The 72,089-nt window shown below is 45.1% G+C and overlaps 1 protein-coding gene across 2 annotated transcripts; it reads left to right on the top strand.

Annotated features, from left to right (window-relative positions):
• Positions 1-21,549: 21,549 nt before the first annotated feature.
• On the top strand, positions 21,550-41,906 carry LOC144675001 (uncharacterized). Of its 2 annotated transcripts, XM_078536072.1 has the most exons (4): positions 21,550-21,641; positions 25,806-25,882; positions 37,234-38,270; positions 41,121-41,906. In XM_078536072.1, exon 3 carries the CDS (start codon positions 37,272-37,274, stop codon positions 38,232-38,234), a length of 963 nt encoding a protein of 320 aa, XP_078392198.1. In that variant the 5' UTR covers positions 21,550-21,641; positions 25,806-25,882; positions 37,234-37,271; the 3' UTR covers positions 38,235-38,270; positions 41,121-41,906. The 2 variants fall into 2 exon arrangements, with proteins under 2 accessions (XP_078392198.1, XP_078392199.1); XM_078536073.1 differs by lacking the exon at positions 25,806-25,882.
• The last annotated feature ends 30,183 nt before the right edge of the window (positions 41,907-72,089 follow it).

The raw sequence follows: 72,089 nt of genomic DNA, 5'->3' as shown, positions 1-72,089 counted from the left end.
GTAGAGTGAGGAACGGGAGTGTAGAGTGAGGGACGGGAGGGTAGAGTGAGGGACGGGAGGGTAGAGTGAGGGACGGGAGGGTAGAGTGAGGGACGGGCGTATAGAGTTAAGTACGGGAGAATAGAGTGAGGAATGGGAGCGTAGAGCGAGGGACGGGAGCGTAGAGCGAGGGACGGGAGCGTAGAGGGAGGGACGGGACCGTAGAGGGAGGGACGGGAGCGTAGAGGGAGGGACAGGAGTATAGAGTGAGGGACGGTAGTATAGAGTATAGAGCGAGGGACGGGAGTGTAGAGCGAGGGACGGGAGTGTAGAGCGAGGGACGGGAGCGTAGAGGGAGGGACAGGAGTATAGAGTGAGGGACGGTAGTATAGAGTATAGAGCGAGGGACGGGAGTATAGAGCGAGGGACGGGAGTATAGAGTGAGGGACTGTTGTATAGAGTATAGCGTGAGGGACGGGAGTGTAGAGTGAGGGACGGGAGTGTAGAGTGAGGGACGGGGGTGTAGAGTGAGGGACGGGAGTGTAGAGTGAGGGACGGGAGTGTAGAGTGAGGGACGGGAGTGTAGAGTGAGGGACGGGAGTATTGCGTGAGGAACGGGATTGTAGAGTGAGGGACGGGAGTATTGCGTGAGGAACGGGAGTGTAGAGTGAGGGACGGGAGTGTAGATTGAGGGACGGGAGTACAGAGCACAGAGTGAGGGACGGGAGTGTAGCGTGATGTACGGGAGTGTAGCGTGATGGACGGGAGCGTAGCGTGATGGACGGGAGTGTAGCGTGATGGACGGGAGTGTAGCGTTATGGACGGGAGTGTAGCGTGAGGGACGGGAGTGTAGCGTGAGGGACGGGAGTGTAGCGTGAGGAACGGTAGTATAGAGTATAGCGTGAGGAACGGGAGTATAAAGTGAGGAACGGGAGTGTAGAGTGAGGAACGAGAGTGTAGAGTGAGGAACGGGAGTGTAGCGTGAGGAACGGGAGTGTAGAATGAGGGACGGGAGTGTAGCGTGAGGGACGGGAGTGTGGCGTGAGGGACGGGAGTGTAGAGTGAGGGACGGCAGTTTAGAGTGAGGGACGGGAGTATCAAGTGAGGGACGGGAGTGTAGCGTGAGGAGCGGCGTGTAGAATGAGGAACGGGTGTGTAGAGTGAGGAACGGGAGTGTAGCATTAGGAACGGGAGTGTATAGTGAGGAACGAGAGTATAGAGTGAGGAACGAGAGTATAGAGTGAGGAACAGGAGTGTAGCGTGAGGAACGGGAGTGTAGCGTGAGGGACGGGAGTGTAGCGTGAGGGACGGGAGTGTAGCGTGAGGGACGGTAGTATAGAGTATAGCGTGAGGAACGGGAGTATAAAGTTAGGAACGGGAGTGTAGAGTGAGGAACGAGAGTGTAGAGTGAGGAACGGGAGTGTAGCGTGAGGAACGGGAGTGTAGAATGAGGGACGGGAGTGTAGCGTGAGAGACGGGAGTGTAGCATGAGGGACGGGAGTGTAGAGTGAGGGACGGCAGTTTAGAGTGAGGGACGGGAGTATCAAGTGAGGGACGGGAGTGTAGCGTGAGAAACGGGCGTGTAGAATGAGGAACGGGTGTGTAGAGTGAGGAACGGGAGTGTAGCGTTAGGAACGGGAGTGTATAGTGAGGAACGAGAGTATAGAGTGAGGAACGAGAGTATAGAGTGAGGAACGGGAGTGTAGCGTGAGGAACGGGAGTGTAGAGTGAGGAACGGGAGTGTAGAGTGAGGGACGGGAGGGTAGAGTGAGGGACGGGAGGGTAGAGTGAGGGACGGGAGGGTAGAGTGAGGGACGGGCGTATAGAGTTAAGTACGGGAGAATAGAGTGAGGAATGGGAGCGTAGAGCGAGGGACGGGAGCGTAGAGCGAGGGACGGGAGCGTAGAGGGAGGGACGGGACCGTAGAGGGAGGGACGGGAGCGTAGAGGGAGGGACAGGAGTATAGAGTGAGGGACGGTAGTATAGAGTATAGAGCGAGGGACGGGAGTGTAGAGCGAGGGACGGGAGTGTAGAGCGAGGGACGGGAGCGTAGAGGGAGGGACAGGAGTATAGAGTGAGGGACGGTAGTATAGAGTATAGAGCGAGGGACGGGAGTATAGAGCGAGGGACGGGAGTATAGAGTGAGGGACTGTTGTATAGAGTATAGCGTGAGGGACGGGAGTGTAGAGTGAGGGACGGGAGTGTAGAGTGAGGGACGGGGGTGTAGAGTGAGGGACGGGAGTGTAGAGTGAGGGACGGGAGTGTAGAGTGAGGGACGGGAGTGTAGAGTGAGGGACGGGAGTATTGCGTGAGGAACGGGATTGTAGAGTGAGGGACGGGAGTATTGCGTGAGGAACGGGAGTGTAGAGTGAGGGACGGGAGTGTAGATTGAGGGACGGGAGTACAGAGCACAGAGTGAGGGACGGGAGTGTAGCGTGATGTACGGGAGTGTAGCGTGATGGACGGGAGCGTAGCGTGATGGACGGGAGTGTAGCGTGATGGACGGGAGTGTAGCGTTATGGACGGGAGTGTAGCGTGAGGGACGGGAGTGTAGCGTGAGGGACGGGAGTGTAGCGTGAGGAACGGTAGTATAGAGTATAGCGTGAGGAACGGGAGTATAAAGTGAGGAACGGGAGTGTAGAGTGAGGAACGAGAGTGTAGAGTGAGGAACGGGAGTGTAGCGTGAGGAACGGGAGTGTAGAATGAGGGACGGGAGTGTAGCGTGAGGGACGGGAGTGTGGCGTGAGGGACGGGAGTGTAGAGTGAGGGACGGCAGTTTAGAGTGAGGGACGGGAGTATCAAGTGAGGGACGGGAGTGTAGCGTGAGGAGCGGCGTGTAGAATGAGGAACGGGTGTGTAGAGTGAGGAACGGGAGTGTAGCATTAGGAACGGGAGTGTATAGTGAGGAACGAGAGTATAGAGTGAGGAACGAGAGTATAGAGTGAGGAACGAGAGTATAGAGTGAGGAACAGGAGTGTAGCGTGAGGAACGGGAGTGTAGAGTGAGGAACGGGAGTGTAGAGTGAGGAACGGGAGCGTAGCGTGAGGGACGGGAGCGTAGCGTGAGGGACGGGAGCGTAGAGTGAGGGACGGGAGCGTAGAGTGAGGGACGGGAGCGTAGAGTGAGGGACGGGAGCGTAGAGTGAGGGACGGGTGTATAGAGTGAGGGACGGGAGTGTAGAGTGAGGGACGGGAGTGTAGAGTGAGGGACGGAAGTGTAGAGTGAGGGACGGGAGTGTAGAGTGAGGGACGGGAGTGTAGAGTGAGGGACGGGAGTGTAGAGTGAGGGACGGGAGTGTAGCGTGAGGAACGGGTGTGTAGAGTGAGGAACGGGAGTGTAGCGTTAGGAACGGGAGTGTATAGTGAGGAACGAGAGTATAGAGTGAGGAACGAGAGTATAGAGTGAGGAACGAGAGTATAGAGTGAGGAACGGGAGTGTAGCGTGAGGAACGGGAGTGTAGAGTGAGAAACGGGAGCGTAGAGTGAGGGACGGGAGCGTAGCGTGAGGGACGGGAGCGTAGCGTGAGGGACGGGAGCGTAGCGTGAGGGACGGGAGCGTAGAGTGAGGGACGGGAGCGTAGAGTGAGGGACGGGAGCGTAGAGTGAGGGACGGGTGTTTAGAGTGAGGGACGGGAGTGTAGAGTGAGGGACGGGAGTGTAGAGTGAGGGACGGGAGTGTAGAGTGAGGGACGGGTGTGTAGAGTGAGGGACGGGTGTGTAGAGTGAGGGACGGGAGTGTAGAGTGAGGGACGGGAGTGTAGAGTGATGGACGGGAGTGTAGAGTGAGGGACGGGAGTGTAGAGTGTGGGACGGGAGTGTAGAGTGAGGGACGGGAGTGTAGAGTGAGGGACGGGAGGGTAGAGTGAGTGACGGGCGTATTGAGTTAAGTACGGGAGCGTAGAGCGAGGAACGGGAGCGTAGAGTGTGGGACGGGAGCGTAGAGTGAGGGACGGGAGCGTAGAGTGAGGGACGGGAGCGTAGAGCGAGGGACGGTAGCGTAGAGCGAGGGACGGGAGTGTAGCGTGAGGGACGGGAGTGTAGAGTGAGGGACGGCAGTTTAGAGTGAGGGACGAGAGTATCAAGTGAGGGACGGGAGTGTAGCGTGAGGAACAGGCGTGTAGAATGAGGAACGGGTGTGTAGAGTGAGGAACGGGAGTGTAGCGTTAGGAACGGGAGTGTATAGTGAGGAACGAGAGTATAGAGTAAGGAACGAGAGTATAGAGTGAGGAACAGGAGTGTAGAGTGAGGAACGGGAGTGTAGAGTGAGGAACGGGAGTGTAGCGTGAGGGACGGGAGTGTAGCGTGAGGGACGGGAGTGTAGAGTGAGGGACGGCAGTTTAGAGTGAGGGACGGGAGTATCAAGTGAGGGACGGGGGTGTAGCGTGAGGAACGGGAGTGTAGAGTGAGGAACGGGAGTGTAAAGTGAGGGACAGGAGTGTAGCGTGAGGGACGGGAGTTTAGCGTGAGGGACGGGAGCGTAGAGTGACGCACGGGAGTGTAGAGTGACGCACGGGAGCGTAGTGTGACGCACGGGAGCGTAGAGTGAGGGACGGGAGCGTAGAGTGACGCACGGGAGCGTAGAGTGAGGGACGGGAGCGTAGAGTGAGGGACGGGAGCGTAGAGTGAGGGAGGGGAGCGTAGAGTGAGGGAGGGGAGCGTAGAGTGAGGGAGGGGAGCGTAGAGTGAGGGACGGGAGCGTAGAGTGAGGGACGGGAGTGTAGAGTGAGGGACTGTTGTATAGAGTATAGCGTGAGGGACGGGAGCGTAGAGTGATGGACGGGAGTGTAGAGTGATGGACGGTAGTGTAGCGTGATGGACGGGAGTGTAGCGTGATGGACGGGAGTGTAGCGTGAGGGACGGGAGTGTAGCGTGAGGGACGGGAGTGTAGCGTGAGGGACGGTAGTATAGAGTATAGCGTGAGGAACGGGAGTATAAAGTGAGGAACGGGAGTGTAGAGTGAGGAACGGGAGTGTAGAGTGAGGAACGAGAGTGTAGCGTGAGGAACGGGAGTGTAGCGTGAGGAACGGGAGTGTAGAATGAGGGACGGGAGTGTAGCGTGAGGGACGGGAGTGTCGCTGGAGGGACGGGAGTGTAGAGTGAGGGACTGCAGTTTAGAGTGAGGGACGGGAGTATCAAGTGAGGGACGGGAGTGTAGCGTGAGGAACGGGCGTGTAGAATGAGGAACGGGTGTGTAGAGTGAGGAACGGGAGTGTAGCGTTAGGAACGGGAGTGTAGAGTGAGGAACGAGAGTATAGAGTGAGGAACGGGAGTGTAGCGTGAGGAACGGGAGTGTAGAGTGAGGAACGGGAGTGTAGCGTGAGGGACGGGAGTGTAGCGTGAGGAACGGGAGTGTAGAGTGAGGAACGGGAGTGTAGAGTGAGGGACGGGAGTGTAGCGTGAGGAACGGGAGATTAGCGTGAGGGACGGGAGCGTAGAGTGACGCACGGGAGCGTAGAGTGACGCACGGGAGCGTAGAGTGAGGGACGGGAGCGTAGAGTGAGGGACGGGAGCGTAGAGTGAGGGAGGGGAGCGTAGAGTGAGGGAGGGGAGCGTAGAGTGAGGGACGGGAGCGTAGAGTGAGGGACGGGAGCGTAGAGTGAGGGTCGGGAGTGTAGAGTGAGGGACAGGAGTGTAGAGTGAGGGACGGGAGTGTAGAGTGAGGGACTGTTGTATAGAGTATAGCGTGAGGGACGGGAGTGTAGAGTGAGGGACGGGAGTGTAGAGTAAGGGACGGGAGTGTAGAGTGAGGGACGGGAATGTAGAGTGAGGGACGGGAGTGTAGAGTGAGGGACGGGAGTGTAGAGTGAGGGACGGGAGTATTGCGTGAGGAACGGGAGTGTAGAGTGCGGGACTGGAGTGTAGAGTGCGGGACGGGAGTGTAGAGTGCGGGACGGTAGTGTAGAGTGCGGGACGGGAGTGTAGAGTGAGGGACGGGAGTGTAGAGTGAGGGACGGGAGTGTAGAGTGAGGGACGGGAGTATTGCGTGAGGAACGGGAGTGTAGAGTGAGGGACGGGAGTATTGCGTGAGGAACGGGAGTCTAGAGTGAGGGACGGGAGTGTAGATTGAGGGACGTGAGTATAGAGTACAGAGTGAGGGACGGGAGTGTAGCGTGATGTACGGGAGTGTAGCGTGGTGTACGGGAGTGTAACGTGATGGACGGGAGTGTAGCGTGATGGACGGGAGTGTAGCGTGAGGGACGGGAGTGTAGCGTGAGGGACGGGAGTGTAGCGTGAGGGACGGGAGTGTAGCGTGAGGGACGGTAGTATAGAGTATAGCGTGAGGAACGGGAGTATAAAGTTAGGAACGGGAGTGTAGAGTGAGGAACGAGAGTGTAGAGTGAGGAACGGGAGTGTAGCATGAGGAACGGGAGTGTAGAATGAGGGACGGGAGTGTAGCGTGAGGGACGGGAGTGTAGCATGAGGGACGGGAGTGTAGAGTGAGGGACGGCAGTTTAGAGTGAGGGACGGGAGTATCAAGTGAGGGACGGGAGTGTAGCGTGAGGAACGGGCGTGTAGAATGAGGAACGGGTGTGTAGAGTGAGGAACGGGAGTGTAGCGTTAGGAACGGGAGTGTATAGTGAGGAACGAGAGTATAGAGTGAGGAACGAGAGTATAGAGTGAGGAACGGGAGTGTAGCGTGAGGAACGGGAGTGTAGAGTGAGGAACGGGAGTGTAGAGTGAGGGACGGGAGGGTAGAGTGAGGGACGGGAGGGTAGAGTGAGGGACGGGAGGGTAGAGTGAGGGACGGGCGTATAGAGTTAAGTACGGGAGAATAGAGTGAGGAATGGGAGCGTAGAGCGAGGGACGGGAGCGTAGAGCGAGGGACGGGAGCGTAGAGGGAGGGACGGGACCGTAGAGGGAGGGACGGGAGCGTAGAGGGAGGGACAGGAGTATAGAGTGAGGGACGGTAGTATAGAGTATAGAGCGAGGGACGGGAGTGTAGAGCGAGGGACGGGAGTGTAGAGCGAGGGACGGGAGCGTAGAGGGAGGGACAGGAGTATAGAGTGAGGGACGGTAGTATAGAGTATAGAGCGAGGGACGGGAGTATAGAGCGAGGGACGGGAGTGTAGAGCGAGGGACGGGAGTGTAGAGCGAGGGACGGGAGTGTAGAGCGAGGGACGGGAGTGTAGAGCGAGGGACGGGCGTATAGAGTTAAGTACGGGAGAATAGAGTGAGGAACGGGAGCGTAGAGTGAGGGACGGGAGCGTAGAGCGAGGGACGGGAGCGTAGAGCGAGGGACGGGAGCGTAGAGCGAGGGACGGGAGCGTAGAGGGAGGGACGGGAGCGTAGAGGGAGGGACGGGAGCGTAGAGGGAGGGACAGGAGTATAGAGTGAGGGGCGGTAGTATAGAGTATAGCGTGAGGGACGGGAGTATAGAGCGAGGGACGGGAGCGTAGAGGGAGGGACGGGACCGTAGAGGGAGGGACGGGAGCGTAGAGGGAGGGACAGGAGTATAGAGTGAGGGACGGTAGTATAGAGTATAGCGTGAGGGACGGGAGTATAGAGCGAGGGACGGGAGTGTAGAGCGAGGGACGGGAGTGTAGAGCGAGGGACGGGAGTGTAGCGTGAGGGACGGGAGTGTAGAGTGAGGGACGGGAGTGTAGAGTATAGCGTGAGGGACGGGAGTATAGAGCGAGGAACGGGAGTGTAGAGCGAGGGACGGGAGTGTAGAGCGAGGGACGGGAGTGTAGAGTGAGGGACGGGAGTGTAGCGTGAGGGACGGGAGTATAGAGTGAGGGACGGTGGGATGGTGTGAAAAACCAGGGTGTAGCGCGAGGATGCAGTATGGTGTGAATAGCTTGGGCATAGTGTGTGGAAAGAGGGTGTATCACGTGGAACATAGAAACATAGAAACTAAGAGCAGGAGTTGGCCATTCGGCTCTTCGAGCCTGCTCCATCCTTTATTGGCTGATCATCCAACTCAATAGCCTGCTCCTGCTTTCTCCCCCATACCCTTTGATCCCTTTCGTCCCAAGAGCTATATCTAACTGCTTCTTGAAAACATACAATGTTTTGGTCTCAGCTACTTTCTGTGGTAACGAATCCCACAGGCTCACCACTCTCTGGGTGAAGAAATTTCTCCTCATGAGGGCGTACCGCCCGGAACGAGGGCCTATCGCCCGGAACGAGGGCGTACCACCCAGAACGAGGGCCTATCGCCCGGAACGAGGGCCTATCGCCCGGAACGAGGGCGTACCGCCCGGAACGAGGGCGTACCGCCCGGAACGAGGGCCTAATGCCCGGAACGAGGGCCTATCGCCCGGAACGAGGGCCTATCGCCCGGAACGAGGGCGTACCGCCCGGAACGAGGGCCTAATGCCCGGAACGAGGGCCTAATGCCCGGAACGAGGGCGTACAGCCCGGAACGAGGGTGTACCGCCCGGAACGAGGGCGTACCGCCCGGAACGAGGGCCTATCGCCCGGAACGAGGGCGTACCGCCCGGAACGAGGGCCTATCGCCCGGAACGAGGGCGTACCGCCCGGAACGAGGGCGTACCGCCCGGAACGAGGGCCTATCGCCCGGAACGAGGGCGTACCGCCCGGAACGAGGGCCTATCGCCCGGAACGAGGGCGTACCGCCCGGAACGAGGGCGTACCGCCCGGAACGAGGGCCTATCGCCCGGAACGAGGGCGTACCGCCCAGAACGAGGGCGTTCCGCCCGGAACGAGGGTCTATCGCTCGGAACGAAGGTCTATCGCCCGGAACGAGGGTCTATCGCCCGGAACGAGGGTCTATCGCCCGGAACGAAGGTCTATCGCCCGGAACGAGGGTCTTGTACGAGGAACTGGGTATTTTCTGAGGAGCCAGGGTACAGTTCCAAGTCAGGATGATGTGTGACATGGAGGGTAATGTGAAGGTGGTGGTGTTCCATGCAGCTGCTGCCCTTGCCCTTCTAAATGTTTGAGGTTGCAGATTTGAAATGTGGCGTCAATTGAGCCGTGGTCAGTTGATGCAGTGCCTCTTGTAGACAATGCACACTGCTGCCATTTTACGTCAGTGGTGCAGGGAGTGAATACTAAAGTTGGGGTGCCAATCATCTCATCCTGGATGTGTTGTTCTGGATCATGCCAAACTGCTTGTGTGTTGTCGGAGCTGCACTCATCCAGGCAATTGGAGAGTATGCCATCACACTCCTGACTTGTACATTTTAAATAGCGGACAGGCTTTGGGGAGTCAAGAGGTGAGTTACTCTCCGCAGAATTCCCAGCTTCAGACCTGCTCTTGTAGGCACACTATTTATATGACTGGTCCAGTTAAGTTTCTGGTGAATGGTAACCCCGCAGACTGTTATCAGTGCTGGATTCAGTGATTGTAATGCCATTGAATATCAAGAGGATATGCTTTGATTCTCTCTTGTTGGAGATGGATGTTGCCTGGCACTTGAGTGGCATAAGTGTTACTTGATACTTATCAGCCCAAGCCTGAATGTTGTCTAGGTTTGGCTTACGTATGGGCACAGACTGCTTACGTATCTGAGAGGTTGTGAATCGTAGTGAACATTGTGCAATCATCAACGAATGTCTACACTTTATTCATGAGGCAGCTTAATATAGCTGTGCCTAGGACACTACCCTGAGGAATTCCTGAAGTGATGTCCTGGGACTGAGAGATTGATTTCCAATAGCCAGAACCACCTTCCTTCGTTAAAAGTGAAATATTGCGGATGCTGGAAACCTGAAATAAAAACAGAAAATGCTGGAAAAGCTCAGCAGGTCTGGCGGCATCTGTGGAGAGGGAAACAGAGTTAATGGTTCGAGTCCATCTGACCCTTCTTCAGAGCTAGGTATGACTGCAAGCAGTGGAGAATTTTCCCCAATTCCCATTGACTTCAGTTTTGCGAAGGGTCCTTGTTGCCACACTCCATCAAATACTGCCTTAAGGTCAAGGGAGCCTCTAGATTTCAGCTCTCTTGCCCATTTTTAGACCAGGGCTGTAATGAGCTCAGGAGCTGAGTGGCCCTGGCGGAACCCAAACTGAGCATCAGTGAGCAGGTTATTGCAGTGTAAGTGATGCTGGATACCACTGTCAACAAAACCTTGCATCACTTGGGAGGCAGGTGGGGCGGCAATTGGCCGGATTGGATTTGTCTTGCTTTTTGTGTACCGGACATGCCCTGGGCAATTTTCCACATTGTCGGGTAGTACTGTGGTTGAGGGAGGGAGAGTGAGAAAAACCTAAACTAGGAGGGAGAGAGAAATACAAACTGCGAGAGAGAGACTGGGGGAGGCAGAGAGAGAATCACACATGGAGGAGAGAGTTCATATCAGCCTCTGAGGTGCTCCTGTGAGGTTGTACAATTTGTTTTGTTTGGGACTCAGTGTCTGTGCTTCTCTCTGAGGAGTGAGCCTCAGCACCTTGATATTGGGCTCCAGTGGTGGGGGTGTGGGAACAAGCAAATTAAATTAGGTTTAGAAACAAAAACAAAAATTGCTGGAAAAACTCAGCAGGTCTGACAGCATCTGCGGAGAGAAAGACAGAGTTAACATTTCGAGCCCGTATGACTCGTAATGTTTCGAGTCCATGAGTCATACAGACTCTGAAACGTTAACTCTGTTTCTCTCTCCACAGATGATGTCAGACCTGCTGAGCTTTTCCAGCAATTTTTGTTTTTGTTTCAGATTTCCAACATCTGCCGTATTTTGCTTTTAAATTAGGTTTAGTTTTGGTTTAGTTGATTATTTGTATAATTTGCTGTGCATTGTAAAGTCATAATATTTTATGAAATTATTAATTAGAAGCCACTTAAAATAATCATTATTTGTTGAATTATTGCTATTTACTCATTATGGTTGATAGTGGAGAAATATCACAGGAATTTTTTTTATTTAAACATGACACCTTTAAATGCACAAGATGACCTACACACACAGACTGCAGCAGTTCAAGGAGGCAGCCTACCAGTATCTTCTCAAGGGCAATTAGGGATAGCCAATAAATACTAGCTTTGGGGGCTGGTTAGCTCAGTCGGTTGGATGGCTGGTTTGTGATGTAGAGTAATACCAACAACACAGGTTCAATTCCTGCCCTGTCATCTTACCCTTCACCTGAGGTGTGGTGACCCTCAGTAAACTCACCACCAGTCATCTCTCTCTGATGGGAGAGCAGCCTCTGGGACTAGGCAATTTTCATTTACAGTCTTGCCAGTGTCATCCACACCTGTGAGTGAATAAAGAAAAAAGCAAAACAAACCAGCCAGACTGGGAATCTCCTGAAAGTTGCAGCAGGGCATGCGAGAAACCCCAGTGAAATTCTTGGTTCAGCGATTTCCTGGGGTATGCACTCAGCAGCAAATCTTTCGAGGGCATTTGGTGCGAAGAAACAACATTGCCTTTCACAAGTCAGAATTGTTGTCCTTTGTCTCGGTCCATGATACAATCTAACATTTTCTTCCCATTTCCTGGCCAGTGATAACCTGTATCGGAATACCCTATTCAGTGAGCGCCAGCTCCTGGGCTATCAGATGCACAGTGCAAAATTCAGAGTCTCATTCGGACTGAATTCATCAAACGCTTTTCCTGACAAATTTGTCCAGGCTTTTATAACGGAATTCTGCAGCACTGTCCAATACTGTGTGAAAATGGTATGTCTCTGCCCTGGTTATTGTGTTATTTTCTGTATGTGGTCAATTTAATCTCTGACCTGTCCAAAACCCGCGGGTCCATTGAAGGGTGATCAATAACACGTGGGTGAAAGTCAGCAGCAATTGTCTCGCTCATACGTTAACTGGGAAAAGTGCTGCTTCAGACCCTGCCCAAGGCTTTGGCAACTCTTCCTCTTCCATCAAGAGTGAGGAGTCCCTTAGAAACTGAGTCTAGGAATCTCTGGGAATGACTCAGACAGCTGCAACTGAGCAAGCAGCCCTGATGGGATGGGGTCACAGGACTTAAAGGCAGCCTCTCAGACTACCAAGGCTCAAAAAAAGTTCATGAAATCTAGATTTTATTTCAAGAAACAAACAGGAAGAGTTTATATAGTTTAATTCACTTTTTAAATGTAATTTATATGTTGCCCAGCAGGACCCCAGGGCATCCGCCTTCACAGCCAAAGAAATACCTTTGAAATGTAATCACTATTGTACTGTGGGAAATGCAGCAGCCAATTTGCACACAGCAAGCTCCCAAAAACAGCAATATCATAATGAGAAGATAATCTATTTCTGTGATATTGATTAAGGAATAAATATAATCAGGACACCAGGGATAACTTCTCTGTTCTTCTTTGAACAGAGCAGTGGCATTTTTTAACATTCACTGTGTGGCATAGAATACACATGTTGGGAGGTAATGAGGAGCCTATATCAAGTCTTAATAAGAAGTTAGTTAGAGGATTGTGTGTAGTATTCAAATCTAAACTATAGGAAGGATATTAAGGCTATAGAGAGGGTACAACACTGACACACAAGGATTATAGGGTGCAATAAGAAGTGTTTAAAATGACGAAAGGGTAAATAAAACCAGACCGTTTCCAGTAGTTGTGTGTTTCAGAATGAGGGGCGATAGATACAAGGTTAAGTGTATGAGATTGAGAACAGAGAGCAGGAGAAACGTTTTCAGAGTTGAGAGATTATGGAATTCACTTCCAGTGTTAGTGGTTGAGGCAGAAATTATGGGCTGGAATTAGCTGGAAAGTTATGATGTGAGGCAGCCACAGTAATCATTCATTTCCACTCTTTGTTCACCTCACACTATATTTATTCTAACATTATTGGGAAATTAAGCTGGCTATAGGAGCGTAGGAGGGCATGCCAGGAGTAGCACTAGGCTATCTGAGAATGAGGGGCCAACCTGGTCAAGATACAACACATGCTTGCTAAACAGTGGAATGCTACACCAACGAATCAGATCAAAGCTCCTTAACCCTGTCACATCCAGTCACAATTCGAAGTCAGCTCCATCAACATCCTCATCCTCAACTACGTCAGAGCCCAGTCAGTATCAACATACTTTAAATCATCAGCAAAGTGATGAAAGGAGCAGTCAACAGTGCTAGCATATGGCACTTGCTCACCGATGCTCAGTTTAGGTTCAACCTGGACCAAGCAGCTCTCAATGTCATTATGACCTTACTCCAAAAGAGCTGACTTTCAGAGGTGAGGTGAGAGTGATTGCCCTTGACATCAAGGCAGCATTTGACTGCATCAAGAAGCCCTAGTAAAAAATACATTTAATTGTGATCGAGGGGTAAACCCTCCACTGGATGGAGTCATACCTTGCTCAGGGGGGGATAGTTGTGGTTGTTGGCGGCCAATCATCTTAGTCCTAATACTTCACTGCAGGAGTTCCTCAGGGTAGCATCCTAGGCCCAGCCATCTTCAGCTGCTTCATCAATGATCTTCCCTCCATCATAAGGTCAGAAGTGGGGATGTTCACTGATGATTGCACTATTCAGTTTCATGAACAAGTCAAATAATGGTGCATTCTGTGCCCATATCCAGCAAGACCTGGACAATTTACAGGCTTGGGCTGATAAGTGGAAAGTAACATTTGCAAGTGCCAGGCAATGACCATTTCCAACAGGAGAGAATCTAACTATTCCTTATGGATATTCAATGACATTAGGAATGTTGACAACCTTAGGGGGTGTTGGGGGGGGGGGGGGGGGGGGGGTCACCATTGGCTAGAAACCAAACAGGTTAATAACCACAAATGCCATGATTAAAAACATGAGAACATAGGAACAGGAGTAGACCATAAGGTCTGTAAAGCCTGCACCACCATTCAATACAATCATGGCTGATCTTCTCCCTCAATTCCACGTTAAGACTTTTGCCCACGTCCCTTAGATTCTCTGGAATCTAAATATCTGTCTGTCTCAGCCTTAAAATATGAAATCATGGAGCATCCACAACCCCCTGGGGTAGAGAATTCCCAACCCTTTCAATGAAGTAGTTTTGCCTAATCTCAGTCCTAAATGATCACCTCCACTTCCTGAAATTATGCCCCCATGTTCTAGATTCCCCAGGCAGGGGAAACAACCTCTCAAAATCTTGCACGTTTCACAGAATCTCACAGTGCAGAAGAGGCCCTTCGGCCCATCGAGTCTGCACCGACATGTAAGAAACACCTGACCTACCTACCTAATCCCATTTACCAGCACTTGGCACATAGCTTTGAATGTTATGACGTGCCAAGTGCTCTTCCAGGTACTTTTTAAAGGATGTGAGGCAACCCGCCTCCACCACCCTCCCAGGCAGTGCATTCCAGACCGTCACCACCCTCTGGGTAAAAAAGCTTTTCCTCACATCCCCCCCAAACTTCCTGCCCCTCACCTTGAACTTATGTCCCCTTGTGACTGACCTTTCAACTAAGGGGAACAGCTGCTCCCTATCCACCCTGTCCATGCCCCTCATAATCTTGTACACCTCGATCAGGTCGCCCCTCAGTCTCCTCTGCTCCAATGAAAGTCCATCCAACCTCTCTTCGTAACTTAAATGTTTCATCCCAGGCAACATCCTGGCGAATCTCCTCTGCACCCCCTCCAGTGCAATCACATCCTTCCGATAATGTGGCGACCAGAACTGCACACAGTACTGCAGCTGTGGCCTCACCAAGGTTCTATACAATTCTAACATGATCTCCCTACTTTTGTAATCTATGCCTCGATTGATAAAGGCAAGTGTCCCATATGCCTTTCTCGCCACTCCACTAACATGCCTCTCCTCCTTCAGAGATCTATGTTTCAAAGAGATCGTCTTTCATTCTTTCAAACTCCAGAGAGTGGAGGCTCAATTTACTCAGCCTTTCACCATAGGACAACCCTCTCTTCCCAGGGACCAATCTAGTGAACCTTCACTGTATCTCCTGCACTGCAGATATATCTTTCCTTAGATATGGAGATCAAAACTGCTCACAGTACTCCAGATGTGGTCTCAGCAAAAGCCACATATAATTGTAGCAAGACTTCCTTATTCTTGTACTCCAATCCCATTGCAATAAAGGCCAACATGCCATTTTGGCTTCCTTAATTGTTTGTCATACCTGCACTCTAACGTTGTGTTCGAATGTGAAAGCAAAACACTGCACATGCAGGAAATCTGAAATAAAAACAGAAAATGCTGGAAATACTCAGCAGGTTAGATAGCATCCGTGGAGAAAGAAACAGAGTTAAAATGTTTCAGGTCAATGACTCTTTACCAGACCCTTTAGGTCATTGACCAGAAACGTTAACTCTGCTTCTCACTCCACAGATGCTGCCTGACCTGCTGAGAATCGCCAACATTTTCTGTTTTTATTGCTAACTCTGTGTTCCTTGTTAAGTAAAATAAAAGAAGATTACAAGAGTTTTTTTTAGATATATAAAGGGTAAGAGAGAGGCAAAAGTGGACATTGGGCCACTGGAAAATGATGCTGGAGAAGTAGTAGTAGGGAACAAAGAAATGGCGGAGGAACTGAATAGGTACTTTGCGTCAGTCTTCACAGTGGAAGACACGAGTAACATCCCCAAAGTTCAAGAGAGTCGGGGGGCAGAGGTGAGTATGGTGGCCATTACCAAGGAGAAGGTGCTAGGAAAACTGAAAGGTCTGAAGGTGGATAAATCACCTGGACCAGATGGATTACACCCCAGAGTTCTGAAGGAGATAGCTGAAGAGATAGTGGAGGCGTTAGTGGTGATCTTTCAGGAATCAACTGGAGTCAGGGAGGGTCCCAGAGGACTGGAAAATCGCTAATGTAACCTCCCTGTTTAAGAAGGGAGTGAGGCAAAAGACGGAAAATTACAGGCCGATTAGCCTGACCTCGGTCGTTGGTAAGATTTTAGAGTCCATTATTAAGGATGAGATTTCAGAATACTTGGAAGTGCATGGTAAAATAGGGCAAAGTCAGCATGGTTTCATCAAGGGGAGGTCTTGCCTGACAAATCTGTTAGATTTCTTTGAGGAGGTAACAAGTAGGTTAGACAAAGGAGAGCCAATGGATGTTATCTTCTTGGACTTCCAGAAGGCCTTTGACAAGGTGCCGCACAGGAGGTTGCTCAGTAAGATAAGAGCCCATGGTGTTAGAGGCAAGGTACTAGCATGGATAGAAGATTAGCTGTCTGGCAGGAGGCAGAGATAAGGGGACCCTTCTCAGGATGGCGGCCATTGACTATTGGAGTTCCGCAGGGGTCAGTGTTGGGACCACAACTTTTCACGTTATACATTAATGATCTAGATGAAGGAACTGAGGGCATCCTGGCTAAGTTTGCAGATGATACAACGATAGGTGGAGGGACTGGTAGTACTGAGGAGGCGGGGAGGCTGCAGAAGGATTTGGACAGGTTAGGAGAATGGGCAAAGAAGTGGCAGATGGAATACAACGTGGGGAAGTGTGAGGTCATGCACTTTGGTAGGAAGAATAGAGGCATAGACTATTTTCTACATGGGGAGAGAATTCAGAAATCTGGAGTGCAAAGGGACTTGGGAGTCCTAGTCCAGGATTCTCTTAAGGTTAACTTGCAGGTTGAGTCGGTAGTTAGGAAGGCAAATGCAATGTTGGCATTTATTTTGAGAGGACTAGAATATAAAAGCAGAGATGTGCTGCTGAGGCTTTATAAGGCTCTGGTCAGACAACATTTAGAATATTGTGAGCAATTTTGGGCCCCGTATCTCAGGAAGGATGTGCTGGCCCTGGAGAGGGTCCAGAGGAGGTTCACGAGAACGATCCCAGGAATGAAAGGCTTAACATTTGAGGAACGTTTGAGGACCCTGGGTCTATACTCGATAGAGTTTAGAAGGATGAGGGGGGGATCTGATTGAAATTTACAGAATACTGAAAGGCCTGGATAGAGTGGACGTGGGGAAGATGTTTCCATTAGTAGGAGAGACTAGGACCCGAGGGCACAGCCTCAGAGTAAAGGGAAGACCTTTAAGAACAGAGATGAGGAGAAACTTCTTTAGCCAGAGAGTGGTGAATCTATGGAATTCATTGCCACAGAAGGCTGTGGAAGCCAAGTCATTGAGTGTATTTAAGACCGAGATAGATAGGTTCTTGATTGGTAAGGGGATCAAAGGTTACGGGGAGAAGGCGGGAGAATGGGATTGAGGAATTTATCAGTCATGATTGAATGGCAGAGCAGACTCGATGGGCCGAATGGCCTAATTTCTGCTCCTATGTCTTATGGTCTAAGTACACCCAAGCCTCTCTGAACATTTAAATGTTTCACACCTTTAAAAAAATTATTCTGCTTCTTTGTTCTTATCAACAAAATGAAGAACCTCACACTTCCCTACATGATATTCCATCTGCCACCTTGTTGCCCGCGCAATTAACTTCTCTATATCTCTTTGCTTCTTCATGTCCTCTTCCCAGCTCACATTCCCACTGATCTTTGTATCATCAGCAAACTTGGATACATTACTCTTAAACCTTTCGTCTAAGTCATTAGTATCGATTGTAAATAGCTGAGGTCCCAGTATTGATCCTTGAGGCACTCCACTAGTTATAGACTGCCAAGTTGATAGTGCCCCATTTATCCCTACTCTCTGCTTCCTGTCCTATGAATGATCCTCTATCTATGTTTACACTGTACCCCAAAAAAACCATAAGCCCTTATCTTGCATATTAACCATTTGTGTGACACCTTATCAAATGCTTTTTGTAAATCTAAGTATAATCATTCTACTGGTATCTTTAATCTACCTCACTAGTTACATGCTCAAAAAGCTCTTGATAAGTTTGTCAAACACCCTTTCCCTGTTTCAAACCATATTGACCCTGTCTGAGCATAATATGATGTTCTTAGTGCATTATTAAGACTTTTTAAATAATAGATTCCAGAATTTTCCCCAAAACCTAATATCCGGTTAACTAGCCTGTAGTTCCCTGTTTTCTCTCTCCTTCCTTTCTTGAAAAGCAGTATTACATTTGCTAACTTCCATTCTGCAGGGATTATTCTGGAATCTAGGGAATTTTGGAAAATCATAACCAGTGCATCCAGTATCTTTGCAGCTATATCTTTTAGGACCCTAGGACACAGGCTAACAGGTCCCAGGGATTTGCCAGCTTTCGGTCCCTTAAGTTGCCCAATACTTTCTCTGTGAATATTAATTGCTTTAAGTTCTCCAAGGTTACCCTCCATTTCTGCGATGTAATTTGTCATCTACTGCGAGAACACACTCTATTTGTTCAGCATTTGTGCCATTTCCTCATTTTTGATGATAATTTCTCCTGGCTCTGCCTCTGAGGAATTATGCTGATTTTAGCTACTTTTTTTTATATACTTTTATATTCCTGACTAGTTTACACTTATATTCTACTTTCTTCCTTTTTATCAACTTTTTGCTCATCCTTTTGCTAATTTTTAAAACAGTCCCAAACCTGAGGCTTACTACTATTGTTCACGACATTATAAGCCTCTTCCTTTAATCTAACACTATCCTTAACCTCCCTACTAACCCCAGATGGATCTTTCTCAGCGAGCTTTTGGTTTTTAATGGAGTATATATTTTGTTGAAAATTTTGAATAATGTCTTTAAACATTCCTGACTGTTGTTTACCACCGTACCTTTTGGTCTATTTACCCAATTAAGCTTAGTGAGCTTTTGCTTCATACCGAGGTAAATTGGCTTGTTTATGATTAATATTTTTGTTTAGGATTCACTCTAAAACTTAATGTGGAATTCAGTGGTATTATGATCACTTTCCTCCGGAGGATCGCTTACTATGAGGTTACGAATTAACCCTGTGTCATTATGCAACATGAGATCTTAAATGCTTTCATCTATGGAGGTTACTGGAACAGGTAGAGGTGCCTCTTACAGAAATTGGCAGAGACTGGAATGATATAGGGAAATAATTAGAGGGGTCTGCAATGGGTGATTCAAATAGGTAATCAGAAGCAGGAACTAGCAGTTGGCAGGGTAGCCAAGGAGACATCTGGCCAGTGAGTACATCTGGCTCTGAACTCACTGATGCTGATGGCGTGGGCTGCAAAAAGAAAGCTGCTTTCTGCACCCAGTACGTACAGTTGCTGGCAGGTCAGCCCAGGAGCTATCACTCCACGTCTGGGAGTATGGACAATCCTACAACCCACTAGTCCGGTGTCCTGACACAGAATACGCCTAGATGCAGGTTGCCATCAAGAGTCTCAGACCAGCTACTAGAGCTCTGTTACAAGCTCAAACATGATGCAGCCCAACACCCACAACACTTTGGAAAGGCTGGTGGGCTACATGGATCAGAGCTTCAGTTACAATGCTGCAGATCAGTGGAAGTGGCAAGCCCCAGCTCCAGTAGTAGCTGGCATGTCACTGTATCATGATGAAAGCAGCATCTGCTCTCTCACCAGCAAATCAACCAAAGACCTGTGATGCACCAAACTGTCCCAGCCAAGAACCAAAATGTACAGCCTGCAGCCAGGTTCCAAGCTCCTAGGGTTAGCCTTCCACTATCTCTGATGCAGAAACTCCTGGACAAGCGGCTCATAGGAACAGTAGGATCATTTCAGATACCTTTAAGAAAAGCACTGTCTGCTGACAAACGGATGAGAAATAACGTTGAGGCTTTTATTGTGTAGGCATTAAATAAGTCACCCTTTTAAAGTTAGCAAATTTGTTTGCAGTTTTATTTCAGAGCAGGCACTGAGGCTGCAATGTCTGCACAGCACACGTCTGATCCTTGGCTCAGAGGTTGGAAGATGAACGGACTGGAACAGAGGACAGTTCGTCAGGTGAGGACGAGTGGATCAACCAAAGCATTGGGTGATGAACTGATTCCGGACGTCTCTGGCTATAAGCTGCTGACTTTCATCTCCCTCTTCCATTCCTTCCTCACTTTCATCCAAGTCTTCTTCATCAGATGAGGAGAGGACTTCAGGCACTTCTTCCTCCAAGTGCAACCCCCTTTGCACAGCGAGGTTGTGCAGAATGCAGCAGACAACCACAATGCGGGAGACCCTCTGCGGGCTGTACTGCAAGGGCCCCCCAGATCTGTCCAGGCAACGGAACCGTTGCTTGAGGAGCCCGATTGTGTGCTTGATGACCCTCCTGGTGGTCCCGTGGCTCTCATTGTATCTCAGTTCAGCTGGTGTCCTGGGACTGGGGAGAGGTGTCATGAGCCACGTGTGGAGGGGGTAGTCCTTGTCCCCTATCAGCCAACCTTTGAAGTTCTGGCACGAGTGGAACAGCGGGGGAATTGTTGACTGGTGCAGAATGAAGGCATCGTGACAGCTGCCTGGAAACCGGGCACAGACCTGCATGATTCTGTGTAGGTGATCAGTGACCAACTGCACATTGATGGAGTAATAGCCCTTTCTGTTGAAGGCTGCCGGCTGATTGTCTGGTGCCTTGATGGCGATGTGTGTGCAGTCTATGACCCCCTGCACACGAGGGAAGCCAGCCACCGCGGCAAAGCCCATCGCTCTGTCGTTCTGACTGCTGGCGTCCATTGGGAAACAGATGTAGTCATTGGCCCGGGCAAAGAGGGCATTGGTGACCTGTTTGATGCATTTGTGTACCGCAGACTGACTGATGTGGGAAATGTCACCGGTGGCACCCTGAAAGGAACCCGAGGCAAAGAAGTTAAGGGCTGTGGTGACTTTCACCGCCACCGGCAAAGCATGGCCACCGGGGCCGGCTGGCATTAAGTCTTGTTGTAGGAGGTTGCACAGGTCGCTGACCACCTGCTTGGAAAAGCGCAGCCTCCTCAGGCATTCCTCCTCGGACAGTTCCAGGAAAGTGACTCGAGGCCGGTAGACCCTGTTTGCTGGGTAAAGTCTCCTCCGTGTCGTCTCCTTCGTGTGCGATCTCCGGTGAGGCCCAACTGCCCGCCTTTGGGCAGCCAGTTTCCGCTGCAGCTGCGTCTGCTCGTGCTCCTGTTGCAGGCGTTGCTGCTCCTCCCGGCGCCGTTGCTGCTCTTCCTCTTCCTCCTCCTCCTCATGCAGCCAAATTAAAGTTCCCAAAACTGCCCCCATCTGAAGGCCTGGGTCTGGGAAGAGAATCAGTGCAGCAAAAAGGGGCACAAACAATAGGAGCAGACACAGACCAGGCCTCTGAGCAGACTCAGACCAACCTCAGCACAGTCCAATCAGCATCCTGCATGGGGTCTTAGCCCCACCCTCAGTGACTTCCTGGACCAATCGCGACCCTTTTTACTGAGGGAAAAGACGGGGCCGGTGTTCTGACGTGTTAAAATAGCACCAGCGCACACCAGGACCGCCCAACACCAGCTCAAAATGGCGGCGGCAGGGTCGCCGACTCCGATTTTAACTCTGGCCTCGGCCTGGATGGGGAGTGTAGAGGCACAGGGAATGAAGAGGGGGAGACAGCTCGGTGCCCAGGTGCCCGGACCGGCGGTCGCCAGCCTCACGTAGGCCCTTCCCGGCACTCGAAGCCGCCGCCGCTGCCACCGCCGGGCCGGGAAGGCGGGCTCAGGCGTAGCCCCGCCTCCTGGCCGCCGGTGACGTTAGACCCCGCCCACTCATCGGGAGCGGGTGCACGGAAACCACGCCTCATGATGCTGCGTGACGTTCATGCCACGCCCCTAATTCTAGAGGGCGCGGGCAGCTACGCCTAAACTCACCGCGCACGACCCTGGCCCCGCCTTCGCACGTCGTTTTAACGCTTGAGCCTCGCCCGTGACCGTTGCTCTGAAGCCCCGCCCTTCTCACATGACCTCTGGCCGCCATCTTGCTGCAGTCCAGCGGCGGCCGAGGATTGGGGAGAGTCCTGCTGAGGTTCCGGCTGTGCGGTGAGTCCGTGTTTAGCCGTACCTCGCCGATATAGTTTTCACTGGCTCATAGCAGCTAGGACCGCGTCCTGTCGGGCGTGTTTTCCCCCTCGGTACCCCCGCCCCACCTCATTCGGGATCAGAAAGCCCGGGCGGGGGGGAGTGGCGGTGAGCGCAGGCGCGGACTCGTACTGTGAGGATAGGGTGGCTCCAGAGGCGCGGGGCAGTGTGGGTACAGCAGCCACCATCGCGCTTAGCCTTTAGAACGAGGAGGCTGAAACATAAAGGGGAGGAAGCTTGCTACAGGTACATAAAACCCTGGTTCGACCACGTCTGGAGGTACTGTGTACAAGTGTGGGCACTGCAGTTTCGAAAGGCAATCTTGGCCTTACTGGATTGTAGTGCAGATTCACGAGAATGTTGCCAGGGCCCCTATAGGTTAGATTGAGGAAAGATTACAAAGACTCAATTTGTGTTCTCTGAAATATGTAAAGTTTTAAGCGGCCATTTGATAGGCGGCGGTACACAGCTTCTTGTTGGACAAGGGAATCAAAGGTTATCGGGGGTAGGTGGGAATGTGGAAATCAAAACTCAAATAAATCAGCCATGATCTTATTAAATGGCAGACCAGGCTTGAGAGCATGAATGGCCTACTTCTGCCTCTTGTTTGTTTGTTCGTATTGCTTTAACATTGGGCAACAGGTCCACAATATAATTCTGCAGTATAGGATCCATTCAGCAGTATAATTCATGGGACCTATACTGGACAAAGTCAGCAATTCACAGGATCTGTGCTGTGCAGGGACCATAATTCACAGGGTGATGCCTTCTGAGGCAGAGGGTTCCAAAGTCTCTCAATCCTCTGAGAAAAAATTCTCCTCATCCCTGTCCTAAAAGGGTGACCCCTAATTTTAAAACAGTGCCCCCTAGTTCTGGACTCACTCACAAGAAGAAACATCTTTTCCACATCCATCTTGTCAAGATCATTCAGGATTTTATATGTCAATCAGATGGCCCCTCACTCTTCCAAACTCTAGCAGAAACAAGCCCAGTCTGTCCAATCTTTCCTCATAAGACAACATGCTCATTCCAGGTATCAATCTAGTAAACAACCTCTGAACCTTCTCCAATGGATGTACATCCCTCCTTAAATAAGGGGACCAAAACTGTACACGGTATTTGAGATGCGATCTCACCAATGCCCTGTATAACTGAAGCATAACATCCTTACTTTTATGTTCAATCCCTCTTGTAATAAAAGATAGCATTTGATTACTTGCTGTACCAGCATACTAACATTTTGTGACTCACGCACTAAAACACCTAAATCCCTTTGCATGTCAGAATTCTGCGGTTGTTCTCTATTTAAATAATACTCTGCTTTTTTATTCTTCCTGCCAAAGTGAACAACTTCACATTACCCCACATTACAGTCATCTGCCAGATTTTTGCCCACTCACTCAGTCTATCTATATCCGTCTGAAAACTCCTTATGCTGCCTTCACAGCATACTTTCCTACCTATCTTTGTGTTGTCTACCAATTTCGTTACCATGCCTTTGCTCCCCTCATCTAAGTCATGGATATAAATTGTAAAAAGTTGAGGCCCCAGCACAGACCCCTGCAGGACTCCACTTGTCACATCCTGCTAATCAGAAAAAGACCCATTTGTGCATTCTCTTTCGCCAGCCAGCCAATCTTCTATCCATGCTAATATATTACCCCCTGCACCATGAGCTTTTATTTTCTTCAATAATCTTTGACATGGCACCTTATCAAATACCTTCTGGAAATCCAAGTACAGTACTTCTCCAGGCTCCCCTTTACCCACTGCACATGTTACTCCTTCAAAAAAACTCCAATAAATTGGTTAAACCTGTATTCCTTTTCACAAAACAGTGCTGACTCTTCCTGATTACCTTGCGTTTTCTGAAGTGTCCAGCTATAACCTCCTTGATAATCGATTCTAACAACTTCCCTTTGCTCAGTACTGCTTCCTGAGGGATTGTAATTTCACCAAGTTCCTCCCCCCCACTCCTGATTTACAACTAATACTGGAATGTTCCATGTATCCCTATAGTGAAGACAAGTAAAATATTTGTTCATTTCATCAGCCATTTCCTTATTATTTACTGTTAATTCCCCATTCTCACTCTCTAGAGGAACAACTCTCACTCTGATTAATCTTTTCCTTTTTAAATACCTGTAGAAACTCTTGCTACCTGTTTTTACATTTCTAGCTAGATTCTTCTCATACTTTAATTTATTTCTCCTGATTAACCTTTTAGTCATTCTCTGATGTCCTTTATATTCTGACCAAACGTCTGACCTGCCACTCATCTTTGTGCAGTTATATGCTTTTTCCTTAAGTTTGATGCTTTCCCTAACTTCTTTGGTTAACCACAGATAGTGGGTCCTCCCTTTAGAGTTTTTCTTTATTATAGGAAAATACTTATTCTGAATACTCTGAAATGTCGCCTTAATTGTCTGCCACTGTTTCTCTATTGATCTATCCCCTAGCCTAGTATCCCAGGTCACTTCAGCTAGCTTAGTTTTCATGCCCACGTAGTTGCCCTTATTTAAGTTTAAAATACCAGTCTTAGACCCACTCTTCTCTCTTTCAAACTGGTTGTGAAATTCAATCATACTGTGGTCACTGCTACTTAGGGGTGCCTTTACTCTGAGGTGATTAAGTAATCCTGTCATATTACACAATACCAAGTCTAATATAACCTCTCTGGTTGGTTCCAGAACATGCTGCTCTAAGGAACCATCTTGAAAGCATTCTATGAACTCTTCATCCAGGCTACTATTGCCAGTCTGAGTTTTCCAGTTTATATGTAGATTAAAGCCACCCATGATTATTGCTTCCCTTTATCACAAGCACACAATATTTCTTCTTGTATATTGTGTCCTACATTATGGTTACTGTTAGGGGAACTGTATAGCACTCCCACTAGTAACTTCTTTCCCCTACTATTCCTCATCTTCACTCAAACCGATTCTACATCCTGACTTCCTGAACCAAGGCCGTATCTAACGATTGCACCAATGCCATCCTTGATTAACAGTGCTACCCCTCCACTTTTACCTTGCTTCCTATTCTTCTTGACGGTCATATACCCTTCAATATTCAGCACCCAGTACCTATCATCCTGCAGCTATGTCTCCATAATGGCTATTAGATCATATTTATTTACTTCAATGCGGGCTATCAATTCATTTACTTTGTTGTGAATGCTACATGCATTCAGAGACAGAGCCTTTAGTTTTGTCTTTTTGCGTACGCATGCATGCACACACATACACACACACACTATCCAAACCCCACTATTAACCTGCTTTTACAATAAATCACAACATTCTGAAACTTATACTTTCGTAACACCCCCTCCTTACAAAAAAATGAATCGTCATAATTTAAAAAGACGGTTTCATTTTCTTAAGCCATCTTATACTATCTTCTATAGCTATCTATATATCCACACGATTACATTACCAGATGCATGCATTAACATAACATATATATACACAAATCATTGGCATCAACAGAAATCATTTCAGTCCACCGTCCAGGTTTAAATGTCCAATTTTCCTTTGAGCTTTAAACTTTCGACAATGCATCTACAATTAGGTTTTCTTGTTCAGCCACATGTATAATCTGTAGATCGAATAGTTGCAGTAATAAACTCCATCTGAACAGTCTTGCACTTTGGTCTCGAAATCTGTCCAGAAATTTTAAAGCATTGTGGTCTGTATAAACAATTGTTTCAGATGAATCGTTTGCAACATAAACCTGAAAATGCTGCAACGCTAACACCAAACCCAGATTCTCCTTTTCGATCGTTGAATATTTTCTCTGTTGTACATTCAATTTCCGTGAAAAGCGCCCTATCAGTTTCTCAACTCCAGTTTCATTTTCTTGCGGCAGTATAGACTCAACGCCTACATCACACACGTCAATGGCCAATTTAAATTGCTTGGCATGATTGCTTGCAAAAACTGGCGTCGTGGTCAATACCATTTTTAATCTGTCAAATGCCTTCTGATAGTCCTGTGCCCACTGAAATTTATTGTTTTTTTAATAGTTCAGTCAATGGAGGAACCACACTGCTAAAATTTGATATGAATTTCCGGTAAAACCCACTCATGCCCAGAGATCTCGTAACTTCTCATTTTGTTGTAGGCACTGGGGAAATCCACAATAGCTTTAACTTTCACATCTCTCGGAACCATCTTACCATGTCCAATGGTATGGCCTAGGTATGTAACTTGCGCTTTTACAAATTCACTTTTAGCCAAGTTCATCACCAAATTAGCTTCTTGTAATCGAGAAAATAATTCTTCCAAAATGCCCCTCCCATGTTTGACTGAAAACTATCAAGTTGTCAATATAAACAATAATTGCTCATTTCTGCTATTTCTTTCTTTGTCAGTGTTTGAAATGTTGCAGGTGCACTTTTCATGCCAAATGGCATCACTTTAAACTGATATAGTCCATCTGGCATCTCAAAAGCCAATATCTCCTTTGCTGTCTCCGATAATGATACTTGGCAATATCCTCTCAGCAAGTCAATGTTGGTGATCAGCTTTGACTGTCCCACTTTCTCAATCTTCCAAACGTGGTCTGGGATATGAATCTGCTTTTGTCATTGCACTCACCTTTCGATGATCCACACACAGTCTTTGTGTTCCATCCAATTTCAGTACCTACACAATAGGCGAATTCCAGTTACTGCAACTAGACCTAGTGATGTCATTTTGAAGCACAAGTTCAATTTCTTATTGTACTTGTGATAACTTTGCTGGACTTAATCTATGAGGATGTGGCTTCATGAAAACTGAACCTCCCACATTTGCGTCATTTGTAGCTGAAGCTGTCATCTCCATCTTATTCCCACAAATAACTTTGTGTGACTGCAGTAGCTTCTCCAAATCACTTTGACACTTGTCTGGAAGGTAACTCAATATTACATTTAAATTTTGAAGTACCCCCTTATTATCCAATTTGATTAGAGGAAAATCAATTTCAGAATCCTTCATTTCTACCTCTTTCTCTTTATCTCCCATCACTAATGCCTCCTCTTGGTCCTCTTCCCTGTCCAAGTACTTATTAAGCATAGCTACATGACACACCCTTTTTTTTCTTTCTTCGATCTGGAGTATTTATTAAATAATTGACTTCACTCAGTTTCTTTTCAATCCTGTAATGTCCACTAAACCTTGCCTTTATGAGTCACCCAGTACTGGTAACACAACTTACACTTTTTTATCCAACAACAAAAGTATGAGTTGAGGCTCTCCTATCTGTCTTCACTTACAACCCTTGCTATGATATCTTTAAATGTTCCTTAGCTAACTCACATGCAGTGTTCAATCTTTCTCTGAAGTTGGATACATAATCCAGGAGGGTAGTTTCTAAATTTTGACCCAGCAATTTCTCATGTATCAACTTTAGTGGTCCCCTTACCTCATGACCATAGACAATTCAAAAGGACTAAATCCAGTCGATGCATTAGGAGCATCCCTAATAGCAAATAACAAGAATGGAATTCCCCCATTCCAATCCTGTGGACAGTCCTGACTGCACACCCTCATCATGGTCTTTAAAGTTTGTTGCCATCTTTCCAAAGCGACTTGTGACTCAGGATGATAAGCTCTTGACTTAAACTGTTTTATCCCCAAACTGTTCATTACTTCCTTAAACAGCTGCGACATGAAATTTTAATCCTGATCTGATTGTATTTCTTTTGGTAAACCTTATCTCGTAATAAATGTAGTCAAATCCTCCACAATTCTCTTTGTTATAACATTCCTCAAAGGTATTGCTTCAGGAAGCCTTTTAGTCATGTCCATTATGGTCAGTAAGTACTGATTTCCACTTTTAGTATTAGGGAGGTGTCCTACACAATCAATCAGGACCCTAGTAAAAAGTTCCTCAAAAGCTTGAATTGGAATTAAAGGTTCCGGCTTAATCACTGCTTGTGGTTTGCCACCTGACATGTAACATATTCTACAGAATTTGACAACATCTGTAGACAATCCAGTCCAATGGAAATGTTTTTGTATTTTCCCCTGGTCTTTCTAATTCCTAAATGTCCCCCTATTGGAATTTCATGAGCTATTCTCCGTATCTCATTTCTATATCCAAATGGTATAACAATCTGATGTACTTCCATCCATTTTTCATCTGCTGAAACCTGACGTGGTCACCACTTTCTCATTAACACATTGCCCATAAGGTAATAACATCCCGGAATACACTTTGCCTCTGTTTCTGAGTAAGCTGTCTGATATAACTGTTTAATTTATGAGTCTTTTTGCTTTAACCCTACTAACTGCCTTGAGCTAAACACCTCAGCTGCATTGTCCTCCATTCTCTCTTCCTGAACAATCTTATCAAAGGCAGTGTCAGCTAATTGAACTTCAACACCTTTTCTCTGTCTTCTAGACTCCTCTTCTTTCTGTCTCAACTTATGAGTCTGTGATCGTGTTACACACAGTCTGGAAACAAACCAGAATGCTCTTTCTGTAACACCTCTGTTGAATACACCCCACAGGCTGCTCAACTACTGTAGGCATCACCAACATCTGTGACACAGCGAGATCATTACCTCAAATAAACTGCACCCCTGCAATGGCCAATTTTTCCATTACTCCAGCAATCACCTCATCTGTTTTCCACTTACTCTTTAAATTTACCTTCCACAATGGAATAGGTTTAGCATCTCCATGAACCACACTTATTATCACCTGCAATACTCCCTCTGAGCAAAAATATCACTGTCCCATAACATTCGGGATTGACTAGACCCTGTGTCTCTTAAAATTTTAATATCTTTACCTGCTCCACCCTGTGCATATGGAAAGACTTCCCCATCATATATAAAATCTTTAAATATTTCTGCAACCTGCCCCTCAGAATTCTTAGGCAAATTGTGAACACATTCCCACTTCTTTACCTGTATGCAAAACACTGGTTTTTCCTGTGCCTGAACCTCAGAACCCACAGTACCTTCACTTCCAGAACTTTTCTGCATCCCAATATTGGCAACAGATTTTCCCTGTAATTTCCAACACACTGAATTTGTGTGCCCAACCTTATTACAATGAAAACACCTTAATTTCTGACTGTCACTTCTACCCTCAGCCTCTTCCTTTTTAGCCTGAGAAAAAAACTTCTAGGATTTTCCACCTACCTTCCTTTCACCTTCCCACTTTCCCACCTTCCCACCTTCTCTGATTTTAAAGGGTGACAAAATAAAGGTTTAGATCTATGAACTAACTCATAATCATCAGCTATCTCTACTGCTTGTCTTACCGTTTTAACCACCTGTTCCCCCCCATGAATTCTCACTACTGAAGGAATTGAATCTTTAAGTTCTTCCAGAAGAATTACTTCTCTAAGAGTGCATATGTTGTCTCTACCTTTAATGCCTGTATCCAGTGGTCAAAATTACTTTGTTTTATGCTCTCAACTCAATATAAGTTTGCCCAGGCTGTTTCCTTATATTCATAAATTTCTGCCTGCAAGCCTCAGGAACCAACTCAAAATACCCTTTTTTACCATATCATAACCCACTGACACTTCTTATAGTGAAGCATAAATCTCATGAGCTCTACTCACTAACCTAGACTGTAAAAGCAATGTCCTGTTTTCCTGTGGTCATTTCATCTGTTTAGCTATCTTTTCAAATAAAATAAAGAACACTTCTACATCGCTTTCTTCAAACTTAAACATCTCTCCACTGGGTTTTAGGTTGAAGGTCCTTTCATCATCAGAACCTTCCTCAACACCTGAATTTTCTTTTTTTAAAGTCCAGCCTTTTAAGTTGATACACTCATTTTCTTCCTTTTCTAATCTCGCCATTTCAAATTCCCGTTCCTGTCCTTTTTCTCTCTCCTGCCTATCTGTCAGTTCCCTTTGGAATGCCCTTTCACTTTCCTTTTTCTGCTGCCTCCAGTTCAAGTTTTTTCATTCCCATTGCTTGTTCATATTCAAGCTTCTTCATTTGTAACTGAAGTCTCACTACCTCCATTTGTGACTCACTAGTGTCAGGCATCACTTCCAATTTCAAATGCTGTGCTATCGCTTCAGCTATGTCTGCTTTCTTTGCCCCTACAGTTAACCTCAACTGCAACTTATCCACCAACTCTGTAAACTTCCCCTTAGATACTTTTTGTAACCGATCAGATTTATATCTTCTACTTCCAGAAAGGTTTTTGCTGTGGATACAACTATTTTTGCAGTCTCATCGCTTTAAAAATCCCTCACACCAACTCCTGAATTCAATGTGCTTCTGGTACTCATAACCTTAAGATTCACCAACTCCAAACCAATCAAGGAATTTCAAATATCCCGGACAAGCCCCCAATTTGTTGTGACTTGGTAGATGATATGTGCCAGGTGGACTGAAATCCATGAGAGAAACTTGGTTCCGTGGTCACAACGGATTTGCAATTTGTATTTATTTTGAGAAGACTGAACACTGAAATCAGAGTAATGAGTCCACTAAAACCTTTTAGAGTTTTAAAGTTTTAAATGAAAATATTTATTAACAAAAGAGATGGCAATACTCCAGTTACTTAATACTACAGTAAATACTAAAGTTCCGACATAACCTGACTCCCAAATATGTCCCCTTATAACGCAACAGCCAAACTCAATTTTAAAGTTAGAAAGACAGGCCAGCACAGTTATCACCTTTAAGGGCTGGATGCAGCAAAACTCATGCAGACAAGGCTGGAGGCTGTTTCGCAAGCTTCTGCTAGATGTCACAGGGCCCATCCCTGTGACATCAATCTCCTTTATATACATTTCCTCTCTTTTTAATCTGTAAATTCCTTTGTTCCGTATGTCTTTGGAAATGTACTTTTTCATAATATAAAATTTTTCATGGTGCTAATGTTATCAGTAGCCTTTGGGAAAAATAAATGCACTGCTGGACCTAGCTTATTAGATCTAAACATCGTAGAGGAGAGTGCGAGAGGAGAACCCTGAGACAGGCAATCAGCAGCACCTAGAGGAGAATGCAAGAAGAGGACTCTGGGACAGGCAGTCAGCAGTACCTAGAGGAGAGTGTGAGAGGAGGACCCTGGGACAGGCAGTCAGCAGTACCTAGAGGAGAGTGTGAGAGGAGGACCCTGGGACAGGCAATCAGCAGCACCTAGAGGATCTAGCACCTAGTCTATACTCTAGTAGGAGTAAGGGTAAAATAAAGCAAGGGTCCATATTCTATTTAGTTAAAATAAGTTTGGAGAGCTTAGTCCCATGATTTACACATCCTGCGCCATGTGGGAAATCCTAGGTGCTCCTGGCGGTCTGGATGACAATGTGTGCAGGAGGTGCCTCCGACTGGGGCAACTCGAGCTCCTGGTTTTGGAGCTTGAGCGACAGCTGGAGACACTATGGTGCATTCATAAGGCTGCGAGGTTCGTGGATAGCACGTTTCAGGACGTGGTCATCCTGCAGCTTAAGGAAGTGCAAGCGGAGTGGGAATGGGTGACTGCCAGACAGAAGAAGGGGACCCAGCAGGTAATGAGGGAATTCCCTGATTGCATCTTGCTCACAAACCATTTTTCAGCTTTGGGAAAACGGTGAGAGTGATGATTCCTTTGTGGAGGCCGACCAGAGCCAAGGCCATGGCACTGTGGGAGGTCCAGCTGCTCAGGGCGGGGAGGAAGAAGCGTGGAAGGGCAATAGTGGTAGGGGACTCATTAGTGAGGGGAGTAGATAGGAACTTCTGCATCCATAGACATGACTCCAGGATGGTGAGTTGCCCCCTGGGTGCCAGGGTCAAGGCTTTCACAGAACAGCTGTAGGGCATTCTGAAGGGGGAGGGTGAACAGCCAGAGGCCGTGGTCCATGTTGAGACCAATTATATAGGAAGAAAGAGAAATGAGGTCCTGCAAGCAGACTTTAGGGAGTTAGGTGGGAAATTGAAAGGCAGGACCTCAAAGGTAGTAATCTCCAGATTACTCCTGGTGCCACGCAGTAGCAAGTATAGGAACAGAAGGATAGAGCTTATGAATGCGTGGCTGGAGAGATGGTGCAGAAGGGAGAGCTTTAGATTCCTGGGGCATTGGAACAGTTTCTGGGGGAGGTGGGACCTGTACACGTTGGACGGGTTACATCTGAACAGGAACGGAACCAACATCCTCGCGGGGAGGTTTGCTAATGCTGTCGGGGTGGATTTAAACTAAATTGGCAGGGGGATGGGATCCTGAAAAGTAGTTCAGAGGGGAGAGAAGCTGAGATGGAGTTAGAAGTTAAAACGCTAGTAAGTGAGTCCAGAAGGCAGAGGAAACATAGGCTAGATAAGAAAGAAATGGGTTTGGCAAGGCTAAATGGAATATATTTTAATGCAAGGAGCCTGAGGAATAAGACAGACGAGCTGAGGGCACAGGTAGGCACGTGGGAGTATGATATCATAGCTATGGCCGAGACTTGGCTAAAAGAAGGGCAGGATTGGCAGCTCAACATTCCTTGTTATAGGGTATTCAGATCAGATAGAGGGGGGATAGAAGAGTGGGGGGGGGGTCACAGTATTGATCAGGAATCAATTATAGCAATGAGGAGGGATGATATCTTGGAAGGATCATCAAATGAGGCCATATGGGTAGAAGTAAAAAGCACAAAAGGGGCAAACACACTGTTAGGTGTGTACTATAGGCCCCCAAACCGTCAGGTTGAGATAGAGGATCAAATATGTAATCAAATTTCAGAGAAGTGTAAGAATAATAAGGCAGTAATAGTGGGGGATTTTAACTACCCAAATATTAACTGGGATAGTTTTCGTGTGCAAAGTAGGGAGGGAGCAAGATTCTTAAGTTGCACCCAGAAGAACTTTTTTAGTCAGCACGTAGAAAGCCCAAGGGAGGGGGCAGTTCTGGACTTCATATTTGGAAATGAGCCCAGGCAGGTGGAAGGCGTTTCAGTAGGGGAACATTTTGGAGATAGTGACCATAACTCAGTTCGATTTAGGATATATATGAAAAAGGATAAGTTTGAGCCAGGAATAAAAGTTCTGAATTGGGGAAAGGCTAATTTTACTTAGATGAGGTATGATTTGGCCCGGGAGCAGCTACTTGCAGATAAAACTGTGTCAGAGCAGTGGGAGGCGTTCAAGGAGGAAATAGTGAGAGTACAGGGCAAATATGTTCCCGTAAAGACAAAGTCTGGAGAACGCTGAAAGTCAAGGGATATTAAAGTTAGGACTAAGAACAAAAGAGCTTATGGCAGATACCGAGGCCTCAATACAGCAGAGTCCCTAGAGGAGTATAAAAAGTGCAGGGTGGTACTTAAAAAGGAATTTAGGAAAGCTAAGCAAATGCATGAGAAAGCATTGGTGGGTACAATAAAGGAAAACCCAAAGGAGTTTTTTTAAATATATAAAGAGCAAGAGAATAACTAGGGAAAGAGTAAAGCCAATTAGGGACCGTAGAAGTAACCTGTCTGTGGACCCAGAAAACGTGGGTACAGTCCTCAATGAATATTTTGTGGTGGTCTTCATAATGGAAAAGGATGACGCAGGTATAGACATCAGGATGGGGGACTGTGAAATATTAGAGGAAATTAACATAGAGAGGAGGTACTAGCGGGCTTAGCAGCCTTAAAAGTGGGTAAATCTGCAGGTCCGGATGAGATATATCCCAGGATGTTGAAGGAGGCAAGGGAAGAGATATCGGGCCCTGGCAGCAATTTTCAAATCCTCTCTGGTGAGGTGTCAGAGGACTGGAGGACTGTTAATGTTGTCCCATTATTAAAAAAGGGAGGAAAGGATAGACCAGGAAAGTACAGGCCAGTCAGTCTAACCTTGGTGTTGGGAAGTTACTAGAAAAAATTCTAGGGGACAGAATATATCTGCACTTGGAGACACATGGATAAATCAGGGATAGTCAGCATGGATTTGTTAAGGGAAGGCCATGTTTGACAAATTTGATCGAATTTTTTGAAGAGATAACTGAGTGTTGATGAGGGTAACGTATTTGATGTGGTCTACGTGGACTTTAGCAAAGCTTTTGATAAGGTCCCTCATGGCAGTCTGGTCAAGAAAGTAAGAGCCCATGGGATCCAAGCCAAAGTGGTACGTTGGATCCAAAATTTGCTGAGAGGTAGGAAGCAGAGGATGAGGGATGTTTCTGTGACTGGAAGTCTGTTTCCAGTGGGGTTCTACAGGGCTTGGTGCTGGGGCCATTGCTGTTTGTTGTGTACATAAATGATTTGGATTTAAACGTAGGGGGTATGATCAAGAAGTTCGCAGATGACACGAAAATTGGTAGGGTGGTAAATAGTGAGGAGGATAGCCGTAAACTGCAGGAGGATATCAATGAACTGGTCAAGTGGGCGAAGCAGTGGCAAATGGAATTCAACCCGGAAAAGTGAGAGTTACTGCACTTGGGGAGGGCTAATAAGGCAAGGGATTACACTATGAATGGTAGGACCCTGGAAAGTACTGAAGATCAGAGGGACCTTGGTGTGCATATCCACAGATCCCTGAAGATAGCAGGGCAGGTAGATAAGGTGATTAAGAAGTGTTATGACACAGCAATTTGTAAAGGCTGAGTTATATAAGAGGGAAACTTTAAACAACTGTCATAACCTATATTTTCAATTGGCATGTTTTGAGTTGCAGCTCTAAATTCAGGAATAAGACCACCAGTTCTCAAGAGGTTTTTATATCAAACTAAATGAAACGTTTATTAATTTAAAACAAATTAAACACATACACATGGCTACAAATTACTATCATAACTTATAACAAATTCCCAAATTAACCTCCACTAAGGCAACAATAACCAATAGACTTAATGAGACACGCAAAGCATTTTCGCCTTACGAATTCAACATGAAGTTCCTTTCAATTTGGTTCCTTTGCAGACAGTTGTAGGCTTACAGGCTTTGATCTTACATGTCTCTGCTTTGCTCACACAAAATCCTCTCAGGTTATACCCAGCCTTCCCCTTTGAATGTAAATTCTCACTGTACCACCAGGCCCTTTAAACCCCTTTCATAGTACCAATTTTATTAGTAATATAAACATTGCCTGGTGTCTCCTAGCTAGGTGCAAGATTTCACTCCCACTCTTGAATGCTCTATTCAACAAAATGCAAATGCACCCTCTACCTCTGTTTACATCTCAAAACTACTATACATCAAAGCACCCAGACTAGCTGGCTTTAATCCAACTCCAATCCAACACACAGACACACCCACAGACTAAACCTTTATTTAAAAAATATATATAATTTCCAATAACATTATATACATTAATATCTCTTCCTGACAAGAAGGCATATGGGATATTTACCTTTATTAGCTGAGGCATAGAATACAAGAACTGTATAAAATGCTGGTTAGGCCACAACTGGAGTACTGTGTGCAGTTCTGGTCACCATATTATAAGAAGGATGTGATTGCACTGGAGAGGGTGCAAAGGAGATTTACCAGGATACTGCCTGGGCTGGAGGGTCTGAGCTATGAGGAAAGATTGTATAGACTAGGGTTGTTTTCCTTGGATCAGCGAAGGTTGAGAGGGGACCTGATAGAGGTGTACAAGATTATGAGGGGCATAGGTTGGGTGGATAGGAAGGCACTTTTGAGTAGAGGGGTCAACAACCAGGGGGCATAGATTTAAGGTAAGAGGTGGAAGGCTTAGAGGGGTGTTGAGGAGAAAGTTTTTTCACCCAGAGGGTGGGAGTCTGGAACTCACTACCTGAAAGGGTGGTTGAGTCAGAAACTCTCAAAACACTTAAGAAGTATTTAGATATTCACTTGTGTTGCCATAGCTTCTATGCCTATGGGCTAAGCGCTGGAAAATGGGATTAGTGTAGTCAGATCTTTGTTGACCAGCGTGGACACGATGGGCTGAATGGCCTCATTTTGCTCTGTAAACATCTATGAGTCTATGAATCTTACTATATGTTTCAAATTCAAACTGCCCTGATTTATCTAAAAATGCAAATTCTCCTTGCACAACATATTCTAAGACTTCAGCCATGTCTACGTATTTCATATCGCTCTCTACCTAACTTCTTTTGATAATTCCAAACCTCCAGTCCAGCTGTCTCCAATTCAATTAAACCCCACACACAGGGAACCTATCCAAACCCCACTATTAGCCTACATGTACAATAAATCACAATAATACTATAAAAATTATTCTACTTTCGTAATAGACAGTAATTCACAGGATCTGTACAGGGTGGGGACAGTGATTCACAGGATCTGTACCATGTAGGGACAGTGATTCACAGGATCTGTACAGGGTGGGGACAGTGATTCACAGGATCTGTACCGTGTAGGGACAGTGATTCACAGGATCTGTACAGGGTGGGGACAGTGATTCACAGGATCTGTACCATGTAGGGACAGTGATTCACAGGATCTGTACAGTGGAGGGATAGTGATTCACAGGATCTGTACTGTGTAGTGACAGTGATTCACAGGATCTGTACAGTGTAGGGACAGTGATTCACATGATCTGTACAGTGTAGGTACAGTGATTCACAGGATCTGTACAGTGTAGGGACAGTAATTCACAGGATCTGTACTGTGTAGTGACAGTGATTCACAGGATCTGTACAGGGTGGGGACAGTGATTCACAGGATCTGTACCATGTAGGGACAGTGATTCACAGGATCTGTACTGTGTAGTGACAGTGATTCACAGGATCTGTACAGGGTGGGGACAGTGATTCACAGGATCTGTACCGTGTAGGGACAGTGATTCACAGGATCTGTACCGTGTAGTGACAGTGATTCACAGGATCTGTACAGTGTAGGGACAGTGATTCACAGGATCTGTACAGCGTAGGGACAATGATTCACAGGATCTGCACAATGTAGGGACGGTAATTCACAATTTCTGTGCCATACAGAGATAGTAATTGGCAGGATCTGTACCATACAGAGACAGTAATTGGCAGGATCTGTACCATACAGAGACAGTAATTGGCAGGATCTGTACCGTACAGAGACAGTAATCAGCGGGATCTGTACCGTACAGACAGTAATCAGCGGGATCTGTACCATACAGACAGTAATCAGCGGGATCTGTACCGTACAGACAGTAATCAGCGGGATCTGTACCGTTCAGACAGTAATCAGCGGGATCTGTACCGTACAGAGACAGTAATCAGCGGGATCTGTGCCGTACAGAGACAGTAATCTGCGGGATCTGCACTGTTAGGGACAGTGATCCGCAGGATCTGTACTGTTAGGGACAGTGATCCGCACGATCTGTACTGTTAGGGACAGTGATCCACAGGATCTGTACTGTTAGGGACAGTGATCCACAGGATCTGTACTGTTAGGGACAGTGATCCGCAGGATCTATACTGTTAGGGACAGTGATCCGCAGGATCTGTATAGTGTAGGGACAGTACATCACTGTATTCTGAGTGGTTTCTGTACTGTGCAAGTCTATTTCTTCCTACAAAAGAGGAACAGATAGTATAATATGAAAATGTCTCTAACTATAACTTTTGCAAGGTTAGCAGCATTGTGCCTCCTTTGATCTGTGCCACTGTGTTCCCTGTTGGAACTTTTCTCCCTCGATTGGCATTGATTAACTGCCAGTGAGTTGACTGCTTCTGTTGTTGTTCTTTGATAGACCGTCTGTGCTCATGCACTTTGGAACGAAGAATCAACATGGACGTTAAGAATGAAAGCAAAACGTTTAGGACTGACCGGGGTGAATCATCTAAACCAGGTGAACCCAGTCACCCGGCACCTGGGGATAGGTGGGTGGATGCCCTTCAGTGCAGAGTGTGTGGGAAGGGTTTCCGCTGGCCCAGCCTGCTGGACACACACCTACGTGTTCACACTGGGGACAAGCCGTTTGAATGCACTGTGTGTGAGATGCGATTTTACACATCCAGCGAGGTGACCAAACACCAGCGATTTCACACAGGAGAGAAGCCGTTTGAATGTACTGTGTGTACGAAGCGGTTTCATACATCTAGTAACTTGATCCAGCATCAGAAGATTCACACTGGAGAGAAACCCTTCGAATGCACTGTCTGCGCAAAGAAATTTTACCGATCCTGCGACCTGAGCAAACACCAGCGAATCCACACAGGAGAGAAACCTTTCCAATGTGCCGTGTGCGAGAAGAGATTTCATACCTCCAGTAACTTGATCCAGCATCAGCAAATTCACGCCGTGGAGAAACCATTCGAATGCACTGTGTGCACAAAACGATTTTATACGTCCAGCCTCTTGACACAGCATCAGAAGATTCACACGGGAGAGAAACCGTTTGAGTGTATGGTGTGCCGGAAGCGATTTTACCGATCCGGTTACTTGATTGAGCACCAGCGGATTCACACCGGAGAGAAGCGGTTCGAGTGCACCGTCTGCAGGAAGAGATTTCACACATCAAGCAACTTGAACAAACATTTGAAAATTCACACTGGGGAGAAGCCTTTTGAATGTTCAGTGTGTGAAAAGAGGTTTTACACATCCAGTAACTTGACACAGCATCAGCAAATTCACACCGGGGAGAAAGCGTTTAAATGTGCTGTGTGTAAAAAGAGGTTTAAAAGTTTCAGATACTTGTTGCAGCATCAAGCAAAGCACACCGGGGAGAAAATGCCAAACACGCTGGATTAAACTGCCGATTGCTGCTTGTGCATTTTTACCTGCCCAGTGAGTTGCTTTACTGTTTCAATGTTTCACTCTGGCCCCATTGCTTCAGCACCTTTCCCAGCCCTTATGAAGTAATTGTGATTGTATATCACAGAGCCACTTCCCTGTCAGACGGGATTTACAGTCCCCGAGTATCCTGTCACACCACTTCTACTGGTTAACTCCAGAAGCCAAGTGAAATGCCAATAGTTTATCATGGGGGAGTGGGACATTGATTGCTCTTTCGGCAGGCAAGTGGCCAATTGACCAGCCGTTCTTCGATGTGGTAAAGCGCAGTGGAGTGTCAGAGTTTGCAGCTATGGGCATGTGGGTGTGTGTCAGCTGTTGGCAGGAGAGAGTCCCAGACCACTCCATGGCTGGCTCGTGCATTGTGCTCTGTTTCAGACATTCACTCATTCATTTAGTTTTCCTTAAACCCTAACAGCTTCCACTTCAACCACCATCCTCACCCCCACCCCCAACACTGGCAAAGCATTATACCCTCAAAGGGGAGTTATAAAATTATCACTTATCGAATTAACTCTGTTATTGAGGACGTACCAACAATTCATTTGAGATTCAGAAGCAGAAAAAAATAACGATTTATGCCCTCAGAAGGTCAGACTCAGGATCCCAAATCAGTTTGGATGGGGTGGGAGAGACCATGCTCGGTTTCTTCTGTCATATCACTCCGTGGACCTTTATCACCATCATCTGAAGCAACAGCGTTTCATACAGTGACTTCTTGCTTAAGTAACCAGCATGTTGACAGTTGAAACAATAGAGTTCCCTTTCTGCAACTTTTTTAATCATTGACTGAGGTTGCCAGGGGAGCAACCACACAGGCTTTACTGATTTATCTCCATGTGGCTATCTGGTTACCAACAACAGTTCTTTCAATATTGCCCCAGGAAACATTTAAACTGTCGGAATTCTCTTTCAATGTTTTGCCTTCATATATCTTACCTTTCACCCAATCCAGCACCTCGACATCAATTTGTCACTGATGTCTGCCTAACTTTGTTTTCCCATATCTGCTCGCGTGTGTGTTTGGCTGTTGCTGCAAACACGAGCCTTTCACTGTTGATTGTTCTCCTTTTCCTCTTTACCTATCCCGTCATCCTGCCTCTTTTTTCTCCTCCCTACCACCCCCCCCCGGGTCCTCTACATTCGCAAACCCCCAACTCCTCAGCACTCTTCGTCTTTCCTACTCTCCTCCCGCCCCAGGCTTGGCTTCCTCTTAAATTACCCTACAGCGCCTCTCAACATCTCCCTCCAGAATGTACGCTCACTTGTAAATAAGGGCTTTGTCAGCCATGATGCCATTGTGGATAACCCCATTGGCATCATGGCCTTGACGGAGGCATAGTTATGGGGTGATGGCCTTGCCCTTCAAAGAAGCTTCCCCACTTGACTACACTTCTGCTCAAACCACCGTGGTGGTGGCTTAGCACTTGCCTTTAAATCACTCCTTGGTCTGTCTCTGTCTCTCTACTCCAAGGGTAACTTCTCCTTTGAGCTCTCCCTTGTTCCATCCCTCACATCTCTCTTTTGAAATTCTTGTTCTGTACCCCCTACGTAATTATCGCGATAAGCCTCTCACTGAGATATCCTCTTTGCACTTACAAATTTTCAACTGTCTAGCCTTTGACCTCCCACTCATCATTTGCAGCTAAATCACAGCCTCCTGCACCATTGTTTATCTCCTTGTCACTGAAACCATTACTCCTTCAACCTCGTTTCCCTTCATAAAGATTGACATCTCCTCCGCCTTGTGTCTAAGGTAGCCAGATTTGAACGTTTCAGGCAGACAATTGGTTTAGCTATCCGCCACCAAACCTAGCTGGACCTTGTAAAGCATTATCGAGCCCTGTGCACCACTGCTATAACTGCTCGCTATTCAAAGGTTATTCAACACAGTCAAAATAACAACTGGCTTCTCTTCATTCCAATCATACCTCTTAAACTATCTACCCTAGCTTCTTCCACTCTCACCTCAGAGGAGTTCATGGTCTTTTTTGTTGCAGCAACTGAGGAGAAGATCTGTTTGGCTGCCTCTGCTGCTTCCTTCTGGTCCCCTAGCTCACAGTGCAAACTTCCTTACCATTACCCTCTCTGTAACCTTTGCATCTTCCTTGGGTTTCCATCCTATCTTTCCTCTTGCTATAACCTCCTCCAGTCCTTCAGCCCTCTGGGATCTCTAATTCTGGCCTGATTTTAATCACTCCACCATCAGTGGCTATGTCTTCAGTTGCCAAGACCCCTAGCTCTGGAACCACCTCACTAAACCTCTCCATGTCACCATCTCTCATTCCTCCTTTTAACATAGGAATATAGGACTTAGGAGCAGGGGTAGGCCATTCACCCCTTTGAGCCTGCTCTGCCATTCAGTAAGATCATGGCTGATCTGGTTGTGGACTCAGCTCCACTTTCCTGTCTGAAATCCCGCCACCGCCCCCACCCAACCCCCCTCCCCACAATAACCCTTGACTCCCTTTTCTATCAAAAATCTATCTGACTTAACCTTGAATAAATTAAATGACCCAGCCCCCACTGCTTTCTGGGAAAGGGAATTCCACAGACTAACGACCCCCTGAGAGAAAAAAAACTCTCCTAACCTGCACCTTAAGAGGGCAACCTCTCACTCTTAAACTGTGTGCTCTAAATCTAGACTCCCCTACAAGAGGAATCAAATACACCCTCCTTCAAACCTACCTCTGATTAAGCCTTGGTCATCTGACTTTGTATCTCCTTATATGGCTTGGTGTCATATTTTGTTGGATAATGCTCCTGTGAAGCACCTCGGGACATTTTATTGTGTTAAAGGCACTATATGAACGTAAGTTGTCGTAGTTGTGTCAATGATTGCAGGGGCAGACTGGAATTTGCAAATGTGCCCACGATTGTTTCTACAGTGCTGTACAATCCAGGCCACCTCCTTTGTCCCACAGAGAGGAGCCTTTGAAACTCTTAAAAATCATTCAAGAGACAGTCTCCCTCTTCTCTCCAGGAGACCATACTGTATACAGAACCTGCTGCCATCAGTCGATCTCATGCCTCTCAAGATCATCTCTTCAGACTTTCCTTATAACTCAGCCCTTTGACTTGAAGGATCATCCCGCACTTTCTCGACTGCTTCTGTCTCAAGCATCAGATTCAGACACAGTTCTCAAGTTGTGGAGCGCTCTGCAGTTTCATCACAACCTGTATCCTGCTGCGTTGGGTATTGCTGCTCAGCATCCTGTTGGATTTACTAACTGCTGCTCTGGAGAGGTCAGACATCCAGTCCACTGGGACTCGATGACCCTGAGTCAGGAAGGATGAAGATTTCAGTTGGATGTGATGACTGATTGTGCAAATCAGTTTTCAGTGTTTTGGATTTGTCAAAACCAACTGAGTTTTGCAGCACGAAGACTCTGTGAAGATCCTTCAGTTGTACTGTGTTATGTCTCTAGATCAGTGTATCCTAGAACTACAGTCAGCACTGATTACTTCATACTCTTCCAAATGTTATATTGAGTAGAAAAGGGACTAACTTTATTTATAATATATTAAGTGTTATTAGGTATTCTGTAGTTGTATTAATAGAGATGTCCATCTACATGATATTGTATTAAATGTATTTATCTCTCTTCATTACCAGAGAATATCTATCCTAATTTTGATATAACCATACCTAAGCATCTTGAGTTTCCCTGTATCCATTCGTGCTGACCTGAGCCCTTTACCCCTGTATCCTTTTGTACCACCTTTTCTCTTTATCCCTCCCAGGCCTCTCACTCCTGTCATCATGAATCTTCTCATTTCTCCTCATTGCTCTGCCACTGTCAAATCCCTACCCCAACTCTTCAACACTCCTTGATCTTCCTACTCTGCCGCCTTTGTCCAAGGCTCGACCCCCTCTTAGATTTGGAAGTATCCTCCACAGGGTCCATCGAGGTCACTGCCTTCTTATGAGCAGCATCCCTAACTGCCCCATCCAACTGTCTCACTGACTTTCCGAGCCAGCGTGCCCACTTGGGGGAGTGTTGGTGGGAGGAGGGGCAGTGCTAATCTTTACCGCCTCCTTCCCTTTCCATTCACCGCTCTCAGCTCTGACCCTCTGGACCTTGCTATTGGATCAGCTATCATTGTACCTCTACACATCTTGCTCTAGAACAAGACCCATGCCATCCATGAGTTTATTGTGGATGTTGGCTTGGATAGGAACTTGGTTGACTGATGATGACAACACCCTCCCCATAAACGAAGCCTTCCCGCCAGGCCCTACCTTCCACCACTTGTTGCACCCAAACATCTGTAGTGTCTCAAACACACACATACTCTCTGACTCGGGCAGGAAGATCCCCAGGGCCCCCATTGTAAGAGGAACACAGTACGAAAGGAGAGAGAGAGAGAGACAGGGAGACACTGCAGCAACGGCAACACCATGCGTGTCTGTTGTGTCTGCCTGTGTAGAGCAGTCTCTGGGAGGCATACGATCATAAGTATGAGCACGGATCAGCTATTCGACATGTCGAGCCTGCTCTGCCATTCAATTTAATCATGGCTTATCTGATTATGGCCTTATCTCCACTTCTATGCACCCCACGCCCGTCCCCCCACCCCAACCCATCCTTGACTCCCTTGTCAATCACAAATATGTCTAACAGTCTTGAATATGTTGAATGACCCAGCCTCCATTACTCGGTGGGGGAGAGAATTCCAAAGACTAACAACCCTCTGAGAGAAGAAATTCCCCCATATCTCCATCTTATATGGAAGAACCCTTATATTTCAAACTGTGCCTCATAGTTCTAGATTCCCCAACGAGAGGAAACATCCTCTCAGCATCGACCCAGTCAAGCCCCCTCAGAATCTTATTGTTACAATAAGGTCACTTCTCATTCTTCTAAGTTCCAATGGGCATAGACCTAACCTCCTGAACCTTTCCTTATAAGACAAGCCCGTCATCCCAAGAATTGGCCTAGTGAACCTTCCCTGACCTGCTTCCAATGCAAGTATATCGCTCCTTAAGGATGCTAAAACTGTACACATTAGTCCAGGTGTGGTCTAATCAATGTTCTCTACAGTTTTAGCAAGACTTCCCTACTTTAATCCTCTATTCCTCTTGCAGTAAAGGCCAATATTCCATGTGCCTTCTTAATTACTTGCTATACCTGCTTGCTTGCCATGACTCATGTACAAGGACACACAAATCCCCCTGTGTTTCAGCATTCTGCTCTGTCTCTCCATTTAAATAATATTCTGCTTTTTTATTCTTCCTGCCAAACCAATGGGGCTTGAGAAAAGTCAAGGGGCCCAATTTGTAACAGAAACAGGAGCTGGTGTTAATTTAAAAATCCCAAAAGCAGCATTGCAAATGGTTATTGCACTCCAAGGGGGGTATTGCACTGCAAGGAGCGATTGCACTGCATGAGGCTATTGCACTGTCAGGATATATTGGACCATAAGATGTGCAGCTTGCAGACCAAGCTGGTACCGTATGGCTTGTTTCTGTTCAGTGCACACATAAGGACACAAGGGAAAGATTGGCTGAGAGATTGCAACATTCAGTGTCATGTTTAATATAGGCACAATGCTTGCCTGGCTCTGCCTGGGTACAGGGACTGTACCACGAGACTGAGGGGTTCCTTAGATTTTGTGATATAATTCTCTCATTGGTTGAAATGTCCCCATCACTTTGTGAACACAGACCAAAGTGTTATTTTTTTCTGTCCTCTCAGCTTCCCCTCCCCACAGATCCTCAGCATTGAATGAAGAGCAGTCATTCACGTTTGAGCAGGGTCAGTCATTCTGCTGGTCACTCAATGTATTCGAAGGGTTCAGTCTCTGAAAGTGTTTTGATGACACTGTTTTAATTAAAGAGTTGAGTTCAGTTGAGAGAGGTGGATAGAATCCATGCCTGGAATTCCCGTATCCTGTGAAATGTTGCATTTTGTTAATACTGTGATGTGTTTGGATTAATATTGGACAAGGTTTTTACAGTTCAGACGAAGGGTCATTGACTTGAAACTTTAATTCTGTTCCTTCCTTCACAAATTCTGCCAGACCAGCCGAGTATTTCCAGCATTTTATAATAGTGGGAGAGAAACCGAAGGAAATGTGTAAATAAATCTATCGAATGAGTAAAATGCATAGCATGATAATCAAGGGAGCTTTCATGTACCATCATCTAAACTGGAAAGAGGACATATAGGGAAGTGGAAAGGGAATGGAATATAAATCCTGTTCAGGCATCCTTTCTTACTCAGTGCACAAGAAACTCAGGAAGAAAAGACCTATAATGGATCTACAATTCGAAATGAAGAACAGACAGTAAAGAGAATAACCATGGTTAAAAATCTAATTTAAGCAATGTCGATCAGGATATAATGAAGCTTAAGGTAATGTTTGACAAAGACACAAGAAAAGCCAAGTCAATGTTCATAGATTTGGAAACATAAACCTGGCTTAGAGGGAACCTGAACTGAACTAGGGAAGGAATACTTGGAAGAAAAAAATTCACATGCAAAGGAATAGAAGAGCAGTGCGAAATATTTTAAAAGATGAACAATAGACGTCAAGATCAATATCTTCTGTGAAAGAAACAAGAACAAACTAGCCAATAATAAAACATCATGGACAGATAAAGAGATAAGATTAAAACTGAAAGCAAAGGAAAAGCTACACTCTAAGTACATTGACAAGAAAGAAGATTATGACAAAAAGGAACAGGAAAATGTTAGGGAAAAAAATCATAAGACAGGAAGGCAAAGGGAAATAATGAAATTACATTTTCAAGGAATATAAAAAATATTAAAGCATTCCACAGGCACATTAATAACAGAAGGGAAATCAGGATAGGACAGGCTCACTCAAAGGTGCACAAAGGAGAACAAAGAAAAAAAATGGAAGAAATCATAGAAAATTACTTTGCCTCAGTTTTTCCCAGATACACTATCATGACATCATCACACTCTTCCTCATTCTCTCTTTTCTGCACTCTCCAAGTCTCTCTTCCCACAATTCTCTTTTCAGTCTCACTTATTTTTTCTCTGTATGCTTCATTGTTTGCTGTTGTCTCCCTCTACCTCGCTCTCTGTCCAGGCTGACCTTCTAAGTCAAGACTTGCTGTACCATTTCTGCCCAACACACGCACTTTCACACAAACCCAGCAAGCATACTTAACGCATGGTATGAGCTGAACTCAGCCTCTTCACCCCCAGTTTTCGAGTGAGCTGCTCTGGGTGCATCAGGGTGCATCAATGACTTCAAGTCCTGCAAGATTTTGCTGGTAGCCTAGAGGAAATCTTCCACTTGGATTTAGCACCAGATGCAGCTCTGCCTCGTCCTCCTCTCACCCAGCTGCATTCCTGAATGTGTTTATTATATTTCACCCTTCTGACTGGGGCACCTGGAACTAGGGGACACAATCTCAGAATAAAGATCAGCCATTTGGGACTAAGGGAGAAATGTCTTCACTGAACTGATAGTGAACCTTTGGAATTCACTATCCCAGAGGGCTGTGGATGCTCAGCCATTAAGTGTATACAGGATTGAAATAATTTTTTGGGTAGTAAGGGATATGGAGATAGTGCAGGAAGGTGGAGTTAAGGTAATGAATCAGATGTAATTGTATTGAATGGCAGAGCAACAACAAAAGGATGAATGGCCTATTGCTTCTATTTTTCTTATGTTCATTTGCCTAAAATGTTCTTTGCTCTTCTGGGCCATTTCCCCTATTTTTGACCATCTGCCTCTTTACCCTGAGATGTGTTGTCAACTTCCAAATTTCTTCTAAACATTTTAACATCTGGCAAGCAAATGATGCTGATCTTATTTCCAGTCTGTTTTTATTTCAGATTTTCAGGGGTTGAGAATGTAACTTGTGAAGATAAAATGGGACAGAATATTGATGAGCAAAGAGATAAAACAGCAGGGGAAATGTATTCCGCTAAAACAAGAACCCGATTAATCATTGATGAATGAAGAGATTAGAGCAAAGTTGAATTTAAAAGTATAAAGGGTGTAACTAAGCAAATTGACGACAAAACCGATAAGTTAGAAAAAGGAAGGCAACAGAAACCACAAAATTAAAGTCTGAAGGAATATAAAAAGAAATGGCAAAGTATCCCACAGGCACATAAATAACAAAATGCTGATCAGAATATGGGTAGACTTGCACAAGATAAAATCACAAAAGAGTTGTTCTCTGCCATTCTCTTTGTCCCTGCTAATTTTCTAAGTCAAAATTATTGCTGGTTCTTCTCTGTCCCAACACAAACAAGCCCAGCAAATGGACTGAATACATTGTATGAGTTGAAATGAGCTTTTGCACCAGTTTTCAAATGAGTTGTCCTGGATATATCAGGCTCCATCAGTGGCCTTGAGTCCTGCAAGATTGGCCGGGTGGTTAACAGTGAGGTTGAGTGTCTTGGGCTACAGGAAGGTATAGACGGGATGGTCAAATGGGCAGATGGAATTTAACCCTGAAAAGTGTGAGGTGATGCACTTTGGAAGGAGTAATTTAACAAGGAAATATTCAATGAACGGTATGACACTAGGAAGTTCTGAGAAACAAAGGGACCTTGGCGTGTGTGTCCATAGATCTCTGAAGGCAGAGGGGCATGTTAGTGGGGTGGTGAAAAAGGCATATGGGGCACTTGCCTTTATCAATCGAGGCATAGATTACAAAAGTAGGGAGGTCATGCTGGTGTTGTATAGAACCTTGGTGAGGCCACAGCTGGAGTACTGTGTGCAGTTCTGGTCGCCACATTATAGGAAGGATGTGATTGCACTGGAGGGGGTGCAGAGGAGATTCACCAGGATGTTGCCTGGGATGAAACATTTAAGTTATGAAGAGAGGTTGGATAGACTTGAGTTGTTTTCATTGGAGCAGAGAAGACTGAGGGGGCGACCTGATCGAGGTGTACAAGATTATGAGGGGTATGGACAGGGTGGATAGGGAGCAGCTGTTCCCCTTAGTTGAAGGGTCAGTCACGGGGGGACATAAGTTCAAGGTGAGGAGCAGGAGGTCTAGGGGGGATGTGAGGAAAAACTTTTTTACCCAGAGGGTGGTGACGGTCTGGAATGCACTGCCTGGGAGGGTGGTGGAGACGGGTTGCCTCACATCCTTTAAAAAGTACCGGGATGAGCACTTGGCACGTCATAACATTCAAGGCTATGGGCCAAGTGCTGGTAAATGGGATTAGGTAGGTAGGTCAGGTGTTTCTCACGTGTTGGTGCAGACTCGATGGGCTGAAGGGCCTCTTCTGCACTGTGATTGTGTGATTCTGTGAAGATATTGCTGTTAATCCAGGGAGAAGCTTACTTTTTGTTTTAAACTCACCTGCAGATGTGCCCCTCCATCTCACCCAGCCCAATTCTGAACTCATTACATTTCAATTTACAGAGATAAATCCATCCGTTTATGTATATATCCTAGCTGGGGAACATAGAGCTCGGCACACAGTCTCAGAATCAGGGTCAGCCATTTTAGATAAATACGAAGAGAAACTTCTTTACTGAAAAGGTTGAGAAGCTCTGCATTTGTCCACTCAAGAGCTCTAGATGCTCAGACATTGAGTATATTCAGGACAGAATTTCATATTTGGATACTAAGAGAATTAAAGGCTATGGGAGAGTGTTGAGAGGCTAAGTTATGATAGTAGACCAGATATTATACCTAATGGTGAAGCAGGCTTGAAATGCTGAATGGCCAGCTCCTGTTCCAATTTCTTATGCCCTTAAGTTCACAAACCTACGATTTGCTTCATTCTGTAAATCTGCACTTTTTTTTGCTTATTTTGAACAGCGTGTCTCTGTAAATGAAACTGGTCGGTTTTCACATTTCACTTAAACATTTGAGCAATTGCTAAACAATTGATGCTGGTGTCCTGAGCATATTTCTATCCAGGACATAGATACCTTGGGGAAGCCTGGATTATAGTCAGTTTAAAAAGTGTGGAAAAGATCACTAATATTGGGAGAAAATTCTAGCAAAACATGCAAGCAAAGCTATTAAACAATTGGAATATATATATATTTATGGAAGGATCAGTTCTGGCTCTCAGCTATTCAAAATCTATATCAATGACAAAGACTGAAAATAATGGCCCAGATAATGTGTCACTGGTGATGCTGAGGATATCACTACTCACTGAAGATAATTAGACACCTTTTAGCATAATTACAGAGATTTCAGAGCAAATAATCTGGCAGGAAGAAATAAGGTAAGGGGAAATAGTATGGAGCAGTGACACTGTTCATTTTTAGTAGTTAACAAACATACAAATTCCATAAGACATAACAGTACTCAAAAAAAAAATTAAGATGCTATGTTACATTTCAGCGATGTGTGCTAGTGGCAGAAAAGTAGCTTTGGCTGTATTCTTTTCACTGCTGTAGCGACTAGTTTACTTTCAAAATGCTCCATTTTTCTAAATCTGTGTTCAGGACACCTGTCTTACCTGGTTCATAAGAAACCCAAATAGTCATCCAGAAAGAACCAGCTAAGATATAAGAAGTAAGCGTAGGGGAAAATCGAGGTACTATCAAACACAACATAAGGTTTAAGGTAAGAATTGAGAAAGATGTCAGTTGCATAAATAAATATACTAGATTGGAAAAAGCTGATTTTGAGGTTGACAGTGCAACTTGTGAAAATCAAACTAGAACAGAATATCGATTCGTTAAGAGAATAACTGTGGGAACAAATTAAAAAGTTGATCAATAGACCTCAGGCAAAATATATTCAACTAAAACAAGAACGAAATAGGGAGTAATGAAACACTGTAAATGCAAGAAAGGGTAAAAGACAAAATTGCAACTGATGTAAAAGTGATGCACTAAGTACATTGATGATAAAGGGGATGATGCTGAAAAACAAAATAAAATAGTTCAGGGATGAAGGTGAAAGCATTGGGAAGGCAACGGAGATGTACACATTTAAATTGTGAGAATGTGAAAACAAATAGTGATGCATTCAACATAGACAGCAGAAGATAGTGGCTGATAAAAGTGAAGAACTTAAAGGAATTAGCATCAGTGGAGTAACATTTTGAGGGGAAGCTTATACAACGAAAAGCTACAATTCCCAGGATCTGATGGTGTACATCCAAGTGTTCTAAAAGAGGCAGTTGCAGAGTTAATGTTTGAACAGGTTATACTTTTCCAAAATTCCCTAGATTCTAGAATGGTTCAAATGGATTGGAAGTTAGCAAATGTCACAGAGCTATTCAAGAAATGAGGAAGAGAAAAAACGGAGTTAGAGGCCATTTAGCCTGACATCACTCTTTAGGATAAAAACAAAAATCTGCGGATGCTGGAAATCCAAAACAAAAATAAAAATACCTGGAAAAACTCAGCAGGTTTGACAGCATCTGCGGAGAGGAACACAGTTAACGTTTCGAGTCCATATGACTCTTCAACAGAACTCATTAGGAAATTGCTGGCAATTATTATTAAGGAAGCCTCACCACTGCACTTAAAAAATCACAGTATGATCAATTAGAGTCAACATAGTATCACAAAAGAGAAATCATGTTTGAAATGTATTAGAATTTCTTTGAGGCTGTCATGAGGGGGGCAGTAAATGCAGTGCAGTTGGATTTCCTAAAGGAATTTAATAGGGTGCCAAACAAAAGGCTAGTTTGCAAAATAATGGGACATTCAATGGCATTGCCATTGCTGAATCCCCCACTATCAATAGCTTAGGGGGCCACCATTGATCAGAAACTGAACTGGACTAGCCATACCAATACTGTGGCAACAAGTGCAGGTCAGATGCTAGGAATGCTGTGGAGAGAAACTCACCTCCTGACTCCCCAGAGCCTGTCCACCATCTACAAGGTACAAGTCAGGAGTGTGATGGAATACTCTCCACTTGCCTGGAGGAGTGCAGCTCCAACAACTCTCAAGAAGCTTGACACCATCCGAGGCAAAGCAGTTAGCTTCATTGGCACCCCTTCCACAAACATTCACTCCCTCCACTGCCAATACACAGTAGCAGAGGTGTGTATTATCCATAAGATGCACTGCAGGAACTCACCAAGCCTCCTTCAACAGCACCTTCCAAACCCACAACCACTACCACCTAGAAGGACAAGGGCAGCAGACACATGGGAGCATCACCACCTGGAAATTCCCCTCCAAGGCACTCATCATCCTGACTTGGAAATATATTACCGTTCCTTCACTGTGGCTGGGTCAAAATCCTGGGACTCCATAATAACAGCACTGTGGGTGTACCTACACTACAAGCACTGCAGCAGTTCAAGAAGGCAGCTCACCACCACCTTCTCAAGGGTAATTAGGGACGGAAAATAAATGTTGGCCCAGCCAACGACACCCAGATTCCATGAATGGATAACTGAAAAAAGACAATGGCTCATGCATCTGGGGATAAAATGTTAGCAGGGTTGGAGGATTGGTTAACAGAAGCAGAGAGTAGGTATGATTTGGGGCATTTTCATTTGGAAGGCGGTAACTCGTGGAGTGCCGCAAGGATTAGTTCTGGGCTCTCAGCTATTCAAAATCTATATCAATGACAGAGATGGAAAATAATGGCCCAGAGCATGTGTCACTGGTGATGCTGAGGACATCACTACTCACTGCGAAGATAATTAGACACTTACCTTTGTGCATCCTTGCAGCTGGGACAGAAAGTCTCAGCTGCGTCAGTGATACATCAGTACAGACATCCATGGAGAGGAGTGGTGAAGAAGAACAGTGCAGAGGACATGCCCTCTCTTCATGACATCAGCTGCCCTGTCCAGGTAAGTGTTTAAAGGTCTTAACGGGTTACGGTGGGTGAGTATGTGGGTTGTTCAGTGGGTGGGTGAGGGAATGCATGAGGGAGTGGGTGAATGAGTGTGTGCATTATTGGATGGGTGGGTGAGTGAGATTAGTAAGGTGTGGGCAGTCAGTTCAGCAGGTGGAAAGTTGGGACAGGTGGGTAGTCAGGTTGGGAAGCTTAGATGTGTGGGTATTCGATTTGGGGGGTTGGGCAACAGGGTCAGGGTGGGGCGGGGGGAGTTGATGTGGACAGTCTGATCAGGGTGCTGGGCTGTCAGGGAGGAATGGGCAGCCAGATGGGGGTCATTAGAGTGGTAGTCATTCGGGTCAGTGGGGTGGGTATTTGAGTGTTGTAGGCAGTTATCATGAGTATATAGTGGGGGGTGGGGCAGTTGACGTGGGCATGGGCAGTCTGGTTGGATGGTGGGATTGGGAGGTGAGTTGGATGATGGGTTGAGTGTTCCACTGTTACACCAGAGATTAAACAGCAGAACAGTACTGGGACAAATATCCAGGCAGAGATATGTTCATTGTGTCCCGGGCAGCACAAATCAACCCATCAGAAATATAAAATTCCTGAGTAATTACAATGTCTGTATGTGAGTCAGGTCTTCCAGTGGGTCCTAAAGTACAACAGTGGTCAATGCCTCAACATTTGCCGTTGTTGGTAGCCGAAGACCTGACCTAATTTATCCAAGGTCACTGATGATAGAAAGCTAGGTGGGAATGTAAATATGCAGAGGAAGAACAATGACTGCAATGAGATATAGACAGGTTATGTGTTTAGACAATAAGTTGGCATTAGGGAGTGTAATGAGATGAAGTGCAAGGTTATTCACATTGGCAGTAAGAATAGAAAACAGAATGTGTTTTTAAAAGACTTGAAACTTTTATATGTTGTGTTCAGAGAGAAGTTGGTGTACTCACATAAGGAGCACAAAATTAGCATGCCGGGACTGCAAACAATTAGGAAAGTAAATTGCATGTTGGCCTTTATTTCAAGGAGATTGGAAATCAAGAGTAATGAGGTCTTTGTGGAATTGTGTAGGAATTTGGTGAGACCACGCCCGGAGCACTGTGCACAATTTTTGCCTCCATAGTTAAGACAGGATATTATTGTCTTGAAGGTGCTGCAGCGAAGGTTTACTAGGTTTGTCCCTGGAATGAGGGTTATAAACATATCAGATCAGTCTCTACTTACAGGTCCATATCCAAACCATGGGTCGAACTGCATTCACAAACCCATTCCCAACACAACCAGTTAGCATTCATTAACCAGGGCACAGCCCACAGAAACATTCAGGCTTCATGAACTGGCCCATCTTCAATTAAATCCGTCACTGAATCATGGAATGGCTACAGTTCAGAAGGCAGCCATTTGGTGCATCGTGCATCCTGCTTTGCACAGAGAAACTCAGTTAATTCCATTCTGCTGCCCCTTCCCTATATCCCTGAAGATTTCCTCTCTTCAGATGCTTATCCAAATCCTTTTTCAGTGCCACAATTGACCTTATTTCCACCACACTCTCATGTAGCCCATTCCAAATCATAACCACTCACTGTGTAAAAACGTTTGTCCCCTTGTCTTTATTCGTACTTTAGCCAATCACCTAAATTAGTGTCTTCTGTTTCTCAAGCCTTCCAACCTTGAACACTTCTCTCTACATTTTCTTCTCTAAAGAGAACAATGCCAGCTTCTCAATCCATCCAGGAAACTTCAATCCTCTGTCCCTGAAATAATTCCTGTGAATCATTTCTGCATGCTCTATAAAGCCCTAACAACCTTCCAAATGTCTGATGCCTAAAATTGGATGCAATACTCCAGTTGAGGCTGAACCAGTGGGGTTCATAAAGGTTTCCACAACTTCCTTTCTCTTATACTCTATTTTTCTATCTGTAAATTGCAGGATCATTCTTCAACCAATCTGTTAACCTGCTCTGCTACCTTCACTGATTTGTGCACCGATACACTCAGACCTTCCTGTTCCTGCAGGCTCTTTAGAATGATGCCCTACCTTTTTTATTGTCTTTCTTTGTTATTTGTATCAATGAATGTCATTTCACATGTCTCTGCATTAAATTTCATCTGCCAATGTGTCTGCCCATTCCACCAGAATGTTTGTGCCCTCTTGTAATCTATCAATATGCTACTCACAGTTTACAGCACTTGCAAGCTTTATCTCATCTCCAGATTTGAATTTGTGCCCTGTACACCCATCTAGGTCATCTAATATAACTCATGAAAACTAGTGGTCTGAGCATCGACCCCTGGGGAACCTCACAGTATACCATTCTCCAGTCCAAAAGACAGCTGCTCACCATTATGCTGTTCCTTGCCACTCAGTCAATGTCATATCCACGCAGACATTGTCCATTTTATTCCATGGAATTCAATATGGCTGGAAAGTTGTCATGCAACACTTTATCAAATGCCATTTGGAAGTCTATAGATACATCAACTATATTAACTTCATCAAATATCTCTGTTACTTCATCAGAAAACGAAATCAAATTAGTTAACTCTGTTATGACGTGGCAGATGATGTGTGCCAGGCAGACCTAATCCACAAGGGAAACTTGGCCACCCTATCACAACAGTTTGTAATTTGTATTTAATATGAGAACTTGTGTGCACTGAATTCAGAAGTAATGAGTCCACTAAGACCTTTAGAGATTTTTTAACAATTAAATTTAAGAAACATTAACTAAAGAAAAGATTTCAAGCACATACTTAAGACTACAATTACTTAATACTATAACAAATCCTAAAATTCCTAATGAACCTGACTCTAAATTACACACCCTCTTTAAGGCAACAGTCCAAAATAGATTTTAAATTTAAGGAAACAAACCAGCAAGTTACCACAGTACCCACTTGACAGTGAATTCCAAAACCTTGTCTCAAACTTTATTTGCTGGACACAGCAGACTTATTCGCAAATGGCCCCTGCTAGATCTTACATGGCACCCCCAACATAGCTTTTCATTCTCCTTTATATATGTTTCTCTATCTAAATATGTAAATTCCATTGTTCCATATGCCTTTGAAACTTTACCTTTCCCAGAATATAAAAATTTTTCATGTTGCCGATATTGTCAGCCACCTTTGGGAAAAATAAACACACTGCTTAGCCTTACTATCTGGCTACTTGTAAACATTCAAACATCCCTTTGAGATCCAAACAACCCCTTCACTTATCTAAAAATGCAAATTTCCTTCACACCTTACATGCTAAGACCCCATCTGTATTTACTCATTAGCATTTCAAGTATATTTGTGCACCTAACTTTTTTGATAATTTCAATATTGCAGTCTACCTGACTCTTACCTGACAGACGGAACCACCTACATTCACACCCATAATCCTACTTCACAATAAACCAGAATAATGTTATGAAAATTGTTATACTTTTGTAACAACTCAAATTTGCCTTTAAAAATTGGTACTGACTTTCCCTAATTATTCTGTCCAAGTTACTGTTAATTTTGTACCAGATTAGCACTTCTATTCATTGCTGTCACCAATGTTAAACTATCTAGCCTGTTGTTGCTGGAATTATCCTTACACACTTTGCTGAATAAGGGTACACCATCTGTATTTCTGTAGTCCTCTGGTACCATTCACGGGATTTGAAGATTATGGCTAATGCCTACAGAATTCTCTCACTTACATACCACAGCATCCTCGGATGCATTCCCATCTGGTCCGGAGGGATTTATAAACTTGAAGCACAGCCTATCTTTCTAATACCTTCTGATCAATTTTCAGTCCACCGAGTATCTCGACTATTCTCCTTTTTCATAATGGCTTGGTTAGCATCTTCTTCCTTGGTAAAGACAAATGTGATGTAATAATCTAGTACCTCAACTCTGCCATCTGCCTCTGTAGACCTCCTCTTTGTCCATAACCAACCCCAGCCTTGATCACACTTTACCTTTTCACTATTTATATACTGATAGAAGGCTTTAAAGGTACAGAGGTAAATGAACAGTGGTAAATATTGAAAGAAACAATTCAAAATCTTCAGCAACATACATTCCATTGAAGAACATAAACTGAGCAAGAAGGACCCATCCATGGCTCACTCAGGAAGTTAATTATAGTATTGGATTAAATGAAGAGGCTCACGATGTTGCAAAAAGAGTGGCAAATCAGAGGATTGGGAGTGTTTTAGAAACCAGCAGAGGACCACCAAAAAGTTGATAAACAGGGAAAAAATAGATTATGAGAGTAAACTAGCCACAAATATCAAAACAGATTGTATGCATGTTAATGAGTTTATCAAAAGGAAGAGAGTGGCTAAAGTAAACATTGGTCCTTTAGAAGCAAAGACAGGAGAAATTATCATGCAGAATGAGGAAGTGGTGGAGGCATTGGACAAATATTTTGTGCCTGTCTTCACAGTAGGAGACACAAATTCCATACAAGAAATAGACAATAATGTAGGGGCTAAAATGAGTGAGGAAATAGGGAAATTAATATCAGCAGAGATAAAACATTGGAGAAACTTAAGGGACCAAAATCCCACAAATTCCCGGGAACTGATCACCTACACCCTAAGGTTCTAAAAGAGAACTGCAGAAATATTGGATGTGCCAGCCATGATTTTGCAAAAAGATTGGAAGTTGGAAAATGTTGCACCATTTTTCAAGAAAAGAGGGAGAGAGAAAGCAGTAAACTACAGGCCAGTTAATCCAGCATCATTTGTTGGGCAAACGTAATCCATTACTAAGGAAGTCTTAACAATATACTTAGGGAAGCATAGTAGGCTTAGGACAAGTAAACATGGTTTTACTAAAGGGAAATCCTACTTGATAACTTTAGTAGAGCTTTTTGAGGATGTACCTAGTTGGGTAGATAAAGGGGAGCCAGTAGATGTAGTATACCTGGATTTCTGAAAGGCAGTCCATAAGCTGCTGCACATAAGGTTAATTGACAAAAGAAGGTCTAATGGTTTTGGGGGTAATAGATTAGCATGGGGAAATAATTGGTTAACAGATAGAAAAAGGAGTGGACATAAAGTTTCAAGTTGGCAGGCAGTGAATTGTTGAGGGCCACAAGAATTCAGCTATGTGCAATCTGTAATAATGTCTTACATGAAGAGACAGAATAATGTATCTCAATCTGCTGATAATAGCAAACTTGTTGGAAAGGTAAGCTGTGGGGAGGACACAGAGGCTGTAAAGAGATACAGTCAGCTTAGGTTAGTGGGAAACAAGATGGAAGATGGGGTATTATATAGGGAAATGTGAAGTTGTTCAGTTTGGTCACGAATAATAAACCAAATTATTTTTTAAAAGGTGAGACTCCTGTAAGCGTTGAGTGCTCGTACAAAGAATGTCAGCATGCAGTTTCAGCAAGGAATTGGGGAAGCAAATGGTATGTTGGCCTTTGTTGCAAGGGGATTGGATTACAAGAATAAAGAAGTTTTACTATAGTTGTACACGGCTTTGGCGAGACAACATCTGGAATACTGTGTACAGTTTTATCTTCATATTTAAGAAAGGATATATTTACATTTGAGGCGGGACAGCAAAGTTCAATAAGTTCATCCCTGGGATGAGGGGGTTGTCCCATGATGAGAGCATGAGTCAGTTGGGATTATATTTTCTAGAGTTTAGAAGAAGAGGTGATGTCATTGAAACCTTTCAGTAACTGAATATCCTTCTCTATATCCCCTTGACTTACTAAGTATTTTTCTGTGTACCCTAACTAATAACATAATAACTAATATCTGTCTCCTTATCCGCTCCAATAACTGAGCATTCTTCTATGTATCCCCTGCAATACATGAATATCATTTCCAGTATCCGTTCCAATACCTGCATATCCCAGCCTGCATCTCCTCCATTAACTGAATATCATTGTCTGTATCCCATCTAATACCTTAATATAGTTCTATTCACCCAATTATTCTTTTCTATACCACAAGAACTGAATATCTGTTCTACAGCACAATAACTGAGTATCGTCCACTCTACCCCAGGAATGGGATATTCTTCCATATGTTCTCTCCAATTGCCGAATCTCCTTCTCAGTATGATGCCCAGTAACTGAATATCAAACTCCCGACCCCGTAATTGAAGATATTTCCCCTTATCCCTACAAATGTCGGAATATCCTTCCGTGTAACCCTTCCAAAAACTAAATGACTCTCTCTCTCTACACCCTTCAATAACCGAATATCAATTTCTCTGCCTCAGTAATGGAATATCCTTCCCTTTACCACTTCCAGTACTTGAATGCTTTTCACTGAAACCCTTCCAATAGCTGAATCTATTTCCCTGTATTCCAATAAATAAGTATGACTCTATGCACTCTCGAAAAACTAAATATCCTTCACTGTACAACAATAAATGAACCATATTTTATGTATGCCGATAACTGAATTCTATTCTCTACATCCAAATTACATGATATATTTTTTGCACCCCATAGAATAGCTGAATATACTTTTCTGTAACCCCTCCAATGCCTCTATATAATGTTATGCATTCCCTCCAATAACTGAATATCCTTCTCTGTATCCCTTCAATAAAGGAGCATTTTCTCCATACTCCAATAAATGACTATTCTTGCACATATCACAGTAACTGAATATCCTTCTCTTTTTTTTTATTCATTCACGAGGCCTGGTGCCCCGAGCTAGGCCAGCATTTTGCTTTATTGCCCATCCCCAATTGCCTTTGAGAAGATAATGGCAAGTTGCCTCCTTGAACCGCTGAAGTCCATGGGAAGTAGGCACACCTAGTGTTGTTTGGGAAGGAGTTCCAGGATGTTGATGCAGCAATGGTGAAGGAACGAAGATATATTTCCAAGTTAGGATGGTGTGTGCCTTGGAGGGCAGCTTGCAGCTGGTAGTGTTCACATGAATCTGCTACACTTGTCCTTTTAGGCAGGAGATGTCGCAGGTTTGGAAGGTGCTGTTGAAGGAGCCTTGGTGAGTTCCTGCAATGCAGCTTGTAGATGCAACATACTGCTGCCACTGTGCGTCAGTGGTGGATGGAGTGAATGTTGGAGGTGGTGGATGGTGCCAATCAAGCAGGCTGCTTTGTCCTGGATGGCGTTGAACTTCTGAGTGTTGAGAGAGTTGTACTCATCCAAGCAAGTGGATATAATGGTATCACATTCCTGACTTGTGCCTTGTAAATGGTGGACAGGCTTTGGGGAGTCAGGAGGCGAGTTACTCGCTGCAGAATTCCCAACCTCTGGTCTGCTGCAGCCACATTATTTATATGGTCCAGTTGAGTTTCTGGTCAATGATACCCGTCAGGATGTTGATAGCGCGGGATTCAGTGATGGTAATGCTATTGAATGTCAAGGAGAGAATGCTGGATTCAGTCTTGTTGAAGATGATCATTTCCTGGCACTTGTGTGGCGCGAATGTTACTTAACGCTTATGAACCCAAGCCTGAATGTCATCCAGGTATTGCTGCATTTGGACATGGATTGCTTCAGTATCTGAAGAGATGCGAGTAGTGCTAAACACTATGCAATTATCAGCAAACATTCCCTATTCTAATCTTAGGGTGGAGGGACAACCATTGATGAAGCACCTAAAGATGGTTAGTCTGAGGACACTACCCTGAGGAACTCCTTCAGTGATGTTCTGGGACTGAGATGACTGACCTCCAACAACCACAACCATCTTCCTTTGTGCTAGGTATGACTCCAACCAGCAGAGAGTTTTCCTCCTGATTCCCATTGACTCCAGTTTTGCTAGGGCTCCTTGATGCCACACTTGGTCAAATGCGCCACACCAAGGCTGTAACGAGGATAGGAGCTGAGTGGCCCTGGCATACTGCCAAGTGAGCGTCAATGAACAGGTTGTTTCTGCGTAAGTGCCGCTTGAAAGCACTGTTGATGACCCCTTCCATCATTTTTCTGATGATTGCGAGTAGAGAGATGCAGCAGTAATTGGTCAGATTGGATTTGTCCTGCTTTTTGTGTACAGGACATACCTGGGCAATTTTCCACTTTGCCATATAGATGCCAGTGTTGTAGCTTTGCTGTAACAGCTTGGCTAGGGACGCGGCAAGTTCTGGAGCATAAGTCTTCAGTACTATTGCCGGAACATTGTCAGGGCCCATAGCCTTTGCAGTATCCAATGCCTTCAGCTGTTTCTTGATATCATGTGGAGTGAATTGAATTGGCTGAAGACTGGCATCTATGATGCTGGGGACCTTCGGAGGAGGCCGAGATGGATAATCCACTTGGCACTTCTGGCTGAAGATTTTTGTAAATGCTTGAACTTTGCTTTTTGCACTGACGTGCTGGGCTCCTCCATTATTGAGGATGGGGATATTTGTGGAGCCTCCTCCTCCTCCTCCAGTTGGTTGTTTAATTGTCCACCACCATTCATGACTTGCTGTGATAGGACAACAGAGCTTAGATCTGATCTGTTGGTTGTGGGATCGCTTAGCTCTATCTCTCACTTGCTGCTTATGCTGTTTGGCATGCAAGTAGCCCTGTGCTGTAGCTTCACCAGGTTGACGCCTCATTTTTAGGTATGCCTGGTGCTGCTCCTGGCATGGCTAAAAAGGTAGCCTGTCGAACAATCCTAATTTTGGCACAAAGCCCCAGATGTTAGTAAGGAGGACTTTGCAGGGTCGACACATCTGGGTTTGCCGTTGTTTCTGGTGCCTAGGTCGATGCTTGGTGATCAGTCTGGTTCCATTCATTTCTGTAGGCTTCGAAGCTGTGTGTTACAGCTGAGTGGCTTGCTTGAGGACAGTTAAGAGTCCACCACATTGCTGGGTCTGGAGTCACATGTAGGCCAGACTAGGTAAGGATTTCCTTTCCTCCAGGGCATTACTGAACCAGCTGGGCTTTTTACACCAATCGACATTGTTTTCACAGTTGCAGTAATCGCCACTAGCTTTTTAATTTCCAAATTTATTCACTGAATTTAAATTCCATCGCCTGCCCTGGTGGGGTTCAAACCCCTGTCAGTTATTGAGAGAATAAGATTACAGCAAGGTATTGGATAGGATGCAAAGAACAACATTCAGTTATTGGAAGGGGTGCAGAGTAGTACATGCAGGTATTGGACGGGTACAGTTAATGATATTCAGATATTAGATGGAGTCGAGTGGAGGATATTTATATTTTGGAGGGGATATAGAGAAGGGAGTCCAGTTACTAGAGAGGTTACACAGAAGTAACTCAGTTATTGGTGGGGACATAAAGAAGCATATTCAATTATGGAAGCAAACCAGAACAAATACATTCTTTTAATGGCATACAGGGAAGGATTTTATTTTTCTGAGGTTGGCAGCGGTGGTACAGAGAAAGATCCTCTGATTTTGGTGGGGATACGGAGAAGGATATTCGCTTGGGCCCCTGGATTACTGGCCCAGTGACCTTATCACTACGCCACCCCTCTCTTCCCCCTCGAGTAACTGAATATAATTCACTGCATTCTCTCCAAAAATGATGTACCTGTTCTGTAGCCCAATAACTGAACAACATTCACTGTACACCAGGAATAGAATATTCTTTCACCCTCCCATATTCTAAACATCAGTCGCTGTATACCCACTAATAGCTGAATGTTAATATTCTGCCACAGTAATTGAATATCCTTCCCTGTACCCCTTCCAGTAACTGAATATCCTTCTTTACATCCTATCCAAAACGTTGCTGTAATTTTATTCTCAATAACTGAACACCCTTTTCTGTGCCCTCATAAAATAATCTTCTCTCTACCACGAGAAACATCCTTCCATTTTGTTCCTCCAAAAGTTGTAGAACCCCCTGCTCATCCCATTCAACAAATATACACCTTTCTCTATATCTCTTCCAATGATGAAATACTCTTCTCTGCATCCCAGTAAATTACTCTACTTCTCTGTATTCCCTCCAATAAGAACTATCCTCCTCTGCATCACAATAACTGAATATTCATCTCTCTATCTCCTCCAATAACTGAATACCATTTGTATTCCTGCAATTACCATACCTTCTTTGTATTTCCTCCAATGACTGAACATCCATCTCTATAATCCCTCCAATAAATGAATACCCTTCGACGTATCCCTTCCAATAAATGAGTATTCTCTTTAGCACAATAACTGAACATTCTTCTATATACCACAATAACTGAACATCCCTATCTCTACCTCCTCCAGTAACTGGGTATACTTCTCTGCATCCTCTCAATCAATGGTATATTTGTTATGAAGACAAATAACTGAATATCATTCACAGCACCCCTAGAATGGAATATTCTTTCCGTGCACCCCATCCATACCTGAATGTTTTTCACTATATACCATGCAATAACTGAATATTAGTCCTCTGTCCCAGTAATTGAATATCCTTCTTGTTATCCCTTCCAATAACTGAATGCCCTTCTCTGTATCTCAATATTTGAATGCCCTTCCCTGTACGCTCTCTAACACCTGAATGTCTTTCCCAGTAACACTTCTAATAATTAAATATTAACCTCTGAATCCCTTCCAATAACAGAATATTAATCTCTGTAGCTGCTCCAATAACTGAATTTTCTCTTCCATAACCCCTCCAATATTTTTTTCTTTATTCTTTCATGGGATGTGGAGATTACTGGCAAAGCCAGCATTTGTTGCCCATCCCTAATTGCCCTTGAACTGAACATTTCAGAGGGCTGTTAAGAGTCAACCCCTTGCTGTGGGTCTGAAGTCACATGCAGGCCAGATGGGGTAAGGACAGCCGATTTCCTTCCCTAAAGGGCATTAGTGAACCAGGAGGGCTTTTACAAGTCACTGATAGTTTCACGGTCACAGTACTGAGACCAGCTTTTTATATTGCGGATTTATTAATTGAATTCAAATTCCACCATCTGCCATGGTGCAATTCGAACCCCTGTGCCCAGAGCATTAAGCTGGGGTTCTGGATTACTTGTCCATTGACGTTTACACTACGCCATGAGCTCCCTCCGTCACAATCAGCTCCCCAATATCTGAATAACTTTTTCTGTACCCCACCCCCAAAAGGAATATCCTTCCCCATATCCCCTTCAACAACTGAATATCCTTCTTTGTATCCCATATAATAACTGAATTTCATTCTTACCATCCAGTAACTCAATATCCTTCTCTATAACCCATCTATTAACTCAATATCCTTCTCTATATCTCATTAACTGAATGTCCTTTTTTAAAACATCTCCAATATCTTGATGACCTCTTTATCAATTTACCCTAAATCTTCTATATAAATTGCAAACAAAACACTGGTCCCCACTGAAGCTTGTAGAGATAGGGTTATTCACACTGTCCTGAGTTCTGCTCATGGTATTTCTATAGCTTTCATTCAGTCTACAGCACAGAGATATTGCTTTCTTCCTCATATACTTACTCAGCTTCATTTAAATGCATCTATGCTACCTTATTTTTATTTATTCGCTCGTGTGACGTGAGCGCCTCTAGCAAGGTAAGGCTATGTTGCCCAGCCCTAACTGCCCTTGAAATGCATCGTTTGTCAGAACATTTCAGAGGGAAGTTAAGAGTCAATCACATTGCTCTGGTTCTGGAGTCACATAAATGCCCAACCAGCTAAGAATGGTGGATGTCCTTCCCTGACAGTGAACGAGATGGGCTCTTATAACAATACTTTCATGGTCACCATTGCTAAAACTAGCTTTCAATTCTACATTTTTTGTATTATTGTAATTTGAATTCCATCAGCTGCCATGATGGGATTTGAACCCATGTTTCCAGAGAATGAAGCAGGTTTTCTGGATAATTAACACAATCCCACTATGCTGCCACAATAAAACTTTGCTTTAGCATTTCTTATGGTAGCATGTTCCACATTTGAACCACTCTCAAGGTGAAATGCTTTGCCCGAGTTCCCTATTGGTTTATCAATAACTACCTTATATTTGTGGCCTCTAGTTTTGAACTTGCTCGCAGTTAGAAACATTTTTTTTTCTATGTCCCCCTATTGTTATGGCTGGAATGGGAGGAGTGCACTGTTTATCAGCCCCACTTCTCCATGGTCACACTATAAGTTTAAAAGTTTAATTCACTCACCAAAATGGCCAATAATTTACCTTCGCTACTGTTAGATCCAGAATTCAAGAGACTTTAACCAGGCGCCTTTCAGTAAACTCAGAATGATTAATTTATTATAAAACAAGACTTCCTTTTTAAAACAAGCTCCAAGAACTGGTTCACACTTAATTTGTAATCTGGAAGTGTAACTATTTATCCCTTTTAAAATTCCCCAGCATGTACGCATGAACATGCACAAACAAAGGGCAAACAAATAGGGTCTCTGCAGAGATGGGGGGTTGAAGAAAAGACTTTATAGTACAAAGGATAAAGTTCACAAGTTTTCAACGCTGTCTATCTGGAGCTCCCTCATGTCAAGACAGGCTGCTGGTCCCAGTTAATGTCTGGAGGTTCTCACCAATGAAGCTTCGGTGTTAATGAGAATATAGCCAGATCAATCCTTCTTGTCTCAGCTCCTCGGGTTTCCAAAGACAGACAAGTGCCACTGAGATGAGGATTCCTAGCTGGATACTGATAACCGCTCTATTCCAGGCAAGACAAGGAGAGTGCTAGCTGGGGATCTTCACTTTCTCAGTGCATTCCCAACTGGGTTTAAAAAAAGTTCAAAACTTAAAGTTCCTCCATCAGGTGATTTCCAGTAAATGATGAGCCTTTTCCTTTAAACCAGTTTTCTTTTCATCAATTAAAGTAATTGCAGTTCAAACATCCAACCAGCTCTTCCCCCTCAAGGGTCACACTGGTCAGTTGACTGAAGACACATGCTTTCCTAGAAATGGCATGATTGTTCACAGTCCAAGGTGAATTTGTGACTTTTTAAATAAAAAATCCAGGCCACTTTCAAAGTGTCTAGATAATGCATTACACTTCCATATTTTAAAGGAAAACTTTATCCTGGAAGATGTGGTTCTAACACAATAAACATTTTTCAGAATTTTCAAAACACCTATCAGGATACCCCTCAGTCATCTATCTACTGGAAAAAAAGATTACCATCCTGTCAGCTTTTCTGACAAGTTTATACTTTCAGTTCTGGTATCACACTGTTTTGAACCTTCTCCACTGCCTTTATATATTTTCTTTTATAATATGGAGACCAGGAGTACTTTAGTTAGTTGCAGAGTAGAATATCAATAAGAACACCTCCCCTAACACTGCTAACTGCCTGCCAAGCGGATACATGTCCATAGTCGACTACCATTGTTGTCAGCCAACAATGGAGGGTTATATGTCAAGCTGAGTGTTGGCAGTGTACGTGTGGAACTTGGTGTTGAAATTTTGAATAATGTTGCCAAGGATCAGCATGTAGATGAGAAATATTGAAAGGGGAGGGGGGCAAAGGATCTCCAGAGCTATCAGTGCAGGAACGAGAAGTTTCATCAGTACAGTTCATTGTCTGGCCACAATTGGATAGATAACAATGGAGCAGAGAGATGGAGGTCTTGTAACGCCACTGCTTCTGATCCAGAAGTCCCACTCGATTAATTGATGGCCAACAGAAGATACGTTCATAATGTGGCCAAACAGTTTGAGTATCAACTTATAAATCCTTCCAGTAGGCCGACTGAAAAGCAGTACACGTAGGAGAGTGCCCCGGTCAACCACACAGCGGAAGGCAAGGACAAAATAGTACAGTAATTTGTCAAGAATAATAATGGACCCCTAAGTCCATAGTCAAGAATTCCCTCCTAGGGGTTGGTACCTGAATGGGGAGGGAGAGACCTTGGAGGAAGATGCTGTGGTCAAGCATGTCGAAGATTTCAGAGAAGGAATAGGTGAACATGATGAGGGCCACATGGGTTGCCATTCATGACTTTGATACATGCTGTTCATTACTGCGGCAGGGCAGGAGGCTAATTGAATGGAGACAAGCATCAGACTCTGTACACAAGGCTCCTTACCACCTGAGACTGGCAGAACATTCCTTTCCTTGTTACTGCTGATGAGATATTTCAGGGAGGGATGTGCTGACATGCAACGTGCAGCATCGACATATGCATGTGGCCTCAGGTCCGAGGATATTTTTTTCCCAGATTTCTGCCCCTCCTCTGGCTGACACTGGAAGGTAAGACTGAATATGATCTTTCACTCGCCCGACTTCTACGTAACATTTTCTCACCTGGAATGTATTGCCTGAAAGGCCGGTGGGTGAAGATTTAATAGTAATTATCAAAGTTCCCAGCTTTAAGCAGGGTTTTAACAAGGTCTCCACTGGGTGAGCAGTTGGGCTTAGTTTGTTAAAGAAGCAGCTGAAATTGGTTCCTCTCTAACTTGGTCAGAACCTTTGTCCTCGGAGCAGATAAAGCCAGCCAACTGAGTGTGACTTAGAATGCTGGGAGTTGGGTGATTAAGGAAGTTAGGCGAGGAGGCAAAAGAGGCGCAACTTGCTTTTGCTTTTGGAATTTGATAATGCAACAGGAGGAGCGGCCTTAAGAAGTGGGGGAACCACACCTGAGACCAGAGCGGGACCAGGAGCCAGTGCAAGAGGAGCTGCGGTCTTGGTAAATAGGACCTGGTGAGTATTTCAACTGTCCTTAACCTAGAGGAGGTAAAAGTAAAGGGAGTACTTTAAGGGTAAGTCATGGCAGGGCAGCCTGGCCATGTGGAATGCTCCTCCTGTGTGATGTGGGAAGTCAGGGACTCTTTTGTCTCCAGCTGCAGCTACACGAGATCCGCGTTTCAGAGCTGGAACTGTGACTGGAGTCACTGCAGAGCATCCGCAAGGATTAGATCTTCATGGAGTGAGGCGGTCACACCGCAGTTAGAGTGCACAGGCAGAAAGGGAATGGGTGACCGCCAGACAGAGTAAAAGCAGGTAGTGCAGGAGTCCCCTGGGTACATCTCCCTCTCTATCAGATTTTTCCTTTTGGATACTGCTGAGGGAGATAGTTTCTCAGGAGAATGCAGCAAGAGCCAAGTCCCTGGTACCACGAGTGGCTCAGTTGCACGTGAGGGAGAAGGGGGTGTGGCTGGGTGGGGGGTGGAGGGGGGAGGGAGAGGGGAGAAAAAAGAGTGGGAAAGCAATAGTGATAGGGGATTCTATTGTAAGGGAAACAGATAGACGTTTCTGCAGCTGCAGACATGACACCAGGATGGTATGTTGTCTCCCTGGTGCTAGGGTCAAGGTTTTCACTGAGCAGCTGCAGGACATTCTGAAGGGGGAGGGTGAACAGCCAGAGGTTGTGGTCCACATTGGTACCAATGACATAGGTAAAAAGAGGGATAAGGTCCTGAAAGCAGAATATAGGGAGTAGGAAATAAATTAAAAAGTAAGATCTCAAAGGTGGTAATCTCAAGATTACTCTTAGTGTCATGTGCTAGCAAGACCAGGAATAGGAGAATAGACCGGATGAATGCATGGCTGGAAAGATGGTGTAGGAGGGAGGGATTTAGAGTCCTGAGGCATTGGGACCGATTCTGAGGAAGACGGGACCTGTACAACCTGGAGAGGTTACACCCCAGCAGGACCAGGGGTATTCACTAGTACTGTGGGGGAGAGTTTAAACTAGAGTGGCAGGGGGTGGGAACCTGAGCGAGGAAACAAAAGACAGGAAAGCAAAGATAGAAATGGAAGGCAGAATAGTAGAATACAAAAGTGCAAGACAGAGGAAACAAGGGCCAGCAGCAAATAGGACCATAGAACAAAGAGTGATGTATCAAAATGTTGAAAAAGCCTAAAGGCACTGTATCTGAATGTATGGAGCATTCGCAATAAGGTAGATGGCAGCACAAATAGATGCAAACAGGTACGATATGTTTGTGATTATGGAGACATGGCTGCAGGGTGACCAAGGCTGGAACTGAATATCCAAGGGTATTCGATATTTAGGAAGGGCAGGCAAAAAAGAAAAGGAGGTGGGGTGGCGATGTTAGTTAAGGATGAAATCAGTGTAAAAGTGAGAAAGATATTAGCTCAGAAAATCTAGATGTAGATTCAGCCTGGGTGGCATTAAGAAGCAATAAAGGGCGGTAAACATTAGTGGGAGTTGTATATGGCCTCCAAACAGTAGTGGTAAGGTAGGGGAAAGCATTAAACAGGAAATTAGAGATGCATGTAACAAGGGTGCTGCAGTAATCATGGGTGACTTTAATCTACATATAGACTGGACAAACCAAATTAGCAATAATACTGTGGCAACTGAAATCCTGGAGTGTGTACTACATTTTTTTTGTAGACCAGTACATTGACGAACCAGCTTGGGAACAGGCTTTCCTAGATTTGGTATTGTGCAATGAAAAGGGGTTAGTTAATAATCTTGTTGTGCGGGGTCTTTAGGGAACAATGACCATAACATGCTAGAATTCTTCATTAGGATGGAAACTGAAGTAGTCCAATCTGAAACTAGGGTCCTAAATCTTAACAAAGGAAACAATAAAGGAATGAGGTATGAGTTGGCTACAATAGATTGGAGAACTTCATTAAAAGGTATGATGGTGGATAGGCAATGGCTAATATTTAAGGAACGAATAAATGCATTGCAACAGTTATATATTCCTTTCTGGCACAAAAACACAACAGGAAAGCAGCCCAACCATGGCTAACAAAATAAATTAAGGATGGTATTAGATCCAAAGAGGAGCCATGTAAAGTTGCTAGAAAAAGTAATAAACCTGAGGATTGGGAGCAGTTTAGAATTCAGCAAAGGAGGACCAAGAGATTGTTTCAGAGGGGAAAAATAGAGTACCAGAGTAAATTTGCAAGGAACATAAAAGCAGACTGTTACAACTTCTATAAGTATAGAAAAAGAAAAAGATTAGTGAAGACAAATGTCCCTTACAGTCCGAAATGGGAGAATTTATAATAGAGAACAAGGAAATGGCAGAGTAATTAAACAATTACTTTAGTTTTGTCTTCACAGAGGAAGAAACAAATAACTTCCCAGAAATACTGGGGAAATCAAGGGTCTAGTGAGAAGGAGGAATTGACGGAAATTAATATTACTAAAAAAAAAGTGCTGAAGAAATTAATGGGACTGAAAGCCGATAAATCCCCAGGACCTGATAATCTACATCCCAGGGCACTAAAGGAGGTGGCCATGGAAATAGGGGATGCGTTGGTTGTCATCTTCCAAAATTCAGTAGATTCTGGAACAGTCTCAGTAGATTGGAGGTTGCAAATATAACCCCACTATTTAAAAAAAGAGGGAGGGAGAAAGAAAGGAATTACATAAATATGCAGTTCTGGTCGCCTAACTACAGGAAGGATATCAGTAAGATTGGGAGAGTGCAGAGAAGATTTACTAGAATGTTGCTGGGTCTTCAGGAGTTGAGTTACAGTGAAAGATTAAACAGGTTAGGACTTTATTCCTTGGAGCGTAGAAGAATGAGGGGAGATTTGATAGAAGTTTACAAAATTATGAGGGGTATAGACAGAGTAAATGCGAGTAGGCTTTTTCCACTTAGATTAGGAGAAATAGACACGAGAGGGCATGGCTTTAGGGTGAAAGGGGAAAGGTTTAGGGGGAACTTCTTCATTCAGAGAGTGGTGAGAGTGTGGAACAAGCTACCATCTGACGTGGTAAATGCGGGCTCACTCTTAAGTTTTAAGAATAAATTAGATAGATACATGGATGGGAGAGGTCTGGAGGGTTATGGACTAGGTGCAGATCAATGGGACTAGCGGAATAATATTTCGGCACAGACTAGAAGGGCTGAATGGCCTGTTTTCTGTGCTGTAGTGTTCTATGGTTCTACAGGGCAGTGAGTCTAACATCAGTAGCAGGGAAAATGCAAGAGTCCATTATAAAGGAGGTGATAACAAGGCACTTAGAAAATATCAACGGGATTACACAAAGCCAACACAGATTTATGAAAGGGGAATCATGTTTGACAAACCTACTGGAGGTTTTTGAGGATGTAACTAGCAGAATAGATGTGAGAACCAGATGTGGTGTATATGGATTTTCAGAAAGCTTTTAATAAAGTCCCACATAAGAGGTTAGTGTGTAAAATTAAAGCACATGGGATTGGGGGGTAATATATTGGCATGGATTGAGAATTGGTTAGCAGACAGAGAGGAAACAGAGAGTAGGAATAAATGGGTCTTTTTTGGAGTGACAGGCAGGGATCAGTGCTTGGGCCCCAGCTATTCATGATATATATCAATGGTTTGGATGAGGGAACCAAATGTAATGTTTCCAAGTTTGCTGATGACACTAAACTTGGTGGGAATGTGAGCAATGAGGAGGGAGTTAAGAGGCTTCAAGGCGATTTAGACAGGTTGAGTCAGTGGGCAAATATATGGCAGATGCAGTATAACGTGGATAAGTGTGAAGTTATCTGCTTTGGTAGGAAAAGCAAAATGGCAGAGTATTATTTAAATGGTGATAGATTGGGAAATGTTGATGTACAAAGGGACCTGGGTGTCCTTGTACACCAGTCACTGAAAGCAAGCATGCAGATGCAGCAAACAGCTAAGAAAGCAAATGGTATGCTGGCCTTCATTGCGAGAGGATTTGAGTACAGGAGCAAGGATGTCTTACTGCAGCTGTACAGGGCCTTGGTGAGACCACACCTGAAGTATTGTGTGCAGTTTTGGTCTCCTTACCTAAGAAAGGGTATACTTGCCATAGAGGGAGTGCAGTGAAGGTCACCACACTGATTCCTGGGATGGCGGGATTGTTGTGTGAGGAGAGATTGGACCAACTAGACCTGTATTCACTGGAGTTTAGAAGAATGAGAGGGATTTCATTGAAACATATAAAATTCTGACAGGGCTGGACAAACTAGATGCAGGGATGATGTTTCTTCTGGCTGGGGGGGTGGGGTCTAGAACAAGGGATCACAATCTCAGGGTTCCAGGTAGACCATTCAGGACTGAGATGAGGAGAAACTTCTTTACTCAGAGTGTGATGAACCTGTGAAATTCTCTGCCACAGAGGGCTGTGGAGGCCTGGTCACTGAATATATTTAAAAGGAAATACATTTCTCGACTGTGAGGGTGTCAAGGGATATGGGGAAAAAGCAGTAGCGCTGTGTTGAGATAGAGGATCAGCCATGATCATATTGAATGGCGGAGCAGGCTCGATGGGCTGAATGACCTGCTCCTGCTCCTATTTTCTATGTTTGTAGAATTGGGTAAAGACTTGAAAAGGAGATATATACAGTGCTAGGTAAAAAGATCAGGGGACCAGGACAAATGGGATACAATTCAAAGAGCCAGCATTAGCTCAACGGTCCTGAGACCGGCCCTCAGAGCTGCATCATTCTCAGGCCTGGGGGTTGGAATGGGACTTTGGAGATGGGGCGGTAGAATCGTAAGGACAGATGGAAATTTTGAAGAGAGGGTTAATGGCAGCACATTTAAAGCGGGGTGGTGGGGAGTCATTCCAGGGAATGGTGGCCGTTTGCATGTACTCACACGGGCTCCGGAAAACACAGCACTATCGAAAAGCAGCCTCAAAGCAGATCAGTTGCATGTCTGAGCCTGACACTAACTGGAAGATTCAACTCGCTGAATTATCTGAAAAAGGTAAATGACATGCTCTCCTCTGACGCCAAATGAGTGTTAAAATGCAAGGGGTTAACCGAACCCTGTTTGTTCAGTGAGTGTAATTGATGCCTGTCTCCACGGGCACTAATTATATCGCTGGGGGCTTTCCCTCGGCAACAAAGAACGGGATTGTCTCAACCTGTTAGTCTCTCGCATTAGTGGGAGCATCGCCTCCGGCACAGCGAACACTGGGAGCGACAATGGATCAGAATCTGGAAGAATGACTTCAAATGTTACACGAATGGGTCGATGTGCGGAGGAAATATATAATAATTTCGGTACTCGGGTGCTAAGAATCGTTTTTGACATACAACTTGTCTACTATCCCCTGCTCGCTATAATTGGCGTGCCAGATGAGTCCCTAGATCCAGCTCTAGTTGTGTGTGAGATGTTTAACTGTGTTGCTGTCCCTGTCATGCACCGCCCCACGGTTTGCTGCTTCTGGTGAACCACCATTTATTCGCCTGTTACTTAGGTAAATCACTTACAACTGTACTGTCTTCTTGTTACTGTCTCATCCTCACTCCTGTTATTTTTCCTGTCACCTCGCTTTCTGAATTACTAATTGGGTAATGCTAATTCAACATACCTGCTCTTCTGTGTCATGCCACTAGATGGAGGTGTGAATTGCATCTACAGTACTGTATTGCATTGCAGCATCTCTCAGGCACGCTCCTAATGTTAGGATACAGGGGCTGGATTCCACCCTCTTACTCTGCATTGGAGAGGCTGTTAAATCGAATAGGCAGTGCTTTATTTGCATTACAGATTTCTTGTAGGTCAGTTGAAATATTGAGATACAGCCAATTCCAGGGTCAGCAGCACAATGGGATTGGGAATTTGCTGTCTCTAAAGGAGACATCGCAGCTGTAAAATTGGACATGGAACTCAGACCAGGCGGCACTGCATAGGTCACCCCTGAGACACATTCTCTTCTTCAGCTCCAGTGGCTTTATTTGAGCTGAATACCTGGCAAATTGTGTAAATGCTGGTAAATGCAATTCCGCCTGTCTGCATCGTTTGAAATCCACCATTGAATCTGCCTCCACCACATTGTCAGGCAGTGCATTCCAGGTCACAGCCACACACTCTGGGGAGGGGGGTGGAATCTTCATATCACCTTTGGTTCCTTTGCCAGTTACCTTAAATTGGTGTTGTCTGGTTCGCGATCCTTTTGCCAACAGCAACAGTTCCTCCCTATCTACGCAGTCCAGAATCTTCAGGAGTTTGAGTAATGCTAGCACATTGCCTCTCAAGGTTTTCTTCTCTGAACAGAACAGCCCCAGCTCCTCCAATGTATCCGCGTAATTCAAGTCTCTCATTCCCAGTACTTTCTAGTAAATCTTATCTGCACTTTCTCCAATGCCTTTTTCTCAATTCGTTCACAGGATGTGGCTACCGCTGGCAAGGCCAGTATTTATTCCCCATCCATTATTGCCCATGAGAAAGTGGTGGTGAGCTGCCTTCATCAACCGCTGCAGTCCATGTGGTGGAGGAACATGCCCCCTTATGAAGGCAGTTCCAGGATTTTGACCCCATGACAATGTAGGAACGGCGCTAGAATTCCAAGTCA

This window comes from Cetorhinus maximus, unplaced genomic scaffold, assembly GCF_964194155.1.
Source record: "Cetorhinus maximus unplaced genomic scaffold, sCetMax3.hap1.1 HAP1_SCAFFOLD_883, whole genome shotgun sequence".
NCBI classification, from domain to species: Eukaryota; Metazoa; Chordata; class Chondrichthyes; order Lamniformes; family Cetorhinidae; genus Cetorhinus; species Cetorhinus maximus.
Note: the sequence above shows the minus strand (reverse complement) of the source record. Positions and strands in the feature narration are given on the sequence as shown.

Bases quoted from the DNA above. Each gene is read 5' to 3' on its own strand.
- LOC144675001 (XM_078536073.1), top strand. From the start codon at position 37,272: ATGGACGTTAAGAATGAAAGCAAAACGTTTAGGACTGACCGGGGTGAA.